Consider the following 72,089-nt stretch of genomic DNA (forward strand, 5'->3'; position numbering starts at 1 on the left):
AAGCCCAATGATAGCATTTAGGACGCGCCGGACGTGGTCGTGTCCTAGGCTGCCTTCAGGAAGCATCTCCAACAGTGCATTATGGCTTTTAATCTGAAATAGAGAAACGACCAGTACAATCAGATTTGAGACTTTAATGTATCAATAACAGCATGGATAGTATAGTACTTATTAATTCCATATTCAAATACTCAACTGAAAATTAGAACTTTGAGATTAATATCTACTCAAATACTCAACTAAGAACTAAAAGTTTTATTAGAATACTATATGTAATAGAAAGTCTTTTTAATTGGATGTCAGTCAGATCAAACCAGATTTGTTGAAGAAAGAAATCAATTGATTCTACGTTCATACATGTACTGAAGAAAAAACAAAGCAGGCAATAAAATCTAATTAGAACACATTACCATCATATGTAATTTAGTACTGTTTTGGTCGACATACTTTCGAGTGATCGAACGGTACCAACGATAATAAGCATGATCGTGGGGCATCTCACCCATCTGAGGAGGTTCATGACAAAGTCGTTGTTGTCTCATACCCCATGAGAGGATATACGGTGCATGCTCCTCCTTCCAATTTTTTTCCATATTCCCACACAAGTCTATTCCATGCAATATATCATCGTACACAACATGGTCAAGCCGCTCCTGCGCCAAACCAAACTGTCAAAGGACACGATTTGGGTGGTGTGTCTCTACTATGCAAAAACACACAAGTGGCACCCTTGTCGTCCACATATCCCTCCCTACAACGCAGAAGGCAGGAGGGTGGCCTAAGTTTGCCTCATATGGTTGCCACATAATCTACAATAGAAACAAAAAACAATTATCATAACATCTTATAATGTGCAACAAGGGAAAATGATTTTCACATATTCTTAAGGAAAATTATACATACGGATCCAATCTTTAGGCAAGAAAAAAACAAAGAAATGAAACATCAGTGAAGTCAATTAAATAAATATGATGAAATTGTTTAGTATTTACTTCAAAGGAACCCCCAACATGTTTATCCTGAACCCCTGTTTCTCATTGAGCTTTTGTGGGTGCTAATAATATAAATGTGGTCTAGTTTCAGTGGCTTAGTCATTGGTCCATAATCCTATACATAGAGGTTCTTTTGCAAAGGTAGTTACGTAGGAACTTTATTATCTAAAATCGACATGAAGGGGGAGGGTCCCTTCTAGCACTGCCAAAGGATGACGGGCACACTAATGAGACGACAGGTACTTTCAAGTAACTGCAAAGCTTGATCATGGCCTAAAACTTAAGCGGACACCCTAGACTCTCAACTACTGAACATGTGATAATAATCTTTATTCAGCATAACCAAACATAATTTTTGTATATTATTACCTGGTCTGACTTCATTCTAACTAATTGCTCGCGATAGTGGATCAATGCCATGCTGGATGGCCTACTCTTCGAGCTTGGCACCCGTACCCACCTACAGTTACGAGCGAATAACATAAGATAAGGTAATACCACTTAGTTACTAAGAAGATTAAATTCCATAACACACTGAATATCATGAAAATACTTACTTAAATGCAAGTGGAGCATTTGACCATGGGCCATAATCACATCCAGGTTGGGGCTCTATCCTCGGGCATAGGAATGGCAACCTCGCCCATGCCCAATACTGGACCAATTGCAATGCCCCACCAATCTGCGATGACTCTTTATGGCTTTCCATACACAACTCTTTATACAACCATGCCAGGCAACCACTACCCCAACTATACTATCGCGGATCACAAAGGTTCCGCAGGAACTCCAAGAACATCAGATGCACCCTATCTCCCGACTTGTCCATGAAAATCTTATCCCCTAGTAGTGCTAATATATAGCACTGGGCATATTGATGTATTTGCATCTCCGTTGCATCGTGAGGCAGTGGCTCTTCAATGCACTCAACAAGGTGGCTGATGAGAATTCTTTGTCCCATCAAAGTTTTGTTGTCATTCCGCGGAACTTCAAAACCAAGCAACTCCATGCATAGTTGCCTCCAATCCCCATCCACCATAGCAGTCGCCCCAACCAAGACCTCACCATCTATAGGCAGTCTGAAAATGTCCTCCATATTTTCTAGGGTGATTGACATCTCACCATGTGGAAGATGGAACATATGAGTCTCTGGTCTCCATTACTCAACTAGGGCCGATATTAGGCAGTGATCTATCTCTCTAGACGGGGCCCTAAACAATCCTTCTAGCCCCACCAACTTGATAATGTCAATCACCCGATTATCTTGCATCGTTATGTTTGCCATCTCCTTAGTGCGACTACGGCACTTAAGTGGGCCCGAGTCCTACAAAATCGATAAAAATTAAAGCGGTTGCTAGAACTAGATATACAACTTTGAAAGAACTTGCTAAAAGTCAAAGAGAACATAAAAATTAAAGTGGTTGTTAGAACTAGATATTTCACCTCGCCATTCCAAATGTCCTTTGATCGATGATTTCGTTGTTGCGTCAGCAATGAAGGAATTTCTGGACCAGGGCACACAATCTTTGGCTCCTCATCGTTCTGAGGCTCCATACTGCAAAGAGTGCTACTATTTTATCATACATAGTGGCAGACATACATTATTTGGTGTGAGAGTCATCACAAATCAGGCATTACCACAACACACAATGATTTCACATGAAGATATAAAATATCATTATCATCAAAATCAGTGACTAAGGCCTATATGGAATTATGAAATATCATTATCATCAAAGAATGGATAAGAATAACAAATACTGTTACTATTTATGAGGTATTCCTCGTTATTGGTTATTAAAATATATAGAGTAGTAAAAACTTCACATTAAGATTATGAAATTTGGTTAAATCAAAATTACGGTAAAAACAATATACAAATGTTAAAAAATAACATTTAGGCTAAATCGTGAACATTGACATTTAGGCTAAAATATGATTCCAAAATCCTACTTCTGAATTTTTGAAACAATGCAATTTATGAGCTAAAAAGAGTCCAAATTTCAAACTAGATTAAATGTCAATTCAACTACAAAAATTCAAATTTACATTCAATAAACGCAGAATCAGAAAATTATAAAATAAAAACAATGATAAAAAAAAAAATCAAACTAGATTAAATATCAATGTAATCCAAATATTAACACTTTTTACACTATCGAAATTCACACTAATTTCATAACAACAATTCCAATGCTCAATTTGTTAAAAAAAAAAATCATTTTTTTATTTACTCATTTTCCAAACAACCAAACAGAATAATATAAATTTTGTTTTATGGGTCTTACCTATCATAATGAACAAACTTAGTAATGCGAACCATAATGTTAATAAAAGAATTTTCTAAAAACTTATAAATTATAAGCTCTCTTACTAAATTAAAAACTTAGTAATCTTAGGACAAAGTGCACATTGATTCACTAAAACTAGCCCCCAATATTGGCTTATGGAATTACTGATTAGTTTCAAGCTAATTGTTACATCGGAAACTTTTATGTTAGAAGGCACAGTAAGAGAAAGAGAAGAAAAAAAAAATTGATTGAAACTTTGGAGTAATGATTTGGATAATTTCCTTCCAATACAAAAGACTCCAATTTGGGATATCCATGGTTTGAACGCCCCTCCCCCACTACTTCTTTATTAAAAAATGAATAAGAAAAAGACTCCATTTCCATCGTATCACTGTTAATCAAACATCCAAATCTTTCTCCACCAAGTATATTTATCAAACAGGAACAACAACAACAACCTAGAAAACAAAAGTAATAGTTTGGATTGAAAGGATTTTCATATTCAAATATCCAAAAACAAAATTAGAATACTAGAAAAAAAAACCTAACTCGTAGATAACAAAACAGCCAAAATAAGAAAAACCCAAATAACAAAAAACAAAATAACAACAAAAAGCAAAATGCCACAACCACACACAAAATCTCCAATGTTTTTCAAAAAAAAAATAATGAAAATAAAAAGCAATAAGATGAAGAACCACAAAGAGAAATACAGATTTGAGAGAATCATACGTATTCAGTCGGCATTTCATAAAATTCCAAACTTTTGAGGGCTTTTCAAAATGACAAATGATCATTTCCCACCTAAAACCTCAATTTTTTTTTTCTCAAAAACCAAACATGAATCACCAAAACCCTAAATCATGAAATTCCAAAATCTACAATTGGAGAGAGAGAGAGAGAGAGTATTGAGTAGAGAGAGAGAGTACCTTCAGCACGGTGGGTCAATGGGAGCAGTGGGGAAAGACTCGAGATGCTGTAATGGGAGCAGTGGGCAATGGGAGCAATGGGTTTGGGGCACTTGAGTGCGCTCTTGAGGATTGGAATCGGAGGCGGAACTGGCAAAGAAGAAGAAGAAGAAGAAGAAGAAGAAGAAGAAGAAGGAGTGTGAGAGTGAGAATGTCTGAGAGTGACAGTGTCCGAGAGTGAGTGTATGAAAGTGAGAGTGACGAGTGAGGCCAGATTTTAGGTTTTAAGTGGTCAAAAACGTGTTTCTGAAACTCGGTTTTAGTAAAAACGTGGATTAGAAATCGAGTTTTAGAAACTCGAGTTTGTAAATCGAGTTTTATAAACTCGATATCCACGTGGAAAAAATTAGTCCACGTCATCTTATGAAAAACCTCCAAAATCGAGTATTAAAAACTCGAGTTCTATAAGAATCTCGAGTTTTAGAAACTCGAGATGCTAGTTTCCCACATTCTTGCAAAATCGGGCAACTAACGAAATTGTTAGCATAGTAAATTTATTTGGAAAAAAAAATCGGTTTCCTGGAGAATCAAAAAATAGCTCTCTCTCTCTCTCTCTCTCTCTGTGGAGGCAGTGGGGTCGGTTAGGGTGGTGAGTTATTTTGGGCAGGCGGGTGTGCTATGTTCACCGAGGCGGCTGAGTCGGTTTTGGGTGGTGGATTAGTTTGGGTTTGTGGTGGAACTATATTGGTGGGTGTGCTATGTTGCTGTGGCCCAGATCGGTGGTGGTGCTATGTTGTTGTGGCCCAGATCACTGGTGGTGTTGTGTTGTTGTAAAGCCCAGATCAGTGGTTCTCACACCTCTCTCTAGCTCTTCACTCTTTTCCTCTCTTTAAGGTTGATTTGGAAGTTTTTAACTTAGGATTTGTGTATTTGATGTTAAGGCTTTGTTGGTTGCTGGGAAATTTTGGAAGATTTTAGAAGATTTGATTCAGTGGTGGTGCATTGCTGGTTATTGGGTTTCTATTCTTTTGCTTGGGTTTATGGGTTTGGTTGCTATAGATATAGGTTTGGGGTTTGGTTGAAATCTAGGTTTGGGGTTTAGTTCTTTGCTTTGGAGACTGATTATGGGGAAGAACACAAAGAACATGAACATGTTTAGAAAAAATAATTAAAGGAATTATAAAAAGAGACAAGAAAGACATTTAATTAATTTATTTTGTTTTGCTGTATTTAGTTATAAAGAAAGTACAAGAAATATACAAAAGATGATAAAAAAAAAGGATTAATTTGCTAAGAATATGAATCATGCTATGAGGAAGAACACAAAAAACATGAATATGTTCTTCTTAAAAAAAAAAGATTGAAAAAAAAAAATCAGTTTAATAAAAAGAAAGTAAAATTCTTTTTTTTTTATATATATATATTTTAAAATTAAAATTGAGGAATTAATTTTTTTTTAATTTTTTAATTTAAATACTGACGTGGCATTAAAAAAATGCTAAGTAAGTTTTTTTAATAGACGTAAATGCACTTTTAGTCCTTACATTTTGCACTTTTTCCATTTTGGTTCCTATATTTTATTTTTACCATTTTTAGTCTCTAAACCAATTAACGCGTGATATTTAAGTCTTTACCATCAACCAACTAACGAGAAAAACTGAGGTGGTAGACGGAACACCCTATTAGCTGACGTGGGGCTGATGTGGCACTGATGTGGCGATTAAAATATTATTAAAAAAATATTATTTGACATTTTTATATGCCATGTCAGCATTTTAATTTTTAAAAAAGCCACTTCAGAAAATTTACGAAAAAAGAAATTAAATTTAAAAAAATCTTAAATCTAATTTAATTAAAATGATTTCTTAAAAAAACAAAAATCATTATCTTTTTAATTCTTTTTCCTTTTCTTTAACCTTAATTCTTTTTTCTTTTTCTTTAACCTCATCAGTTATCAGATTTTGAAACATCTCTAAACTTTCCCTATCTTTAATTCTCTCCCTCTCTTCACCCTTGACGAAATCTCTCTCAGACCCAAACTCTCTCTAAGCTCAAAATCTCATCTTCGTCGCCGTTGAACTCGTTCAAGACTCAGTGATGAAGTCCCTGCTGCTGTCAAAAAAAGAAAACCCATCAAACCCATCGAGAAGGTTTGCCACAAAGATGAGGTCTTCGCCACTGTCAAATCTGATGATAACTCACCATAGTTCCCGATTCAGTAGTTTTGTTTCTGTGTAGTTATGGCTTCGTTGTATGAAACCCTTGTCACCGATTCAGTACTGGAGCCCAAATCAATGGTTGTGAAGCCGAGCTCAGTGGTTCTCACACCTCTTTCTACCTCACCGTCTCTCTTTTCCTCTCTTTAAGGTTGATGTGGAAGTTTTTAGCTTAGAATTTTTGTAGATTTGATGTTAAGGTTTTGGTGGTTGTTGGAAAATTTTGGAAGATTTGATTCAATGGTGTTGCTTTACTAGTTGCTGGGTTTTTATTCTTTTGCTTGGATTTGATGTTCATGTTCTTTGATTCGGTGGTGATGATTTGGGTTTTTTTTTTTTTTTTAGTGTTTGTTTGCCAAGAAAATTTATGGGTTTGAAGGCTAAGGCTTGCATTGCTTTGCTGGAGATATGGGTTTGGGGTTTGGTTTTTTACTAGAGATTGATTATGGGGAAGAACACGAAGAACAACTTAGTTGTTACGAAAAAATAATGAAGTAAAAAAAAAAAAGTTTTGTTTTTTAATTTATTTTCTTTTTTGGTTTAAATTTTCTGGCATGGTTTTTTATAAAAAATTAAAATGTTGACGTGGCATATAAAAATGCCAAATAATATTTTTTTTAATAATATTTTAATCGCCATATTAGTGCCACGTCAGTTAATAGGGTGTTCTATTTGTCACCTCAGCTTTTCCCGTTAGTTGGCTAACGGTAAAGACTTAAATATCACGCGTTAATTGGTTTTAGGGACTAAAAATGGTAAAAATAAAATGTAGGGACCAAAGTGGAAAATGTGCAAAATGTAGGGACTAAAAGTGCATTTATGCATTTTTCATAATATTTTAATACACATGTCAGCGCCATGTCAGCAAGTAGGGCACACCGCTTGCCATGAAAGACTTTTTTGTTAGTTAGTTACCGGTAGAGACCAAAATAGAATTGATTTTATTTTTTTAGGGACTACATTAGCCGTAAAATCAATTTAGAGACCAAAGTGGGAATCGGTCCAAAATGTAGGGACTAAAAGTGTATTTTTGCTTTTTTTCACCTTTAAAAAAAAAAAATGTGCTATGTCCACAACATTTTCATAACATATCCTAATTAGCAAGTTGTTATAGGTTTCAATTTGAATTTACAACTTAAATTACTTTGTTGCCCACTAATAATAACAAGTAACAATCTGCCATATAGGATTTGTTGTGAAAATGTTGTGGACATAGCATTTCTAAAAAAAAAAAATCTATATATAAGCAAATAAATTAAATAAACTAAAAGAAATAAAATGTAAAAGCTTAATTAAAATGGATAGTTTTTAAAAATCATTAATATTAATTGATAATGGGAAACTGAGTATAATTACTTTTTAAGAAAGAACAGAAAAAGAAAAAAAAATTGCTGATTTGATGTTAGAAAATTGGTTTAAGGAAGCACTTGACGGCTACATATTGATATCAAATATTTGTGTTACAATGAATTTAAAGTATGATTTATATACTAGAGAATACTTGACTAACTCTAGACTAACCCAAAGTTAAGTTGCTTGATTTACAAGTACATGACACCTACAATTGATTTAGACCACTTGGGCTATAATATGTCTAACAAGGCTTATGCCTAACAATTGGTTGGTTGTGCATTACAAGGAAAAGGGTTAGGGAATAATCTCTTGTCACTATAGACAACCATAAAAAATAGATAAGTGATATATCCACAATATTTTCACAACAAATTATAGGTGATAAGTTGTTATTGATTCTAATTTGAATCTACAATTTAAATTATTTTTTTTGCCCCCTCATAACAACCAATAACACAACTTACAAATACCAAATTCTAAGTTAAACATTTCTAAGCATACATAATGTTTCATTAAACAAAACAAAGCAAATAACAATTTTTCAAACAACTCCATAAACACGGTCAATCATCAAGGCCAAAGTTTTGGTTATCTTGGATGGGTTCTTCAAAGTATAGTTGATCATTATAAATAGCATTATTGTCATTATTAGTAACCACATGACCTACATTATCCATTAAATAATCATTAAAATCTCTTAATGTTGCATTTAGAGGTTCATTCACTTCATTTTCATTTACATCCCAAACTCAAATTCATCACCTTCACCAGGAAAAAAAAAAAAACTCAAATTCATCACTAATAGTATAAACTTCATTATAATTGTCACCTAGCCCCACACACACACACACACACACACACACACACAAAATTATATTTAAATTTTTATCAATTTGGGCTAGGGCCACAGAGCTAATCTATTTATTATTATTTTTTTAATCAATTAGAGGCATTTAAGCTGTGTTTGGAGGCCCAAAAAAGATTTTATTTATTTATTTTAATTTTCTTTATATCATAGGATATTTAGTATCATTATGGATCGGGATCCTATAAGATCCGATCCTAAGATCCGGATTGGGACCCTACACAAATTCGAGCTTAGTAAAGATCCTATTAATATCCAGGGACGGGATAATAATAACAATGCATTCGTCTGTTATCCATAGATGATGAATCATCATTATCAAGACTCAAAAACAAGAACAAGATAACATGCCTTCATGGCCAATTGGCCCACTGGCCCAGTACTAAGAAAAAGCCTTTTATTATATCCAAAATTATATTTTAGTATGCTGCTGGTACAATAAGAAGCTTCATAGAAGAATAATAGCATGGAACATTGGTTCTTGTTTTCTACGAATTGTTCTTCCGGCCAATGAGTTCCATGAATTGAAGTGATCCCTGCTTAATGTGCCTATTTTGGATCAGTCACCTTGGGGTCTACAACAATGTTTTAACTTTTGAAATTAGTAAACAGCTGGGCTTCAAGGAGCTAGTGCCTAAAGTTGTAAGGTCTAGATCACCTGCTCTTCAAAGAGAGCCATTGGATGCTTTTTGGATACTTTGGTTTCATATTGCTTCACACCAAAAAATCACTTAGAAATGAAATATTTATTTTCTTTTTTTCTCTATGACAAAGTAAAACCATCTGCAATCATGAACTTATTTTCCTAGATAGGAACAAGAGAGCCAAACAATACATGACAAATTTATTTTCATCCTTGAAATCAGAAGGAAACAACTGCAACTTTTTGCAATCTTAATATCCTGAATTTATTCATCTATGAACATTGAATAATCAATTACTCATTATAATAAACCTGCCTATAGAGAGGCTGCTCCTGATAATGCCTTTCATAGCCATAATTAGAATCCACATAGCTACCTTCAACGGCCCTTCTTTCACCATATGGATTTGACCTTCCAAAGAGATAATCTGCAGTTCCCTTCCATGGATCGCTGTTACTTCCTTCATCGGCACAATATTGACGATCACATCTCCTTTTCTCACGAGACAAGCAAGGCCAATAACCAAATAAACTTTCACAAAGGTCCATGGCTTCCAAGCCATATCCACTAGGAGGTTCGGGCACCGGCTTGTCATAAGATTCATAACCATGCTCTTCAGCTATTCCATTTCCATATCCACTCCCATCTCCTTGAAAAGGCTCCTCTTTGCGACTGTCAAGGCCTTTGTCACTCATATCATGTAATTGCTGCTCTTCTTCGTTCGCCAAGGATTGCTTGCTTCCATTTTGAGGTTTTTCTGCCAGTGCACCAGTCTCCTCTTTCCCACTAGGCAATGCGATGGACCCAGAAGTGACAGCATCTAAAGCTAAAGCATTTGGATCCGGTGGCATAGATCTCGGATAACAAATTTCATCTGAGGCTGGAAGGGGCTTGCCATAGCTTTGAGCTATATCATAACCACCACCATAAGGTGTTGGATCATAATCATCAAATTCGGGTACATTAAATTCCACAGTAGAGTAAGATATCACAAATTGAGTCAAACCAGGATTGTAATCCCCGCCATAAACATCAGGGACATACTCAATACATTTAGGCTCACTCAAAGTAGAGGTAGAATATGCAATTGATGAATAGCTATGTGGAGGATTGTAAGCACTGTAACAAGGGATTGAGTTATACTCAAAGAACTGATAATTGTTGGAATCATAGCTAGGATAATAATCCATTAAGCCATGACTTGGAACTGAATCATAACTATCACCATAAGGGGTAAGATTGTACTCACCAAGATCATCCTCAAGATAGCTGGATCTGTAGTAGGCCATTGTTGATCAGTGAAACTCAAATAATTTCTCCAGCAGTTATCTTATACATTTTTTTTTTTTTTTGGTTGCTAATACAGTTATCTTGTACATGACTCAATGTTAGCAAAAAGCAACTTCTTGGAGAATGGCTAGGACATAAAGTGGCTTTTGCGCATTATTGAAAATGCATATCTTTAGTTCACCAAAAGAAAAAAGAAAAAAGAAAATGCATAACCTTTAGGGTTAGTCTTATCCATCTACCCATCCATCTACTTATCCCTATCACACAATTTTGATCTAATTTGAGAATAAAAAACAAATTTTGCACATGCATGAAAAATGGAGAACTCGATCTATGTAGAGAACTTTGTTGTTATGCGGGTAAAATTTCTCTTACCAAAAAGAAAACAAAAGTGAGAAGTTAGCTGTTAGAATTTGTTTGCAGATTGCAATGTGATCACCACTGAGAACCAATGAGATATTTTGACATTTCAACAAAGCTGTGGCCCATAACTTTTCCTCTAGTCTAAAGAGAGGACAATTATTTCAAAGTTACATGATTAAAGACATTTATTACTTTTTGAGACCACTAGATCCCAGTAATGGATTGAGATGTGACAGGAAAGTATCCTGATAAATTTGTTAAGCAGGATATCCTTTTTTTACTTTTCCTGAGAAATTAGCACCAGGTCCCAACATAATTTTGCTTAAGAATTCACTATCACTTGGCTTGGAGGTACGCCAGTGTCGCCATTCAACTGTAACCGGTATTTGATACAATGATCATTGTGTCATCCTATCATGACCAGCCAATTGGGCAAATCTCAATCAGTGTAGATGCAGTAGATGATGGACTAGAGTCACCATACTACCTACCTTTTACTTATCAAAAAAGAAAGGAATATACTCAGCATCAAAGCTTTTGTGCGACCAAAGGCCTTTTGGTAAAGCATTATTGCCTAGTTCTCCCACAGAGTATCTAGGTTTGAATGTTCATCCCCCACGAGTCAAATTATGTGTAATGGTTGCACATGTAAAGGTACCGTTACAATCAACATTTTTGTTGTTGTTTTTTTTTTTTTTTTTGGTTTTCCTTACAACCCGTAGTTCTTCCTCGGCCAGGTTGCAAAAGAGGGGAAATCAGCCACATTAAAATTAAAAATTAAAAAAAAAAAAGGATTGGTTTTTTAGCAAGGGTCTATGGTTTGAGCCCATATAGCCATATAATCTAACTAGAGTAATAATAAAGAAAACCAAAAAGAAGAAGAAGAGAGATTTGTGTCCGATTTTGAAGGGGGATATTTGACACACACACGAGGGAAAACAAAAAACGAAAAAAGACCTTATGAAGAATAGTGGTAAACAAACATGATTAAAATGTGACATTTCTACATTTCAAAGAGCACGATTGCCATTTGGATTGTTTTTACAAATGGAGGGTTATGTCAATGCAAATCAGTGACTTTATCCATGGCAAGCTGATCACTTACTTAAATGACCTTTAGTGTTAACAGTTACAGGACCAGTCTAACTGGAACACAGTCCCATAGTTGACCTAATATAAGATGACTTATCAAACTACCATAGAAGATCCAATATGGTTTATTTCATGCCAACAGATACTAGGACACCAAAGATTTGATCAAGTAGCAAGCCTCATGCAAAAATACAAGGATACACAAGTTAACTACTGCAACAAAGAAAAACAGTTTCAATTCAAAGAATTTAAGCAATCAACTCAACTCTTGTGAACGTTTGAATGATTAATTCCAATAATTCCATCCATCAGGTTCCACACACCACCTAAAATTATGAATCTTACGTTAAGAATTTAAATGCAATAAGTTGTGTATAAAACCACTTTTGAAATTAAATGATAGGAATCGTGTATAATGACTTTGTCTATGAATTGGCATGGAACTTTAGCATGGAAAGAATGTAGAATGCTTTCAATCTCTATCAGATTTCTGAAAATGGTCAGAAGGTTTGAAATGATACGCCACTGCAAGAATGCACTATCGGATGTGCATTAAGTTTGCAACAGAGTTTACCTGGCTGCCTTGCCTAAGGTGTAAAGGTGATAAAGCAAAGATTCAAACTTTTAAGAGATGTCAAACATACGCATGTGACTATCACCAAACTAGCAAAGGGTGATATGGCATGCTTGACATTGTTAGAAAAGCACAACAGAAAATAATTTTATTTTTTATGAATTTCATGGAGCATTGCTTTATGCTGCAAAAAAGATGGAATAACAAAAGAAAATTGATATCACATATCAATGAATCGAACTACAAATAGTTGCTGCATAACTAACTCTGGATTAAACATAGATTCATGAAACTCAAAATCCCCTTTGCATAACATGCTCATGCAGCAGAGCTACGTATTCCTCCAGATGATGCTACTTAGGTTGATCTTACAAAACATACAAGAACACTGCATCTGATCAAATTCACTTTATAAGCAGGTTTTCTGACCTCATGTTAAACTATCCACGCACTATAGTTTGCAGACACTAAAGAATGATAAATTGCAACTGCTATCAGGCTAAGAACTTCAAAAACAAGCCTTAACTACCTGCAATCATAAAAGCACAAAACAAAATGGATTACAATCATGATAGGTCTAAATTTAACAGTGGAAGATAAACTGGTACAATTCAATCACTGTATATACACATTGGATAATTTTTCATGGGCAAGTAAATTCTGAAACCTCATCTTGCAAAGAAATTTGAAATAGAAAAAGAAAAACTGAATCAAAAGAAAAGACAGCGTGACTCTAAAGTTCCGCTACCTCAGCCAGAGGCAGAGTCTGTAGTAGTTGCCTCTTGTCTGGGTTTTCTCTTCTCAGGAGGGGGGCCATCTCTCCGTCTTTCATACCTTCTACTCTCATATTTTGAATTACTACGTTTAGGTTGAAAGGTTGGGTATTTGCAAGGAATGATCTTCCCATTGATATATTTATCCCCTAAAACAAAAGAAGATATAACGTTAAAAAAAAAAAAAAGAACAGAAACATCATCATAGCATCATTACAATATATGAACATAAAGAAAACTACGTGTCAATTTAGAAATAAAGCATAGGAATCACCTCCATAGTCTTTATTTTTGATGTCTATGTATGAGTCTGGCGATACCCAGAGAACACCAGGCAATCCTACGACGATGAAGTTGAAAATACATTAGAAAGAAGCAAAAATTGACAAAATCCATATAATGGTCAAAAGACAAGTGCTTGACATAGGTATTTACCCTTGAATTTCTTAGATGTCTCTTCATCAACAGTGCACTAAAATCCAGTGTATGTGGTGATGCTGAAAGCATACATATTCTTCTTTGCTTCTTCCATACTGACACACAAACACAGGGTCCATATTTATGAAATAACAGTAATGGAAAAGATTCCAACTACTACAGCTACAATTACAGTATTAATAACAATAATAGAAGAATATCTTTTTTAGCACTGCCGATGTAGAATATGCATCTTTATTCTGTGACCAGGATGATATATAAATAGAAGGAAGATAATAACATTTTATGAGATAGGTAGATAATGAGGGAGAGGAGGTGCGGTTCGAACCACAGAAATGAGGCACCACAAAGGATGCCATTACCAGTGATGAGTAGAGGGTTTTTCTCATTTTCTGTGGTATTGTATGATTTGAAATTAAGAAATCTTACATCCTTTGGAAACCAAAATTGTTTCAATTTAGGTGTAGCCGTGTAGGAAAGAAACTAAAATACTTGGGGGAAAAAATGCTAACAAAAAAATTCAACCATGTGTCAGATTGCACAGAAGCAGCCCTATGTTGAGAAAGGTGGCAGTGCCCCAAATGAAACAAAAGCAATAGGAGGCATAATCCCAACAAGAGATTAAATACGAAATTCCAAATCTGTGGAACCCAAAGATCTAGCATCCATCAACAGATGTCGTTGGTAAACAAACAAATTCCTCAAACAATTTTTGCAATGGAGAACAATGAAGATGAAAAGGCAATCACACAGCCACAAAATCAAGTTTCAACTCGTAATTTTCTTCAAAATCACACACCCATTGGGATTTGAACTCACAAGCTTACCCTCCACCCTATTCTTACAGGAAAAGGATGTCCCATTTGAGCCAGAGCTCATTGGGCTACCTTCAAAATAATCACTTGCAAATAAATTTTTTCCATTTACCCAATTACCTATCATTTTTAGTAACATATTCCTTCCTACAACAACAACACCCAAGCCTTAGTCCCAAAATTTTTAGGGTTGGCTAATCGGCTATGGATCCTCAACAAACTACTTCCTTAATTGACATGTCTTTTTTTTGTTTTTTTCCCTCATTAATGCTACTTTTAGTCTTCCTATACCTTTTTTGGTTCCCTTAACTTGAATCAAATCACTCTTTCTCAATGGTACATTAACTGCTCTCCTCTAAACATGACTAAATCATCGAAAGCGACTCTCCCTCATCTTCTCATCATTAGGGGACACACCAATGTTTAAACAAGTTTCCTCAATTCGAATCCTCTCTTTCCGTGTGTTTTCACTTATCCATCTTAACATTCTCATTTGTTATTTTTGGACTATCAAGTCTTACAACTCTATCTTTATTTCTACTTTTGTTAAACTTTCCTAGTTAATGGAAAGCCATATAGTCTAAAGCCTCTTGCCAAATTTCTAAATTGAGTTTACCTAGTTTCATCCGCTAAAATTAGATCATCTGCAAAAGCCATACACCAAGGGAGTTCCTCTTAAATCAATTTAGTGAGCTCAACCATTGCTAATGCAAAGAGATATGGACTTAATGCTAATCCTTGATGCAAACCTATAATGATAGAAAAGTAAAACTCACTTATGATGCCTCGGCCTCCACTTGTTCTCAAATTAGTTGCAACTCCATCATACATGTCCTTAAACAACTTAACATACTTAAGAGGAACTCATTTCTTTTCCAAAACTCACCACATAATCTCTCTAGGAACCTATCATGTACTTTCTCTAAGTCATCACCTTGCAAATAACTTTTTATCATTTACCCAATTGTGTATCATTTCAGTAACATCTTTATTCCCAAGAAAATGGGGGAACCAAAAAAGAAAAAACCTCCAAATTTCTCCTTGAACTACATTCAAAATCAGAACTTGCAAATACCCTTTTCCCATTTCCCCAATTATATACCAATTCAGTAACTTTTCTTGGAAAAAAAAAACCAAACTTTCATAATACTACATTTTTTTTTAAACACATACACATACGCACAAACATGGGCACACTCGAAATATCATAGTATAAGAAGACAGAGAAGGCAAAGAGAAGCAAACCTGCCCAAGACAGTGAGGGTATTGAGGTAAGTGTCAATCATTTGCTCCCTAGTTGGGGCAGGGTCTTTAGGGAACTCCATGACTATGAGCTAGTGGTTATAGTCACACCCAGGTGGCATAATGGTCTCTCTAGGCTCATTGCTATTGCCACAGCTACTGCTTCTTCTGGCTGAGAAATCTCCATCCACGGCTACTACACTGATGGAGTGGGGTCCCGGTGAGGGAGAGTGCAGCACTGGAAGTGGAGACAGGGTGCATGTGGGAGTGAAGGGTTTAGAGAGAGAAAATGGGCCTAAGGATTTAGGGATAAGACTAGAATAGAGTGTAAATGTTGCCATTGGAAAACTTTGTTCTCTTTGAGAGAAATGGGGATAATGAAGAGTTGGGGAGGAGGGTTTTGTTTTGTGGGGTTTGAGGGAGGCGGTGGCGTTTTGGAGTTGAACAGAGAGGGTAATTGCTTTCGTTTTGGGGGTTGTGAGCCCAAAGGGGAAGTGTGTGCGTGTGTTGAGTTGGGATAGAAGGCCCAAGTTTGTAGCATGGATTTTGGGTTAAGTTAGTATGCAAATTTTGAGTTTGTGTAACATATTGGAGGAGAATCCAAGTGGGCCAACTCGAGTTATAAGCTCTTAATACATTTTTTGTTACTTCAAGACCTCCACAAATTAGACATCTTTTTTGACCAAGCTTATGTGAGTTCTAAATAGTAATTCCATTTTCTCTTCTTTTTTTTTTTTTTTTTTTTTTTTTTTTCTTTTTTTTGGTGTCTAATCTTCCACATCCCTGCCCCCTAAAAAAATTATGTAGAATCACAAACTAATACTTAATAATGACTTATAATGCAAGTATTTTAATACCCTTTATTTGTTCTCATACTAGAGGTGAAGTCTTATGATTCAAGTTTAAGAGCTTAGGACTCGGACTTTTCAAAAAAAAAAATTTAGAGGTAAGACTGTCTACCACACAAAATGGGAATTTTGTAGTTATGGAGATGAGGAAGAGTTGGGGAGGAGATTTTTTGGAAATTGAGTGAGACAACGTCGTTTTTGGGGTTGAGGACAATGGGTTGTTGTTGTTAATTTGGGGTTGTGAACCCAACGGGGAAGTGTGTGTTTGTGTTAAGTTGGGACAGAAGTCCCAAGTTTGTAGTTTTTGATGGCATGGGTTTTGGGTTGAGGTAGTAGGCATATTTTGAGTATATATAACATATTGGTGGAGAACCTAGTGGGCCAACTCAAGTTGGCCCAATTGGGTTTAGAGATTCATATGCAGCCTTTTTTTTGTGCATGTGTTTTCTTTCTTTGTCCAAAAGTGTTTCTTTATGGTGTGAGAGTGAAACATGTGTTTCTTTTTATTTTTTCTTTTTGCTTTTTTATTTTTATTTTTTCCAACAATTGAGAAAGAAGGATTCAAATCGAGATTCTATATATAAGGAAAATTGCGCATTGTTACTGAGTTATAAGGTTTTTGATGCATTTTTTGTTACTTAAAAACACCATTAAGACCTCCAAAAGTTGGACATTTTTTTTACCAAGTCTATGCAGGTTCTACATGGTAATATCAGTTTTGTGTGTCTAATCCTCCTCAATCCTCACCCCCACTAGCTAAAAAAAAAAAAAGTGTAGACAGATAATCATCATTTATAATTCAAGCATTTTAATATCCCTTAATTTGTTCTCTTACTAGAGGTGAAGTCTTGCGATTCAAGTCTGGGAGCCTAGGACTCATACTTCTCAAAAAATTGAATAAATATAAACACAAGTCAGAGGTAAGACTCTCTACCACACCTTAGACCCCACAAAATACATGACCTTTTGTTTTTTTCTCAACTAGTACGTGCCAAAAACTATGCATGACTATATATATTCAGTAATAATTTACTGGGTTTGGTTCTTTTTGGAGTAGATAAGGGTTCATGTTTAATAAATATTTGGCTAATCCTCATCTAGATATCTAAAATGCTGAAGGATTTTGGCGTAATACATTATACATACTCAATTGGTTTGTTATTCTCTTGGATTATAATGAGGAAATACTTGCTTGCTGAAATTAATAGTCAATTATAGTCAAGCTCAATTGAGAGGCTGAGCTTGAGACCACTATTTTCTTTCCCGTGATTGACTCAAAACACACAGAAAACTCATCGAATTTTCCTAAAAGAAATAAGTCTACATTATCAAGACCATATGAGTTAGCCTCATGAGTTGACAAAAATTGATGCTTAATTCTCTGAATTTAGTACTTAAGTACAAGATTAGGTGCCTATCACGTCACCTAAACAAACTATCATATCAAATTCCACAAAATCCAGAAAATAAGGCCTAACTAGATATGTCAACGATAGTTTAGTCTCTAAAGGAGCATATGGTACGAGAAAAAGAGGGATTTTGCCACATAAAAAAATAGTTGGATCTCATTTTCTACTATAATTATTTGACCAAATCTTTCAATTGTATAAGTAGTTTAACAAAAAGGCATGTTTATTTTAGAAGATATGCAGAGAATATTGCAGAAGAAACACTAGTGAACAGAAAGAAGATCCAACCAATTCCCTTGTATATATGTGTAGCAATTCTTTTCATGAATATTTCCTTCAAGACTTTGTGTTTGGAATTGCCAACATTGAGGTCAATTTGACAACGACTCTTCTTCTTTTAATTTTTTTTTTCTCAGTTACTTATTCATCTAGGTGATTTCGCAGAAACTTCGCCAGTTTTTTTTTTTTTTTTTTTAATTATCAAATAGAGATTCACAGGAGAGCAGTTTAACCTTCCTTTGTGGAGTTTTTGGAATTTAGTTTTTGGAGGGGAAGCAATATTGACCTTATTGATAAGGGATTATCTCACGTACTCTGCTTGACTTAAATTGTTATTATATGTGACAACATTATATAATTGTGTTTTCCATTTTTAATTGTCTCCTAAACTAGCTAGAATAATACAAAAGCTGTTGCATGTAAATGTGATTCTCCTTGATATTCGTTTTGTGCTTTCTTTTTTTGTTTTGTTTTCGGTATACCAATTAGGGTAAGTTACTAACTGGTCCCAATTCTTCACCAAATTCTAAATATAACTTTGCTGACATGCTTGACTCTCTAAGATAGGACATTAAAAGTGGGGGTGGAGGGACTTGACATATCGATCGGATCAGGTAAATTCGGATTTGACCTTGTTGGGTACAAGTCAAAACAGATATGTGTCAAATTAGAATGTGTTATCATTTTTATGACCTTTACCTGATTTTTGATGTGTTGGATCAATTATTCAATTCGGTATTCTTAGTATTACCTATGTATTTTCAGTTTTTCACATTATAAATAAATAAAATAAATTTTTGACATATTCTTTTTATTTTTCTTTTAATATAAATAAGAGAACCAAAAGATAGAATCACTCAAATTAAACGTTGTGTAACACATAAATTCTTAATGCTACAGTCCAACAATTAATTTCAAAAGCTCACTGGTTTAATAATTTCATCCAAAAATATCAAATACAATAATTTAGAGATCAGGTTCATGCTCAGTTGTTCACTTATTATTTGTAAAATATAAACTAAAACTAAATTACTTATAAAAATAAATAAGGGATAGAGTTTTGAAAATAAAATATAACATGTTATGTAAATAAAATAAGTAAATGACTAGTATGAAAATCTATTATGTTATAAGAAAGCAACTTCATTTTAATAGAAAATATAGTGTTAGATATATTCATATTTAAGAATTGCACCTCAATTTGTTGAGTAATATTAGTATTTTCATTTATAATATAGAAAATTTAATTGAACTTTAGCATATAAAATGAAAATTGATCAATAAATAATTGAAATTAACTATGATTGTTCTTGAAATACATTTCATGTTAATAAAAAATTAAATTTAATGGGAAATTTACAAAGAGAGAGAAGAAAATGTTTCTACCGATGTAATCCACTATCAATCCAACACAACAATTCTTTTTAATGGGTTGAGTACGGTTCGATCCATTTTTTTGTGGATCCAAAAATCTTCTACTTATATGAATATGTATAATTTTGCTAGGTCTAGGGGGGAGCTAGAATTTTTTAGGTGGAGACTTTTGTCTCGATTAACCAATCAAGAGAACATATCATCTTCTTAGACTGTAATGAGAATGCAAAAATGATCTTATTTTCTATATAAAAGTCAAAAAGGTGTTGGTACCAAAAACTATACAAATGAACCCCTTTCATGCTTAATTGGCTGGTTACGAGCAACCTAATTTGGGGTAGCCTCGCTCATTAGGCTGCTAGGCCCGCTACAATGTCAAAACTGATTAAACATTTTCTTAGAGTTTCTGTGTTAAGGCCAAGTAACCTTGGCTAAGAGACAAGAGAGGGGAAGAGAGAGAGAGAGAGAGGAAAAGATGAGCAGGAATAAAAGTTCTTTCTTTAGCAATAATGACAACATAGAAAAGAAACAGAAAGAGTAGGTCCAACCCATCTTTCAACTCCATTTTACCATCATCAAACCTAAAACAAATACTACTAACTTAAGCTTACATTAATCATATAAGTCCTTCAATCCATCGCTTTTCAAAGTCTCTTGATCAATTACAATAAAATTGACCCATCAGAAAATTTTGTTGTTCTATGATGTAATGAGTAATGACAATGCCAAGCAATGGGACCGATCGCCTAGATAGCTAGCTAGCTAGGTAGGGAGAGGAAGGACCCACATATTATATATGTTAGTGTGGATTTGAAGACAATGGTGCATGTGCAAATGTTGGTTCCTCTCAATAGAGCAGTAATTTCATGAACTAATTAATGAAGATCCGACATAAGGATTGGTAAATCCAGCATCGTCCTACTGGTTTATCTGTTTGTGAGGACAAGAATGGAGCCTAATTAGTAATAACCACAGGCAAGCGTGCATTCACACATGAGACTCTGGTCCTAAAAACAAAAACATAAGTTTAAAGATGTTGGGATCAACTTTAGGACACAGTTTTGGGAGGATCAGGGTCAACTTCTCTATAGGGCAAGAGACTAAGTTATAATTATACAAAAAAAATAAAATAACAATCAAGTTTTAGTCTCAAAATTTTGGTATAAGTTGGACTTTCAATAATGAATCTATTAATAACAAAATGATAAAATTTTGAAGTTTTAGTCTCAAAATTTTGGTATAAGTTGGACTTTCAATAATGAATCTATTAATAACAAAATGATAAAATTTTATGTTGTTTGTCAACCTAAGGCAATCCTTTTATTTTTTTAAGCTTGGGAGGGATTGTTATGATATTAAGTATACACGTAAATAGAGTTGCTAAAGTACAATTATACCTAAAGAAAATTCCCAACCCACAGCCATAATACCAACTATCAAACTGATTATATGAGCTCTAAATCCAGGGAATAAATCAATAAAAACAAAATTTTCAAGTGGGAAAAAAATAAAATATTTAGAGAATGAAGTATCCTAATAATAGGACCCATATATGAAAAAGGATGAAATATATGTGTGAACAACATGAGACAGGAAATGACCTGTATTTCAATCAATGTCCTAAAACCTATCTTTTAAGAGTTTTAAAGGGTTTAAAAATGTGGGACCAATGATGACTAAAAGAAAATTCTCATCAACGAGAGTCAATTATCATGTCAACCCCACCAAAAGGAAGACTCAAAATTTGGTATGTTTCACAAGTCCACAAAGCCAATGATTAATGATTTGTCATACTTTTTGAATTTATAAGTTCTCATTTTAATGTATGAGAAGTCGATTTTTTTTTTTTTTTATCAAAGTCAATTTTGAGAGAAATGCCATAGTGGATACAAACTCTAATTCATATGAGAGAGAGAGAGAGAGAGAGAGAGAGAGAGAGAGAGAGTTAGGTAAAGATTACAGGGATTAGAACAAGTAAACCCATGATACAGACCTAGACACTAATAATTGCTATTAAAATGTAGAGTCTGAGGTAGGACGGTAGGAAAAAGCAAGTTTAGAGCTTTAATTTTTCTCTTTAATCATTTCCTCATTCAGCATGCCCTATCCACACATAAGTAAAATATGCTTACAAAATATAAATAAATATGGACTATATTAAACCCCTGTCACAAATCCATTTGTTGATCTACCCATTAAAATAAATACCCATAGTTATCTTATCTCACCTTTTCTCACATGATTAGCTGGAATATATATTATATTAATTGCAAACAATTTTATGACCGACGAGCTTATAGTATTTCAAAAGTAATGTATGATACTAACACATGGAAAGAAGAAACAGACATATTAATTCCCAACAATCGCAGCTTGATCATTATTATTATTTTTTTAAGCCCAAGTTGACTTATATCAATATTTATATGATCATACACAAAATTCAACTCTTAGTCTTTTTGGACAGGGTAACCAATATAGCATTTTAATTTTTAAACCATGAGCTGGTTTTGGAAATAACTTGTTCATCCAATCCATCACTTTGTTATTTTCAAGTTATTAACCAATTCTTATATTTTGAGTTTGTTAACTTGCAATTATGTATAAATCAATAACTTGTCTATTAATAGCATCATCTATCACCACGAAGAACATATATAAAATAAAATAAAATCCACCCACCATTGATGAGCATCTCGTGAAACGCATACATACATACCTACCCTAAAACACACAACTCTTAAATTCCTTACCAATCATTTACAATTTTAATTTTCTTTAAATGGGTAGGAAAATTATAGGGACAGAGGGATATAGTGGGCGGCTATGGTGCTTGTTTTACTCAGTTTAGGGTTGACTAAGATATAGCTACACAAGTTGGATTCACAAAACATATGGACCATTTAACCTTTAAATTGGACTCTCAAGTCTCAAACCCACATGGTCAACGCATGGCCACAAACTCAATATTGCTCTTTTGTCCATTTTCATTTCTTTATTTGTTCCTTTTTCGTTCTTTTCCTTCTTTATTCTCTCTTTTTTGTTTTCTCTCTTTGAGTTAATTTATTTTCGTTTTATTTGTGGGCCTTTGGCACATGTTTCTTCTCACCGCCACGTGAAACTATGCATGGTAGTTTGCCCTGATTCACTGTTCTACTATGTCCAAGTCCAACCCTCTCTAACCCTTTCTAGGTCTCTCCATTTTGTCATCTTGTACACCTCAATATTACGTAAGAATGACATCAGCAACGTATAAATGTTCGTATTTATAGGATAAGAGTACATGTACATGTACATATGTCAGGAATTTGTGTGAGAGTTCATCATTCATGGGCAAGGAGTTCAGGACAATGATTGCCATTATGCAGACATAAACTTAAGCATATAGAAATTGTAATATATATACTCATATGGCTCATAATACATACACACCGTCATCATTATTTGTTGCAATCATAGTTTGCAGTCTGGATAAATTCGTAAAGTTCATATAATGACACATAAATACATAGTAATCTTTCATATTATAGTTCCAAATATAAAGGGTTGTATATTTTGTTTGTCCATATATTTGTAAAATAACAAGTGTCTTGTATCCACAATGATAAGATGTTACAACTTACAATACTCTTGATATAGTTTTTTTTTAGACCCATGAGTTCAGTCCCAATGAGAGAGTGAGATAGAGGAAAACCCTGAATTGTTGTTGCAAAATAAATTAACACTAGGCAATTCAAGCGGGTTTGCAATAATATATTAGTTTAAGGACCAATCCTTTTCAGAATCTTTTTTAATTTGTTTGATACATACATATTTTACATAATCACATTCTTGAACAACTCTTGGGTTAAGGTAGGAAGTCATAAGACATGACATGATAGCAATAGTAATTAGGGCCCTAGTGGTCATTTTCGTCTAGACGGAACATTCTGAAAGCAAAAGGATACAAGAAGAAAATCCAAGAGATGGATAGGGGTGACCTAAAACCCTTTTTTTTTTTTTTTTTTCCCCATCAAAGACTATATATAAAAGAGAGAGACTACTTTGTGTCTTAGCCCCGGAGAGTATGAGGGTCAATTTGTCTTAGCTATGTAGGCCATTAAACTCATTCGCTAACATCTTTCTCTTTCTCTCACGCGCTTTGCTCTAGCTAATTAACCCAAACACAGACCAATCTTTAATTTGTTGTAACATATACACAAATAAGACAAGGATAATGGAGCTTTTCCTCTAATGGCAGATTTCATAAACAATGCAAATTGCAAGTATAATTTGGACACCCGTGTAGCATTAGTCATCCATTGAATGAGACAATTGTACTAATAATCTTGTCTTGTTTGATAATGATTAATAAGGGGTACTGAAATGCTCTAATTCGCTGAGGGATTGTCTTAGAAATAGTGTAATTTAATTTAGAAAAGATATTTTGAGACACTGAACCAGCATTATTGAAATTATTTGCACAAGTTAGTGAATGATAGAGACGCTTCATTAATAGGGATAAGAAAAATATATTGAAAATGTTATATTCTACATACAATATAAGAAGTTCAAAGATATAAAATTGTTTTGCTATGAAAAAAAAGGATAACTATTGTCTATAGAGACACTTCATTAATAAAAAAATTGTAGATTAAAAATTATTGTTAATGACACCCATAATATTGCACATGATACATATTATTGTTTAAAGCGGAAAAAACTACTTTTTATTGATGAAAAATATAAACTACTCCTAATCAAGAGGGTTAATGATAACCAATGTTTAGGAATATAATATATCCTCAATTACATTCATTTATAAAGTCTAAATAATTTTGAATCACTCACTACATTAAAAAAATCCAGGTCAATTTATCTCAAAGTCAAATTTTATAAAACGAGTTCCCCTCTAATATTCTTCTTCCTCTAATTATTATTGTTTTTGAAAGTCAATTTCTCTAAAGAGTTTGAATACGTTGATGGAAACTTAATTGGTCTTCTTTGGTTTTATTCAATCTTTGAAATTGAATTCAGCAGAGATCCAAAGGAGAAGTTCCCTCCCTCCTCCCTCCTCCCTTTTCCTGTTTTAATTTTTTGGCTACTCGAAGATATTTTATAAGTCCAAACTAAGGACATATTTGTTTGTGGGTTTTAGTTAACTCAATTGCTAAAGTCTCTAATGATCGAATAAGAGATCTAGAATTTAATTTTCACCTAAATCAGAATTTGATTTATGTTTTGGTCCGATAATAAAAAAGTTATTATCAAGGGTGGACATCATAGATTAAAACCCTTTAAAATAAAAGAACACATTTGTTTAAAAATAAAAATAATTCATTTTATAAATATAACAATATATATAATAGGAGTAAGTTTGTCTAAAAACCAATGACTACTAACCTACTGCAACTCTTGCTAAAAATTAACATAACTACATATTATAAATTTTTATTATTGGGTTGTATATTTTTATATTTTTAATGCCTATGTCAAAATTTGGGTCAATTAAATAATTTTATATCAACAATTAAAAAATACCAACCGATTTAAGAAAATATATTATATATTTGCTTTTAAATTTGTTAATCATCAAATTCTTACAATTAATAATTGAGTATATTTCATTTCAAAAAAGAAATGAAGAGATTGAAGAGAATTCTTATTGGTTTATTAATTCAACCCTATAGGTCTATCTAGGCCGTCCAATCAGAACCTGGGGCCATTAGACTTTAATCATGGGTCCCAAATCAATTGACGGCAAGTTTCAACGGTTGAGGATGCAAGGAGGTCGAAGAAAAATACGTACGTCTTTGCTACGCTACGCCAAATGATTTGGAGAAAGAAACTGTCACAGTCGTACTTTGACTCTTTGTGCTCCTATGAAGGTCCCACGTGTCTCCCACGCGCGCATGCCTTATGGGTCCTACGTTGACTCAGACGTACACCTGTTCAGATAGGTCATAAGCATGACGTTTATTTCTTCAGCAACCAAGAACAAAAATATATAAAATAAATAAATATTATTCTCTCACTCTCTCAATGGAATATTGGAGGTTTATAAAGTTCAACTGGAAAATGAAGTTTATGGCCTTCGTTTATTTCATGTTCTCTTATAGTTAATTGAAGAACATAAAAAAGCAGGAAATTTGCAAAACATGCAGCATAAAGATAACTGCTTGGAATAAATCCTTGTCTCTTAACAAAAATAAAGATACACAAATTAATCCTATATAAAAAGGGTACAAATAATTGAAAAATAAGACTAAAAAAAAGGAAGGTGAAGAGAATATTCTCATTTATGAGTAATAATACTAATAATTTATTATTTTATTATAAAGTACTATTAATTCATTCTAAACTATAGGATTATTGATTAAATATTAAAAAAAACACTATAGGATTATTTGTAATGCATATCCTAAACTATAAATTTTTACTACCTATAATCTAATTTATGATTCTTCTCCACAAAAAAAAAAAAAAAAATTATGATTAATTTGTATATCCATTTTCCCTTAGTAATTCATTTATGTCATGATTTTAAACAAATTAGTGGATTGGTTAGGTAGTAGTCGTATCAATAGAGTAAAATTCATATCTCATTAAATTGTTTCACATTATATTTGGGGTGGTAATTCGTGATTGTGGGTTGAGTTCATGTCATGTCGAGTCAAGAGTATTTAGTTATATGGGTTAACTTGAACCTGACCTGTTTAGTAAACGTGTTAGGAATCCTTACCCCCAACACAATCTATTTATTAAACAGGTCGACTTGACTTGACACATTTAACTCATTTAATTAATAAGTCATGTAAAGGTTAATGCAAATGACATGTTTACTAATCTATCTAATTAATATATATGTCATACCTAACATATATAATTTTTATCAATTCCCATATATCTAAAATTAAAATATAATTACAATTATAAATATAGTAATAAACATATAAAAAAACTATAAATTAAGTAATAATATCAAAATAACTAATAACTAATAACTTTATAAGTTAAACGGGTCAAACGGGTTCGTATATTGAACACGACCATAACCTTTTTATTAAATGGGTTATTCGTGTCAACTCAAATATAACCCAAGCCCGTGTAGTTTCAACCCATAACATGTTTATAAATAGGTTAGTTGTGTCGAGTTTAAGGGTTGTGTCAGATTTTGCCACCTCTACATTATATTACATTGATTACATATATCGTGAGTTGGATTTTATTTTTGTTAAAGCTTTGATTATTTTATAAGAAAATTAAATAAATGTGGTAGTTTACAGTTGGTGGAGAACTCAATTTGGGATAGATGATATTTATTTGCATCGAATATGTCAAAACTAATAGACTAGTTCCTAATAATTGGTAATATTTTCTTTAATCAATCCAAAAAAAGAAAAGAAAATGAGATGATAGACATTTCAAGTTAATCTCAGATTGGGTTTAATAGTATGAAAATGTACTTCATGTATCAGATATATACACCTTTTTTTAATAGTGTGCGTTGGTCTCACATAATTGTGGGGTTTACATACTATGAAAGGGATGATACATACATATGATGTATAAGATAATTATTTTCTACTGTATATGATGGATAATTGCAATTGATCCTTCATTTAATTTGGCATATATGTTATGTAGTAAGAATAGAAAAAACTATATGAAACTTTTAGGAGTTCATGTCACTAAAGTGTGATAAATTCAAGTTTAATATTCAAATTATTCATGAGTCAATATTATGCCATGTTACTTGTCCCCTTATACTTATTGATTTTTGTTGATAACTATTTGTCAAAGTAGACAAAAAACAAAGGTTGTAAATTTAAATGGAACAAAATTCGTTGAATTTTGTGGATTTAGGCCTTGACCAATCTTTTGCTTGAATGGCTTATGTGCCAGCAGAAACATTTGTGGAAAGCATGAAAAAACTAGGCTGTCAATATTATTGTTAGAGAGAAAGAAAACTGTTGCACTCGATTTGAGCCAATGAGACCCTGGCATTGATGTAGTCGATATTAGGTGGTGTGGTCCACGATATAATATGATGAACCACCAAAAAAATCAAATAACTTTATATGATTAAAACACATAACCAACATTTTCCACACGTGGGTTACCTAAAAAACATTCTTTAGGGTTGAATCAACTCCGACTAAGATTATTAGGAGGCATTATTGTCAAGCAAGTTAAGAATGTTAAATTAAAAAAAAAAAAATGTCATTATCCTTTGCATTTTCAAGGAAATCAGAGATTCATGGAACTGGCCTAACTTGCCTTTTGACTTTAAGGTACCAAGGTCAACTGTTAGACACTTAATTGCAAAAGTTTTTAAGATATGATTTGCAAAGTCTACGGATTTTGCACGAGGGAGAAAATTGTTCAAGTAATGTGTTTCACTTAGTTTATATCTACACCCAAATCTAAGGGACTAACAGTTGTTTTTTTTTTACCTGGTGAAAAAGCTTTTTTTGGGCCCTGTTTTAAGGCAGTAATTCCATTTTTCATGAGGGTTGGGGGTATTTTTTTGGTGTGGTCACATGTCATCGTTTGAAAACTAACCTTATAAAGATGACTGATAACTATATTAAACATATCTCTTTAGCCTACACAAGAAATCATGCCCAAAATTCACAAAGAAATATACTATAGTTTTAAAAACTAAATCGCACTAGCCGGTTAAATTGAAAACTGAACCCTCAATCAGATTGGTAAAAATTATAAAAACCGGTAGTTCAACTATAGAAATTTCTAGTTTAACCGGTAAAAACTAAAAACCATATCATTTTTCGGTTCTTTGACTATTCCAGTTTTTAAAACCATGCAAAACATGTTTTGCATGGTTTTAAAAACTACATAAGTGAACTTTGATTCATGTCCAATGGTAAAGTAAAGCAAATATAAAAATGATATAAGTTCAACAATAGTGAAATGATAACAAGATATATAGAAAATATCTAATGGTAGAATAAACAGATTACTATACTTACAACGATGAAATGAAACACTGTAATACATGTCCGATGATAATACAAACTTGGAAAAAAAATTAAATTAAATAATAGTACAGTTTAGTATGTAGGAATAGGAATAAAAGGTTAGGGGTGAAAAAAGCATGGGTTTAGTGGTGAAGCATCAGTGAAGTAATACATCTTTAGGGGTAAAACAACAGCAAAGTAACTCTCACCGTCATTCAACAATTATAACAATTACAAATTTGAAAAGAGAAACAGCAATTGGCCCCAAATTACGTAACAATGTAAAATTTTAGTGTATACTCTCATCATATTGTGCATTTGACATGTATTCTGCATTGGAAGATTAACTATTCATAATTTCATATGCACACAAAAATGACGCGACTGATTGTTTGGTCACTGTGCTATGGGACTGGCCCACAAAGATTGATTTTGTAGTTGTCATCTTTATTTTCGTCTGAACTTGTTGGCTTGAAAAAAATATTGATGTCTCTTAGTAGTTCTTACAATATTACAAAGAAAAAAAAAAATAAATTGTAAATTATATCCTCTAATTTTGAACTGTTTTCAATTCAGTTCTTTAATTTTAAATTATTGTAATTTGGCCCTTACATTTGATTCTTCAAAAAGATATAGTTTAGTATTTTCACAACCTTAATTGAAAAGTACCAGAATTGTAATATTATATATTTATTTATTCTAAAAATAATAATAAAAATTTTGGTTTTTTATATTCTTTATTCTTTCACCACTTTCCTAGCAAGCAAACAATGCGTAAAGCATCTAGTCCACAAAAATCCAGACCTAAAAGATCCATAAAACCCACCAGCAGTATGATAAACACACAACTTTTCTTTTTTGAAATTGAATTCAAATTTCATTTAAATCAAAGAAGCATCAAAGTTTACATAATCATATGCAATTGATGGAATCTCTTCCATCCAAAACTAACATACTGGGCAAATCTCGCAAGCACATGTGCCACCTTATTTCCATTTCTCTTAATGTAGCTCATAGATATCCACTCCAATGCTCCCATCAGATGCCAAATGTCTGCTGACTGGTTGTCCTTGGCCGAAACAATACTCCTTGTAGCATTAATACTATTTCCTTCCACTATCAGATTCGTGAAACCAGCATCCGTTTCAAATTCCATCACCTTACAACAGGCGAGTAGTTTTTCCTTCTCACTACATTGAACTACTGGGCCCTTAGCTGTCATCGCTGCCATAACTTCTCCCCTTGAGTTTCTAATCACAACACCGTACCCCGAACTGGAATTATCCACGAAAACTGTTGCGTCATAGTTCAATTTATACACAAATTGAGGTGGCGGTTTCCAACTAGTTCCATCATTCTGCAGTACCTGTCGAGCCACTCCGTGCACAGTTTCAGCTTGTAAATACTCATGTGATAACTGGAATTCCTCAAGCAATTCAGCAGCTCTCTTATTCAACCAACCGAGCTCCAGGAATTTTCCTCCATGCACCACTCTGTTCCGTTGATTCCAAATTAACTATGCCTGAACCACCATTAACTCCACCTCTATTTTATCCATCCGATCTAGCAAATACTCCAACAAGGCTAGAAAGTTAGATGGCCTAGTCCCACATTTCTGCAAGGCTCTAGCACTGCCATGCCAAACATCTTGAGTAGCTATACATTCCCATAATACATGAATGTTGATTCTTGAAATCTAGAGTAGAACGGACACGACTCATCCAACAAAATTCATTTCTTCTTTAGGTTCCATTTGGTTGGGAGAATATCATGACACGCTCTCCACCCAAACACCTTCATCTTGTTGGGGATCCGTAACTTCCATATAGTAGCCCACACCCTATTAATCCCACCACCTGAAGATGGTTCAACCCAATCTTCCTTCTTCAAGAGAGACCTTGCAACCTTGTATGCTGACTTTACTGTGAAGTTGCCATCCTTGCTATGCTTCCAACTTAAAAGTATTGTAATTCACAAAATGAAAAATTTAGGTCTTCTTGTTCTACAACAAAAGGAAAAAAAATTGCAAAATGAAAAGGGAGAATGAGAAGAGGAGAAAATGTGTTGGAACAGGTGTCGATTAAGGGCCGATTCCATAAATTGTGACTGACCATGGGTGCATTTGAATAGCAGAAACTTGGGTCATGATAACTCATAAGTTAGGTTGTGATGACAACATGGATTGTGATAAGGTCTTGCACATTGTCTTGCACAAATTGTTGTTAAGGACTTGAGAGAGAGAGAGAGAGAGAGAGAGAGAGAGAGAGAGAGAGAGAGAGAGAGAGAGAGAGAGAGAGAGAGAGAGAGAGAGAGAGAGAGAGAGAGAGAGAGAGAGAGAGAGAGAGTATTTTCTAACAATATTTTTAAATTATTAATTCACTAAGAAATTTATTTCCCCTAATATTTATATAGATTTGAAATTGTTTTGGTAGATTTAATGATACAAAAGGGATGAAAGGGGATGGAAGTATGACATTGGAAACAAATAGAAATAAAAGGATTGAAATGAAATAAATTTAAACCTAAAATACTAAATTGGAAATAAGTAAATTAGATAATATAAATTTTAATCTAATAAAAAATAAAGATAAATAATGAAAAAGATATTTCATTTATTCCAAAATAGTCTTTTCCATGTTTAGAACTTTAGATGTGATAACTCATAGCTAGATTCCACAATTCAATTTGCAAATTTCTTGATGTTCAAGGGAATTGCATATTATGTTCCGATTGTCCAACCCTATGCAAGTGCTTCTTTCACCTTTCTTCGCTCTTACGACTTGCTACTTGAGTAAAAAACTTTGACAATCTTTATTAATATTACATCATTTAATAGATTTTGTTATATTAATATTTAAAATTAAAATGCTGATGTTTTTCATGTTCTACTTTACACACATTCTAAATTTCGTGTTAATAAAATACTACTTATTATTCAATCTATAAACTTATACTTTGTGCAATATTTTGAAGTAAAAACAACTTAAATTTTATATTAAAAAAACAACTTAAATTTTATAGATGACATAATTATTTGGACGAAACTTATGTACAGTACCTTAGATGTTGTTTCTTAAGTTCTCCACTTAAGATTCTACCATATGACGGCTTAACTTAAAAAATACACTTCCATCCATGAGAAAAAAGTCACATGGCAAAATCTTAAGAGAGGAAGCGAGGGAACAAAAATTAAGTACTGTACTTAAGTCTTGCTCTAATTGTTTAACTCAGATCATCTTGATATTTTATAAGTATAGAAAGATTGAAAAAGGCAATATAGTCTAGTGGTAAAATTTTCAAGAAACACATTAAATAAAAAGTTATTAAGTAATATAACATGGACAAAAGTTACATTAACACACACATGGCCAAAATCTTGAATATAATCTTTTACATTAACACATACACATACACATACAAGCCCAAAACCTTAAACTTATGACCTAACAATCTCCCCCTCACATGTAAGTCACTATTTTTTTGTGAGTTTCATTACCTAACTCTTTTTGAGTCTGTGGTGGGCCTCTTTTGAAATGTTAGGCTGAGTTGCCTCCTACTGTACTAAGGCCTAAGTATTCTGAGTAGAAGAGTCAGGACTGGTCCAATTGCAACTCACCTTAGCCTGGCTTGTGCACAAACGATGCCCCTTTTTTATAGAAAATATGATCACACGCCCATGGCAAGCATAGCTGCTACAACAGAACTATGACAAGCATAATGTAATGGAATAAGGCAAAGAAATGCGTTTGCTATTAGACAAGACAAATAAAAGGTCTTTAATAACAATGAAATCGCAACAACGAGAAATGCGTTGTAAAAGGAATGGCAGAAATAGGAAGGGAAATAGCAATGATAATTAAATTAGATAAGAAAAATATTAGTTTGCCATATCAAATCATATTATGGGATTAAGGTCAAGGAGGGAACCACTTCCTCAATGTGAACAACCTCTTAAGAGAATCCTACCACAGAAATTACTCACTTTGAGGGAACGAACCTGAATGACTTGTACCCAAAAAAGAAGAATCCTTCTTTCCTCAATAGAGAGTAGGCCTTTTAGAGGGAGAGAAGGGATTATCCTAGTGGTGCATGTCTGTCGTACTACATTTTCTGTTTTTTCTTCATTCTTTTTTTATTCTCGTTTTTCTTTACTTTCTTAGTGTTTACTTGTATAGTGTTATGGTGATGGTGATACCGTGATTCTTTCCTAGTGACTGCTACTGTTGTGATTGTATTGTTCCCCTACAGTGCATGGCAAGAGCCCTATATATATTGCTTGCCATGACTGGTTGTTACCCTTTTAGCCTTTAACTACTTTTGTCTGGATTTGGGTGTCCTTCCTGACCACTTACTGGTTTGTCAGCTGCCTAGTCACCACCACTTACCTGTGCTATTTGTGCCACTACCCATTACTAGACATAGAAAACTCTTTTGTTTACTTGTTCACTGTGACATTCCTATCCTCCACGGTGTGGGTATTCTCTCTTGCTATCTCTCATGGCAAGCACCTAGTGGTCCTAGCTCATCCTCTCTTTTTCAGGTGGTATGTCATTCCAGCAGGACATTTCTCCTAAAAGAGTTTAAGTTGGAACTCCAGAATAGGTTTTCCCCTTCTCCCCACTGGCAGACCATACCCCTTTTTACCTCTGACCCATGACCCACCACCCTTGTATTGGTTGGGTATAGGCTGGTAGTGCTTGAAGTTTGCGTGTGCCCCTTTTCGTACACATCAAAAGCTTTCCTGATGCTCATGCATTTGTCATGGTCTAGAGGCTCATCTGTGCATTCTGCCGCTCATCCTTGACCACTTATGATGTGAACTGTCTTTTGATTTTCCATTCTTTATGGGCTTGCTCCTTTCAAGGGCTGGACCTTGCTTGATTGAGGGTTCACCCCTCTTGAGCCCATTCTTTGCTACTTCTATAATCTTGTTGTTATTTATGTCATACAACCCTGCCATTCCAGCTTTGGTGTTATTTGACCCGCACCTGCTGGGTTTTTTTTGAGCCTACTGCACATTCCTTTTTTCAATTGGTTTCAATGACCCAGTATGATCATTGGACTCATACTCATGCTACTTTGGGCTTCTTGGACCCATTACATTGCTTATGGACTTCTTTGGCCCATTCCTTCTTTGTTGGACATTCTTGGCCCATTTTTCCTCCTAGGCATTCTCGGCCCATTTCCAACTTTACATTCCTATGGGTTTTCACTAACTCCTTTTGGGTCTCCTTAGCCCAATTACTATATCTTTCATCATTGGGGTTCATGAGCTTTCCATAAATCCCTTACTTTATTACTTCATTACTTTGGGTTTGCTGTGACCCATTCTCACTTTTCTACATCATATAATGTCTACGGGTTTACTGCTTCTTCCTTTGGGCTCCTGTTGGCCCATTTGCTTTCCTAAGGCCTATTTGTTTACTTTATGGGCCTAAGACTCATTATTCCTGCCATTCGGGCTTGATGAGTTTCTTTCTCTCAATCCATTAACTCTCTTCTTGCCTATGTAGTTAGGCTTCTTCCTATTGCCAGGCTTTTCCAAAATGAGCATCAACAGAGTAAAAAACATGTCCTACTAGCGCCTAGTTACATGTGAGTTTTTTCTCTTACTAACCATCAATAAGAACCATGTGTTAGTCCCACATGCGCATCCCTGGAAACTCTATACGTGCACGACAATGGGAACCTCATGCTGCATCGTTCTTCTTTGATCTATCTAGTGTCACTGGCAATTAATGCTAAGCATTTTTCCAAGATCATTTCTGTGAGCTTTTGCAAGTTTGCCTTGTTTCTTGCATACTTGTTTGGATTCAAGTTCATGCCCCCTCTTTTGCTCAAACCTCGGAAGGGATTTTGATAACCTTTAATTTGCAACCTAACTAAACACCTTCATTCGTTTTTATACCAATTGTTAGGAATATAACACATTCAGAAAACTCCATTAAAATCTTAATATAATATATAGAGACAGTACTACTGAATTCAAAATAGCATTATGAATTTGGGGCCAGTTAATTATATTAAATTTTCAAATTGTTGTCTTTTTACAGGTTAAACTTACCCCGCACATAGTCGCATGTAAGGCAATATTATAATGGTTGAGAAGATTAATTTGAATCCTAATTCTTCTCATTAATAAAGGAAAATAGGTTATCTCACCACACTACAAGTATTTTGGTACTTACCGGGGCAACAATAACTGTTCTTTTTACAGGAAAAAGTTGAAAGAAAATGAGAAATCTCATAGTTGATCAATGCGTGACGTGTTACAAGATCTAGAGGAGAATACATCGATAAAACATTGCTTGAACATCGTTATATGCAATGTACTGACCAAGACACAATTCAAGAGGATAGTCCATAGTTCCTATAAAAAGAAAAAAGAGGATAGTCCATAGTCTAACCTTTGAAACGTAATCTTCACTTCAATCTCTCTAAATTAATCGAAATTCTCATATGACACATACATGGTCCCTGTCCAAGACCAAGCAAGTCCAATTATTCATACCAGGGTGTAAAGTTTAAGCTACTGGTAAACTTTGTCAATCACCATAGTCTAATTTGCCTTCTTCATCCAAGACATTTAGACTCCAATATTTGGTTTCGAGCTATTTGGATCAAAATATTCCTATCCCTTGGAGTTATCAAACCCCATGATCGAGTAAGGATCATAGAGACTCTTTCTCTGATGGACCATGTCGGCTAGGCAGACATATATGCCTTATTGGTGTCGGAGTTTGGTCCATGTACATATCGATTTGTAGTTTCTTTCATCTTTTCATTGATATGATACAAAAATTCTCTTCAAGTTTTTAATCCATCTATTATTACTTTTCGACAAGAATCTTCCAATTTTGGTATTTACTTCTTTACAAATCAAGAAGAGCAAAATTTTAAGGAGATTATAAGGTCCTTTCGATGGGGTGAACTGACCTTTGGTTCCCCATGTTAAATAATGTTTATGGCCAAATTTTTTTGTTTCTCATTTTATGTGACTTTCACGCGCCTAAATTACCGCGTAGAGGAGCCACACGATTAGAATATAGAGACGTAACCTACTACATACTCTTTTACAATCATACATATTTGGACCATCAAGTACCAAATGGTCCTAAATATTCAGGTTTATCTAAGGTGCTATGCAATATAGTAATCAACAAAGAATTCCACCCGTTTGATTAACAAAAAGAAAGGTACGTTATTCGTCTCAAAACATGACGTGGCAGTCAGATCAAACACCATCATCATCATACCATATCCCTTTATTTATAAGGAACAAGAATTTTCCCAATTAAAAAAATGAAAAAAAATCTATATGTGAAAAAACAAAAGTACTACTATGAGAGAATGAGAGAAAGATAGCAATTTTATATAAAAAAATCAAAGTTAAAGGAAAAGAGAATTTGATTCAAAATGCTCTCTCATTTGTCCAATCATCTCATTGAAATGTCAACCTGATTCTGGTAAAAAAAAAATTTAAATTAAATTTCCACTCTTGTACCCTCTGCAAACCGTTTCATATATAAATTCTTACTCCTATAAAAGAATTCAGCTATATGTGCTTCACTTAGATATAGACAAAGAAACATAGAGAGAGTTCCAAGACACAAAGAAGAGGAACAGAAGAAAAGTTAACATATAGTACTACTACTAAGATTTCTTTTGGTCATGGCAGAGGAATTTCAGACTGGGATTTGTGGAGGCAATTGGTGGATGAATCCATCTAGAAGCACTTTCACAGGGAGCTCATCGCCATGTTCCATGGCACTTAATGACACTGGAAGCTATGCATGGTCTGATATGGTGGACATGAAGGGAAGGCCATGTGAGGAAACTAATTCAGTCTCTGATAGCTCCATAGTTTTCCAAGATGTTCAGAAGCCTCAACAACAGGCTGATTCAGCCAGTGGCTGTGGCAGTAGTAGTATCTTGATTGATTCCACACTGCAAATGATGGGTTTTGGCCTTTCATCATCTTCAACAACATCCGATTGGAATCAAGCTTTGCTGTAAGTTACTTAATTTGATGCTAATTTGATTAATATATAGCCACTCATAGAGTTTGTGTACCACAAAGCTCGCTAGCTAGCTCCATATGATAATTGTGATGTTGTTAGATTTTTAATATAAAATTTTGTCATAGTTGGCCCAAATCCTACATGACCTTACTAAAGCTTCCACTAAGGAGTAAAAAGTTGAGTACTTGTTACCTTTTCTTTGTTGTTTTCATTTGGAAAAAGAAGTCAATCTGATCAATATTAAACTTTTTAAAATCTAGGGAAAAATAAAAGACAAATTATATGTTTGTGGGAGAGAAATTCTATATGAATCTTATTCTTTCATCCTTATTTATTACAGTCGGAATAGTGGAAGAGCTGAGAGCAATTATAGTTCTATGCTTCAAGAAGAAATGAATTCAAGGTTGAATTACCAACAAGAAAGAGGAGTAGATTCTACTCAAATCCAAAAGAATTGGAGCCCAAAAAACCTTTCTAATGGAGGTGATCAACAAGATAATTCATCCATCACTGCTTTCAAGTCATCTATAAGTCAAGACTTTTCATTGGACACTGTCAGTAGCTCTACCGGCAACTGTACAGTGACTTGCCAGGGCTTATCCACAGGCTTTCCTGTGGGATCAGCTTCTTATGGATACCCTTCAACATTGATACAAAGTTTATTTGATCCTGACCCTCAACCACAGCAATCTCTATTCAACAATAGATCTCTAAGCTATTCATCCGCCACTAATTTTGGTGCCACTACCAATGAATTATCACCTAGTTGGCCTAGGTTTCCTCCCTTTTTCCCAAAGCAACAACCTTGTGGCTTGCACTTCACTAATAACACACCCTTTTGGAATGCCTCCACCGCCGTGGCCACGGTGGGTCTAAATGACAGTGTTCGAGCTGGGGTTTTTCCTTCATCACCATCACAATATCTAGTACCAACATTTGAAGAGAAACCCAAGTGTTCCAACCACGCAACAAAGGTAAATATATATCAAATTATAAAGTTAACCTAAGCTATATATCTAGCTAGGGTTCGTGGTACTAATTTTTGTATGTGAGAATTTCAGCCCATCACTGAAGATGTTCAAGACTCGGTTTCAGTGGTGAAGAAAAGTGTCAATGAACCTGTATTCAAAAGGCCTAGAATTGAAACCCCATCACCATTACCAACTTTTAAGGTACGATATATTCGATCAAGCTTTTGACTAGTTGAAGTGTTAGAAGCTTTATCTTTTTTTATTATTGTAATTATTCATATATATATATATATATATAATTTTTTTTTTTACCCATAAAGATATGGATGAGAACTTCTAGCGTTTTTTCTGTCAGGTTCGGAAAGAGAAACTAGGGGACCGGATAACTGCACTCCAACAATTGGTTTCACCTTTCGGAAAGGTAGATTTTTGTTTTTGTTTTTCTTTTTTTTCTCTACTTTTTTCAAAGAGTACGAATAGAAAGAAAGACCTTTACTTTGTGAAATAATTGAAAGCTAATGACATTGATTCATATTCTTGTTTTAGACTGATACAGCCTCCGTTCTCCACGAAGCTATTGAGTACATCAAGTTCCTCCATGATCAAGTCAGTGTATGTTTGATTATCTTCTTCCTTGTTATGGTAATAAACATTTAAAGAAAAACCCTAATGGGTAAAAAAAATCAACAAGTTAGAAAAGAATACTATAGAACCAGTGTTAACTAAATTTATGTTTGTAATTTCAGGTTTTAAGTACTCCATATATGAAAAATGGAACTCCAATTCAACACCAACAGGTAAAAAAAAATTCTCATTCATTTTTTCAAAACAATCATTTCCATTTTGACTTTTATTTCTCTAAAAGATTATAATAATAATAAATACATAAATGGATTCACATTTGTTTTTGTTGCAGGTTTGTGATAAATTGGACACAGAAGGGCCAAAACAAGATCTAAGAACCCGAGGACTTTGCTTGGTTCCAATTTCAAGCACATATCCAGTTGCTAATGAGACCACAGCTGATTTTTGGACACCAACATTTGGAGGAACATTCAGGTAGAGAACGAAGCCCAAGTTGTTCTACCAAACTAATAGAGTACTAATAGTATCAACAACCCAGCGAAGTTAGGAATGATAATTATTTCATTTTCATACTTAGAAGCTACAATATTGCCGTGCTGTACTAGTCATGAGCAAAAGCTAAAGACACAAAGAAAAGGAAGAAAAAGAAAGAAAGAAAAGGAAATGACGCTTTAAAGATGGACAGGCAGTGCTGCTGGGCCAGGTGCAAGCAGAATGATTTAGGCTAGCAAATGATTAGTAGCCTCTGGAAATGAGAGAATATATATATTGGTGCTATTGTAATAACCCCAAGTATTAAATATAGTTAGAGGTGGGTTTAGGACAGGAACAACTACTAAATTCAGCGGAATTTAACACTAATAGTTTTAGATTTAATTTTGCTATTGTTGTTGTTGAGAATAGCTGAATTTAGCAGGAGGGTGTGATTCATAAAGGCCCTTTTGTTCCTGTTCATGTATTTGTATAGAGCTGGCATCACCACCACCTCCACCTTTTATATATTTATTTATATAAAGAAAACAGAAAAAAAAAAAAAAAAGAAATAAAAGGAGATTTGTATTGAATTCGTATATATTCAACAAAAGGAGTGAGTGGAGCTTTTGTTTGATTGGGGTTTTTAACTTTTTTCTTTTGTTTATATGTTTGGAATGTCGTAGTGGAAGTCAGAGGGCGGCCCACTGTTCCTGCTTTTAGGGTTTCTGGTGAATGATAATGAGAGAGGGGAAAAGAGAGAGTTCGATATGCATGCGCGCGTATGTGTATCTGTGCGCGTTTGAAACCACATTGGTGTGAATTCATTAGAAGATAAAGATGTGCCAACCCTCTCCTCTTTGTCTTTTTTATTTGAAATTTATCTATTTTATAGTCTAAATTAAATATTATAAATAAAAAAATAACGTGATACACTTTATATATATTAAATCCAAAAAATAAAATCCTAATTTCTGGTCATTCTCCAATTCTATGAGAAGGTCCTATTCTCCTCTTAAAAAAAAAAAAAAAATCCCGACCAAAACATAGGGTTTGCTCAACCAATAAGCTTTTTCACATTAGTCATTTTGTCCCAATAGCAATGTGCGTTTATTTCTGGTACCAAAAGAGAAATTGCATGTATTTCGATTGCTTCTCTCTTCCAAAAAGCTAAAAAATTAGGTCTTACGGATGGTGAAACTTGTTCAATGGTATAATTATGCCTTCCTAATCATTATGTTTTACTGTATTAAAATACAGGATGACTTCAATTGAACGTTTGTTACAACTTTTTCCAGCATGATTATGTGTACAGGCCCTTATTGGGTAAATATATATTTTCGTAGGGAAATGGTAACCATTATAGCAAACAAAGCCTTAATGGTTTTGTCTAATTATATATTTCAACTCCAAACCCAATTTATGATCCAATTGTCTATCCTTTTTAAGGAATGATTTTCTATATCTATGTCCATATTCTATATGATAATATAAAATACCTATAAATAAATAAAATGAATATTTTAACTTTTCATTTACTTCTTATAATGTTATATATGAAATTTTAAAAGTTCATATTTTTCCATGCAATCATTCTAATATGTATTTTTTTTAATTTGATTTTTAAAATAATAAATAATACTAAATTATGTTATTTTAATCTTAAACTATCATCATCTTTTTGGATAATGCAATATATATTATACAAATTTGAGAGATAATTACAATACGCTGCTAAACCCGTAACTTAAATCCTTTTCCCTCAGACCCTTTGGATTAAATTATATTTTATCTTCTTTAAATAAATTCTAATAAATTTATTTAAGTTATTTTCTACAATTTTTTTAATTTAACTTTTTATTTATAAGTATTTATTAATTATATTTGCATTCTATATAAGTAATTTAATTTTTATCAAACTGTTTGTTGAATTATATGAGTTAGCAAACAAATCCTTGCTCGGCCATATCTATGATGACATAAAATGCAACCTTAGAGGAATGCAAGTTCTGTCTTTCAGCTGGGTGAAAAGATGTGGAAATATGGTGGCTCACTCATTAGCAAAACATGCTAAGAATTTAAATGATGATATGTATTGGATTGAAGATACTCTACCGACCACGGCAGATGCTTTGTACCGTGACTCTTTACATATTAATGAATGATTAAACTCTTTGCTCTCAAAAAAATTATAAGAGTTAGCAAAATGAGAGTAGATAAAATGGGACCCACGTCACTATTCACACATTTAAAAATTATTTTGGTACAGTGTTTTCAGTTTTCAGTTTTCAGTTTTCAGTTTTCAGCAATAAGCTGTATCCAAACGGACCCAAAGTCTCCAACATGTTTTTTGATTCAATATTGCAAAGAAATGCGCATTGGACATTTCCTTCAATTTGATTTTACTATTATAAATCTAGATTTTTTTATTCAATTGCCATTATCCGAAAAAATACCGATCACATTTGCACTACATACCAAAAAGTCTGTTTAAGATAAAATATAGGATTTTTCACAATCATTTATGTAACCTAAATCAGCCTAACAAACACACTTGATATGTGACTTAAAACATGGTGTAGAGTATATGCACACTCATCCAATCCAATGCATTTGCATAATTGGGGTATCACAATCAGCCTCAATTTGAATCCTCAAATACCATTTGTAACAATTTGAGAATATTAGTATTATATATGAAATGTCATAAATTTTCAATTAAATCTCATATAATATATATTTTTTAAAATGTGTTTTAAATAACAATGTATTTTTCATAGGTGGAGAACTTTTAAAGAATAAATATATCGAAACTCATGTTATTCATAAGAGGAAAAGTATGAAGCGTCTCTAAAAATGGGGAATTGTAAATTTGTTCGCTTAAGAGTTTAATTAATAACTTCGACTTTTTTGACATTTCATGGCAAATGGGTTAGTAATACTAGTATCATCACACGCGCTTCATGCCTCCAATGAGGCTTTTTTCTTAGTGGTCCTATTTTATAGAAAAAAAAATTGTGTTTTTTTATTTTATATACATATAATTTTTATTTTGAAAATTTAATTTATAAGTGAATAAAACAATTTGAAAATTAACAGGAGAGTGGTCCTATTTTTTAGGCAATATTTTAGTGGGAGTTAGAGTCGCATTTTTACCAAATTGTCCTTTAATTTTGTCTCTACTTAAACATAGAGATGTAGATGCGTTTTTGAACTAAAAAATGAGTAATCCAAACAAGGGAAGCCCCTTAATAAATATGAATTCGTTTTACGACTTGATGCTGATGTACTTAATTTGATGTATTTTAGCTTAATGTAAGTTGATATCTTTTCCCTATTCTCTATACGTTGATATATTTGTTGTGTTTTTTGAAGTTGACTGTGCATCACGTGGACTCATTTTCATTGTATTGTTTTGTCGCAAAATTGAATAAGGAGATTGATAGGGTTCATCGAAATGTTGGCAAATTCCAGTGACAAAACACATCAAATTTGGGTTGTATCAATAGAATTATGTTAAATTTGAGGTTATGATCTTCTCAAAGATTATGGGTTTATGATTTTTTTTTTTTTTTATCTCTTGTACAATGCAACAAAATTTTGAAGTGAAACTTGCTTCGTTGAAAAGTAGACATATGAGACTTCAAATGGATACAAATTTGTCCTAATTCAGATTTGAAATGATTGAGATATTGATTTGCACTTTCTATGAAAAACATTTATTTAGTTAGTTATTCCTTAGATAAGTGATTGGCTTTGAATAAAAAATTTTCAATTGGTATCAAAGTACTTAAAAGAGGTTGGGTGACCGATTACGAGATAAAGTTCTAGAATCATACTTCCCAAAAAAAAGTAAATAATAAAATATGAGAATAAAACTGCTTTTCATGAACTCTCTTAAACCTTACAAAAATGAGAGTTTTGTGCATTATATACGACTTTTATCAAAATATTTAGAACATATTAGGGTCAAAACAAAATTATTCAAATATTATTATTCAGTTAAAAGAGTGAGGCAAACATCACATCTCCCTATTATTGAACATTAAAAGGATAAATTGTTAAAATTGGGATGGTTCTCTCAATATTAAAATGCAATGCCCACTTGGAAATATATTATGAGCCAAAAAAATTCATAGATTTAAGAGCAGGATATATATCAGGAGAAACAACACAAAAAGGGATATGATTTCTTCTCCTAGATAAGCAAACAACCAGTCCAAAGTGAAGACTTGACTTTATATATGGTCCAAAACATTAGTTGCATCCCTTATGAAACAACTTGAATTCGCGTGTTTGGCTTTTGATATTGTAACACAGCTACTTCATCTTCAACTCAAATTGCTTTATCGGAGAGATTTCTTGTTGCCCATAGTGAGATAATATTGTTAAAGTTATCCCTATAAACTGTTATCAGACTTACATAGTCAGGTTTGTTGATTGCATCAAAATAACATTTTAAAGATTCCAATGGAGATGGATTCCAGATGCTGCAAAGAGATCTAAATATTTTTACTTCCCACATTTGAAAATTTCTCTTGCGGGGCCAAAAGCATCCTAAATCTACACCCTAGATATGAATTCATTGTAAGATATTAAAACCTTTCGGTAAGGCTTATAATTAATGTATAGAAAATGAACTGAAGAGCTTTTACTCAAGTATACGAAATAAATCCATAGAAGCTTAAAACTGAAGAATCCCTATGACAAGTGACTAATCATGAGGAAAAGTACTTTAATGGTTAAAATCATGTTGATTGGTATCTCTTGGCGCCAGCTTTATCATCTTTTTGTGACTTTTGAATTGATCACCTAATGGGTATAATACCACACCTTAAAGCATCGGGATCAGTACCTCTTGCTCTTGAGTACTCGATAGAATATATTTCTTTTTTTTTTTTTCCTAAGGTATGGTTTACTTAATAAAAAGAAGAGACACAAAAAAGGAAGCAAATAGGAAAAGAATCCAAGCATCATTGTGATTTAATAAAGTGTCGTAGGACTCACAGCCGCTACTACTTAATTTGATAGCAGGACTTCTTTTTCCTGTTATGGCTAATCAATGGCAAACTCTATATTTGTCTTCTGCTACAAGTTTTCCCAGCCTAAAAGGGTTCTTTCTTTTGCAACTTTGAATCTAATGTTGTTAGCCATTCGCAAACCAAAACACGTGGCTTAAGACCGCCAGAAAATAATTTAGATTCTTAATTCTTGCATGATCTTTAAGGCAAGTTTGGTCACTGACTTTTTATAGCCTTGGCTTGTCAAGCTCTTTGACCTATTCGAAATGTTCCCAAATGAAAAGACTCTCCATGATTATGTTTATCTGATGAATTTATTTTTATCCATCCATTTAGTTTATTTTATTTATTGTGTATAGTATAATTATACCTTAAAAAAGACGTGCTTTTTTTTTTTTTTTTTTTTTTTTTCTGAAGTAAAACAACCATACTTTAGAAAGCCTAGTGATGAGGAACAAGTATTCCGGAGAACTTTGCGCAATTAAGGGGTGTTTTGTTTGTATTTTCAATTAATAATTTTTAATTTTTAAACAATATTACACATATTTCAACATATTTTTTCACCCACACATATTTCTACAAATGTTTTCAAACAATAATTTTCAGTTTATAAACACAAATAGTAAACGGGCCCTAAAGGCGTGCTTTTACTTGCTAAAACACAATCTCACCCACATGATTGTGAAATTTGATACTAAACTTGTTTTGCAGTTTCTAACCCATACTATCATCATTGCAAAAGAAAATAATGCCAGTATTATTAGAGACTGCAGATCATTTATGAACTCAATATCCTTTTAATGCTAACTCATTCCCACTGTAAAAGAAATCAAGCAACTTATTTTCTTAGCAAAAGCTTGGATGCAAACTTTTATACAAACTGAATAATTTATACATATATACTGGATAATTTGTATACATTTCCATGACAATATAAATTTAAGGTACATCGTTAACAACCTCGTGACTCAGCTAGCATCTTTTAGTGATTTTTATGGAGATTTCATAATTCAAATCCCTCCTTCCTCCATTATAACTATTGATTCATCTACAACAACAAAAATTAAGGTACATCCTTGTTTAATAAAATTTCATAAAACAATTTTGTAGTGCAAACCCTTAAAATTTGAGGTAATTTTGAGTTTGCTCCTTAAAATTTTAAAATTTAATTAGATTCATACCTCTAACATTACTTTTCATTAGAAATAACCTCTTTTGTCTGTATAGTTAATGAGTTGTCCATTGAATGCTACTAAGCTTGCCACATGTAATCATATCATGTCATGCAATTAATAATTATGGCACATGAACTACATATCCTAAAAGACTTTAAAAAATTAAAACATTGCTCTAAAACTAAATAATAAAATAAAATAATTCATTCCCTTCATTTTATCAACATCCAAACGAAAAAAATAATAATTAATTCATAAAAATATTCAAATCAATTCACAAATATGTCATTCCAAGAACCCAACTAATTAACCAAAAATACCACGAAGCCCACAAAACTGTATATGATGTTTGGTTTGAGTGAAAGGAAGAGGATGAAAAATGGAGTAAGGAAATGGAAAATGAAAATGAGATGTTCAATTTTTTGGTTGGAGAGAGAGAGAGAGAGGGAGGGAAGGAGGGAGAGGGAGACAGAGACATAGAGAGAATGAAAATGAGATGTTCAATTTTTTGGTTGGAGAGAGAGAGAGATGAAAATGGGGGTGGATTGAGTTTTTCTCCTGTGCTTACTATTTTCTCCATCCCAAATTTAGACTAAAAAATTATTCAAATAAAAAAGAGAAGGTGAATAATTTTTTTTAATCTAAATTATGTGCTTTTGTTTCCAAGAAAAACAAGAACATTCCATCAAGAGAAAAACAAAGAGAAAAAAAAAAAGATGTGTTAAATTTATTTTATTTTATTTTATTGAAATGAACAAAACAAAACTACGTAGTTTTTTTTTTTTTTTTAAATTTTTGAATACATTAAGATTATATTGTTTGAAATGAGCTAGCATTTAATAAAAATATTTCCAACAAATATGGATGGAAGAGGGTTTTTTTTTTTTTTTTTTCAAATTAACATTTGGTACATATATATCAAAATTTTAATACTTTAGGAGACAAAATCAATATTTCCTAAAGTTTAATGATGTAATCTACATTTTTGCCAATTCATAATTAACATTACTGGCAAAGCTAAAAAATTTCTTTAGTTAATGAAAACTTTAACAGCCAATGTTTTTTGGATATGTGGTTTTTGCTCAAATATTGATTTTCTACTAAAATAAATTTATCCATAACTGATTCAAAAATAATAATTAATTAATTTCAACATGTTTAGGATTATAATTTCAACTTTTTCAATATTTAAAAATCTAACATGAATTTTATACGAGTTATATCGTAACTAAAATTATGGTGTTTTAAGAAAATGTAAAGAACAAACTTTTATTATTTTAGCTACTCTAAATCATGATCAACAAAAGTACTCTTGAGAAAGAGACACACTAGAATTATGCTAGATAATCTTCAAGCTTGAAAAATAATTTAAAGCCTTAAGACACCAAAGATTAGGCCTTAAATATTGTTTTTATTTTTATAAATAATATGATAAATGTCAACTTAATATTTATACATAATTTAGAAAACAATCTAAAAGGGAAACAAATATATTGATTGCGAATGAATATCACGCTTAAACAAAAATAACATAAACATAAACATAGAGTAAATGTTTTTGTTTATTAGAACCACAACAACTTATGTTTATTCTTTATTCAAATAGAAACATAAGAAAATATGGATATTAAAATGTCATCTTTTAAATTTTTTAGGCTATTCATACCCATTTATCCTTCATTTTAAACATGCAAATCAATTTGTGACTATTTGAGCATGAGAAGCATAGGTTTCAAAGTTTCTAAGCTTTAAAGAAGTTTTTGTATTTAAAGATATTTTAAAATTACTTTTGTGTGAAATTTTATTATACGTTAGTTAAAAATGGGAATGAGATTCACGTGTAGATGATCAAAATTGCAAATCCTTTTAAAATCAAAATATTAGTTCGTTCTCCAGATCTCTTATTCAGCTATCAGAAATTTTACCAATTGAGCTAACTGGAACCTACTTATTGTTGACACCGTATATATTTAACTTCTTAATTTGCATGCTACACTACCGGTTTAAGCCTTAAAATGCTAAAAATCGTGGAAAAATAAGGAAATTATATGAAAATTTCTATTTATCTTGATTGGAGGTTGGATAAATCATTTTAATATCCAAGAGTTTAAAATCCCAAATTTTTCATTTTTAGCTAAGTTTGACCAACGTCGACTTATCCTAAATAGTACTAGTCAAAAAGTTGATCAAACATCAAACTGTCTGATCGATATAAATTTATATCCATCATAAGATGATAAAATTCTCTTTAAGAAAATAGTTTACAAGTCCAAATCAGAGTTGAAAATGATGAGAAATCATAAAGTCATCAAAATCTTGATTAAAATGCTATTTCATTATTTTTCATATTAAAAGATTGTTTTGGGGGCATTTTCACAAAATAAACTATATAAATCCTACCAAAATGGGTGAAAAAAGGCTTAAATTATAATAAAATATGATGGATTGGGTTACAAAAAAAGGGCTTGACTATATCCCTTTCAAATTAGGAGGAATTAATTTTTCAAGGCAAGTGCCACACAATGTTTTGCACTATATCACCTCCTTTTCGGGCGTGATTTCTTATCAACTATAGTTCCAAATTGGATGAGGGAAAAACTTATGAAAACTAGACATCTAGACCTTTTTGATGATGTCTTGCTTGAAGTAATTTGAGCCCTGAAGACTTCAAACAGAACCATGAAAACAAGGTAGAAAAGGGAAAAATTGTGAAATGAAGAATGTGGTAGCTTCTAGAAGAAACAATGAGGTGATAGTAGGATATTGTAGTAGGCGCATAACCTAGTGGGATCTTACTCTCCCCTCATTTTCATATAAACAGTCCCCTTCCCTCTCGCCCTCCCCCCTACATTCTTTTTCGTGCACAAATTTCCTATACACTAGTAAACCTCTCTAGGATTCCCTCTAGACCTCTCTTCTCCCTTTTCGCCTCTCTAGAGCAGGCTAAAAACCCTCCAAACCTAGAAAATCTAGCGGCCATTTTTCTTCATTTCCACCCTCAAAACCCCATATGAAAGCCTCTAATTTCTTTGTTAGAGTTAGGGTAGTGTAGCTACCTACCTTTTTCTTTCCTTTTTTTCCTTGTATATACTCTTATAATCTATAAAGATCTTCTCTTTTCTATGCTCTTTTATTTCTTTACCCTTTAAAAACGTTCCTTTATATTCTTATTTTTTATTTTCAATTCATTTAAATTTTTGCACTTTATGCTATTGCTCTTTACATTCCTTGCTCTTTATATTCAAGTTATGTACCTTTCTTTGTCATTTAAATTCAAGTCTTTATATTTTTGTCTCTCTCTTTTTTGTTTTTTTTTTTTTGTTTTTTGTTTTTGTTTTTGTGGAGGTTGTGTTTTTTTATGCATATCCATGGGTGAATGATATGTGTAAAGGTCTTTACCTTCTTTTACTCATAGGTATACTAAATATCATGAATTTAAAAAGAATAGTTTGAATTTGATAAGGATGTGGTGCAAAACTCATGGTTTACACCTTCTAATAATTGTATGCCACCTCAAAAATTTTCAAATAAATGAATAAGCTTTCCCACACAATAATTCCTCCATATTGCTCTAAACGTTGTAACCTAGCCTGATGATCATCAGCCAAAAATCCCAAGAACCACTAGCCTCCAACTTGCCAAAGAAGCCACCAGAGATTTCATCGGATTCTGGAATACCTCGCCAAAGCCGCAATTTTTAGTGGTCGTCAAGCCATCTCTTCAATTAATGCAAAAATCAAAACCCATTTATCAAACAAACCAAATCTAAAAATTTTACCACCTTAAACTCACCTTTGATCTACATCAACTAGTAAGCACCACCTCAAGTCACACCACTCCATTGGTGGCCAACCAACAAGCAGTGCTCCATTGCCATCACAGCAATAAGCTCAATCATAGTGTCCATGAATGCCACCAAAAGCTTGTGGAAATCATTGGATGGCACCAAATGTCAATGCCAAAACCACAACATAAAGGCAATTCTGGCATCTATTTCTAGAATCCGGTGAAATCTTTAAGGGGTTGGTCCAATTCAAGGCATTGGTAATGGTGAGACAAACATCTTGGGGAGTTTTCTTGAATTATTAATATAATATATAGAGATACATTTTAGCCCAAAATGCCTAAGCCTAATGGCTATGTGCTCAATTATGGTATATTAAGTACTCATTCTTCTCATTATTATTCAATATGGAATTTCACTTACACGTATAACCCAACAATCTTCCCCTCACATGTGAGTTCTGCGCCTCTATTCGTTCAAAACCTTTTCGTAGGCCATAAACAAGTCTTATTTTCTCCTTGTCAAATGGGCATTTCCCTTCACTAGTGCATCATTTGTGAGCCTCCACGTGTCAACCCAACAAGTCTTTTATCCTCAATGGAAACCTCGCACCTCATCATTGTCTAGCACCATTGGCAATAATATTCCTTTGTTGGGCCTTTTCCAAGATCGTTTGTGTGGTCTTTATGGGTTTTCTTGGTGCAATATACCATCCACACTCCAACTACAAAAGGGACCCGCCCTGCTCTATTTGCAAAAAGACTTTAAGTACACATACCCCGTTTCCACTTCAATTGCAAAAGGAATCTCGATAACCTTGCCACTTTTCCCCCACACCGTTATGGGCTCTTATACCACGTGTTGGGGAGATAAATACCTTGGGGAGCTTCCTTGACTAATAAATATAATATAGTAACATACTTTAACTCAAAAGGCCTAAGCCCAATGAATATGTACTCAATTATATTATATTAACTACTCATTCTTTTCATCATTATTCAATATGAGATTTCACTCATACGTGTAACCCAACAGTTAGTTCTTCAACTAGATGAGAAGTGGTCTTTTTATTTGGTGGTATTTGATTTTTTTAAAAGGGTGTTAATGAATAAATAGTGTGTCATAAGCTCTATTTTTTAATGTGTGAAACACTGACATGGCAACTAGGTCCTTAAAGAAGTTAAACTCTTAAAGGAAACCAACCTTCCATCTTGATTATTCCTTATATTTCAAATCAATATAGTGAGTGGAGATTTAACATTGTGCACCACCACCATTGATTTACCATGGATATAAAGATTTAATCAAGATGGCTCTTCCTTGTTTAAACTATTATACACTAAATCAATATGGTGGGTGGAGGTTCATCCTTGTGCACCACAATCTTTGATTTTCCATTGGCATAAATGTTTATTCAAGGAAATTTTAGTTTACCTTATGTCTTAAAATTTATAAGAAGTGTTGTTAAAAGGATTTAATAGAAATTTTTGCAAAAAGGCTCCAAAAGTCATCCCTTTTCAAATAATAGGCTTTCTAAGTAAATAAAAATGAAAGTTTTTCAAGTTTATCCTTAAGTAGTAAAGCCTTCCAATGTGGAATTTTTTAAATCTTCAATAGATTCAAAATAAGTTCTAAAAGGATTAAATTTTGTAATTTTCTTTAATATAATAACAAAAACCATGTATGTTCACTTCCAATGTCTTTTTAAAAAAATCATGGAAAATTTTTTCTTTAAACAAAAACCTATTTTCAAAATAGCTTTGATCTTAATCTTGAACAAGGTTTTTCTAAGGTGTATAAAAATATTTTCTTTCTTTACTTTTTTTTCTTATAAAAATATTTTTCCAAAACTCATAGCCTTTTTCTAAGCCTTTCTAAGGTGTATAATTTTTTTTTAAGGATATACAAGAAACTTTTTTAACAAACGAAAACTCATTTTCCAAAGGAAGAGTCCATTTTTACTCAAATAAAAGTGTTTTTTTTTTAAGCTTCTTCTTAAATAGCACAATTTTTAAAGAAGTTGTGACGTGTCCATAATTCATTTCAATTGAATTAATGGCATATGGTTAAGCAAACATATCCTCTCTCCCCCTACATTACCCATTTTGGTTTGTTGTGTTTGTGCATGAGAATGATACTTGGAGAATAAAATTGCTTATTTTCTTGCTTTTAAAGGCATAAGGTAACATATACCTCTTATTTTTCTTTCCTTTTACATTGTAAGGTATTATTTCTTGCAACATAGTAAATAGTTTTTACACGATATATATATATATATATATATATATATATATATATATATATATATATATATATATATATATATATATATATTGTTTAAAAAAAATTCTAAAAACAAATGCCAAGTATCCAATTTATTTTTCAAAAGAACATTGTAATTAAATTAAAATGAGGTACTATCCCTTGGATATGCGATGTGGGGTGCCTAGCTAACATCTTCCCCACCCATAATCGAAATTTTATGTCCGAGAATTTTTGGTTTGGTACTTTGGCTACCACTTTGGCTACCTTAATTAACTTAGGAATCCCTAAGATAGGTTTTAGCTATATAGGTGCTTAAAATGAATTAAATAAATACGTGACCAATCAATCACACCTTTAGAACAAAATCAATGGTCGGTGGTGACCCCTTAAAATGAAATAAGTAAAGAAACACACACACACACACCACCCTCATAACACATACACACTTATCACATGTTGCCAAACTCCAATGTGGAAACCAAAAAAGGGGAAAACCGAAAGGGACTTCCTTCTCCCATCTCCTAAACCCCCAAAATATTTTTCGAGTGTCCATAGTAGTTAGTAACGAGATTAAGCATCTTATCAAATAAGACTATAGTATTTCAATTATGATGACCCCTTCCAATCATGGAAGTAAAAAAATCTAATTAATATTTTGGTATATTTGGAATACATTGAAATTGACTATTGTGGTATGTTGTTTTACAAACTACTGTCATTTGAACAAACAATCTTACAAATGCTATATACATTAACTCTTAATCCTGAAAGGATGATGAACTCAAACATGAATTGTTGATTGCTTTAATGTCTACTGGAGTGAGATTTTGTATGGTTAATACCTTAGTATGTTGTGTATTCACATGTAGTGTTGTGGGAACACTAATTCTCAATATGGAATTCATAACTTCTTTAAAGACGCAAAACATCTTCTTGAGATAAATTTAATGGGAATTCTTTATTTTGAATACTATGTCCAACCACATTGCAAATAGTTACTAAATGATTTAAGATGCAGTGACTTACAAAGTGGTAGTAATTTATAACTTTGTTTCACTATAGATAATTTCAAGGAGAGGTTAAATGCAATATAATAAAGTCTTGGGATAATTTAATTAATTAAATAAAAACCTATTGTGCATTTGGTGACTTCGTTGGCGTGGGTTTGTTGACTGATCGGTGGGTTGGGTGACTAGTTCGATGGGTTTGGTGATTGATCGGTGGGGTGAATCGTTGGTTTGGTGACTAATCAATGGCAGTGGTGGTGATTGGTGGTCTAATTTGTTCATGTGGGTTTCAGATTGCAGGGTTGGTTGGTTGGTTGGTCTGATCGGTGATCGTTGATTGGGTTTGTTGTTGGTGTGGGTTTTGGACTTGCTTGAGGTGGGGTTACTGGGTTTTCTAGGTTCAACTTGCTTGAGATGGGTTTTTTGGGTTTGAGATTTGTTTTGTTTGAGTTGGTTATGTGGTATTTTTGGATTGATTTGGTACTTTGGGGGGTTTGGGATTTGATGATTTCGCTAGGGTTTGAGAACATTGTGGCTTTGAGTTTTATGATTTTGTTTTTGAGTTGAATTTTTTGGGTTTTTGATGTGTTTGTTTCCTAAGAATTTTTTTTGGGTTTGCTAGTTTGTTTGCTTGGGAAAAACATGATGTTCATATTCTGGGAGAGAAGAAATGTTCTTAAGAAAAAAAGAAAAAAAGCAAAAAAGAATTTTTTTTTTTAAATTTTCGAATCTGACTTTCTTTTTTGTTAATTAAAATCTAACGTGGAATTTAAAAAAATGCCAAATAATATTTTAATGGTCACGTTAGCAAGTCGGACACTCTGTCTGACACGTAGGAGTTTTTTGTTAGTAGGTTGATGGTATGGACCAAAATAGAATTGATTTTATGTTTTTAGGGACTGAAATAGTAGCAAAATCAAAATTAGGACCAAAATAAGAATTAACCCAAAATGTAAGGATCAAAAGTGTATTTTTGCCTTATTTTTAATATTCAATCTATTGGCGCCATTTTTATATATCATACACATTAGGATTATAGTCCTAATCCTAATTTCATGACTTCATCTTATATATATATATATATATATATATATATATTGTTTGAACAAAAATTATTTTTCTAAAAACAAATGCCAATTATCTAATTTATTTATCAAAAGAACTCTGTGATAAATTAAAATGAGGTACTATCATTTGAAGATGCGGTGTGAGGTGTTTAGCTAATAACATCTTCCCCACCCATAACCGAACTTTTGAATCCAAGAATCTTTGGTTTGAGATTTTAGCTACCTTAATTAACTTAGGGACCCCTAAGATTGGTTTTAGTTAATTAGGTAATTAAAATGGATCAAACAAAGGGGCTGACCAACCACACCTATTAAACAAAGTCAATGGTTAGTGGTGATCCCTTAAATTGAAATAAGTTTAGAGACTCACATATACATCTTACCCTAATAACACATATGCACACATCACTCATTGCCACACTGCAGTGTGGAAACTAGAAAAAGGGGAAAACCAAGAGGGACTTCCTTCTCCCATCTCCTAAACCCCCCAAATCATTTATAAGCATCCACAATAGTTAGTAATGAGATTAGGTAGTCTAATAAGACTATAGTATTTCAATTATGATGATCTGTCTCAATCATGGAAGCAAAAAAATCAAATTAATATGTTGATATTCTGGAATACACTAAAATTGACCATTGTGAGATGTTCTACAAACTACTATCTTTTGAACAAAAAATCTTACAAATTCTATGTGCATTAACTCTTAATATTGAAAAGATGATGAACTCAAATAGGAATTGTTGATTGCTTTGATGTCTGTTGGGGTGAGATTTTGTATGGTCAATACCTTAGTATGTTGTGTATTCACATGTAGTATTGTGGCTAATTCTCAATATGAAATCCATAATTTCTTTTAAAAACGCAAAATATCTCATTGAGATAAGTTTAATGAGAATTCTTTATTTTGAATATTGGACCCAACCAAATTGGTAATAGTTACTTAATTAGATTTCGAGAACATAGGAATAATCAAATGATTAATTGAGGGTCTTAAATGATTTAAGATATGGTGACTTACAAAGTGGAAGTAATTTATAACTTTGTTTCACTATTAATTTTCAAGAAGAGGTTAAATGCAATATAATAGAGTATTGAGATAATTTAATTAAATAAATAAAAACCTATTGTGCATGGTTAATGGACACTTTGAGTCTCTTATGTGATAACAGGAGGCTCGAGTTTCTTTTTAGTCCCACCTCGAACCACAGATACTAAAACTCATAATGGTTCTTGTATCAAGGTAAGTTTTCTTTGAACCCTTATTAAAAATTCAAATTTCGCACGTGTTCTTGCATAATGCGAACTTCGAATTTTATCTCGCTGCACATGATATGGATGGGAAACATATGGTTTTCCAACACTATGAGCGCAATACAAGCAAAGCCCGACTCTTTTGGAACCCATCACACAATAGGTAACGTATTTATTGTTTTGGGCCAAGTCCATGCAATTTTATTGAAGAAGTCTGGTCTGAGGACAAAGAGCAGGCCTTGTTGGGCTTATTAATGAAACATGGGCTTGCTAAGTGAGCTTAGAACGCTTGTAAAAGCTAAAGGTGCATGAGCAACCTCATAGGGCCACAAACACAACTAAAATCACTAATTTTTTTTTTATCAAAAAAAAAAAAAAAAAAACCTAATTTGACTTGTTTGTATTTGTCACAAAATCCAGAATTTCCATAAATCCTTTTATAAGCACCTTAAGATATAAGTAGGCCAGCTTATCTAAAGTAGTTTGTCCAATTCCCATAAATTTCTTAGGTTCCTTAGAGGAGTGTTGCCCATCAATAAACACACACACAAAAAAAAAAAAAAAAAAAAGAAGTAGTGTGAGGAGGATTACCATTATAACTAATCCTATTATCCATCTAAAAACAAAAATCAAGATTACCGTTTTTTTTTTTAAAACCCAACAACCAAAGCCTTAGTTGGTATGAAGAGGATAGTAAGTGCATTTCTAATCCATTATAAATCCCAAAGAATAAAATAAAAAATATTTAATTTACAACAAACAATTCTCTCTGACTCTCACCTCTATATTCACTACTCTGGCTGACGGACATGCTCAAACTTCGGACGCTATTGCTTTTTTTTTTTTTTTTTTTTTTTCTGTAGAATAAGAGAACCAGAGCTCAATTAACATCGAATACCCACCAAACCAAATTCTTTAGAACACTGGGCTCACCATTGAATCTGGGCTACTTGACATTTTCGGCTACAATTGGGTTTAATATTTCAAACTTTTGGGATTTTTTTTTTTTTTTTTTTCATTTCTATTATAAAATCCATAATCCCTTTCCGAGAGAGTTATATAACCCTCCACCAATTCCATAAATTTAACCCAACCCAATACCTCAACTTGGATTTTCATGAGCTCATGGGTTGAGTTTTTTTTTTTTTTTTTCTCCAAAGTAACCCAACCCAACCCACACAATTAATAGTTTTAAAAGTATTTGTATTTTAAATTTACCAGTACGATTAATTTTGGATACTGAGACGTTAAAATTTGGCGAAACTACACTATTGGTCCTTGAAATTTACTTTGTGTGCGCAATTAGTCCCTTAAGTTTGAAGCGAGCACAATTAGTCCCTTAAATTTTACAACTGAGTTGTATTGATCCTTTTACTAACTGCTATTAACGGTGTTACTTACGTGGCTAATGAAACAATAACTCAGTATTTTTTTTTAATGACGTGGCATCTTTTTAATTAAAAAATTTATAAATTAGATTTACACAGAAAAAAATATTCACCGGTGCTAAGCTAACAAAATTACTTTCTACCTATTGTAAAAATCCACAACGAGAGACAGAAGGGGAGAGAGGGAAGAACCCAACTGCCGGCAGTGGAGCGGTTTAAGCACAGGTTCATCGTCGCCGGCGCATCCGCAGTCTCGGCTGGCGGCTGGAGCCACCGGATTCTCCACCGTCAGGCGAACGCAGAACGCGGCCGCCTAGGTCGCGGCTCAGCGCTTGGCTAAGGTGATGGCGTCGCAGACCTCCACCGCCGACGAAGACGATGACGAAGAAGAAGAGAACGGATTCAAATTCGTCGTTCCGGCTCCGCCTGCTCCCTCGCCTTTCTCTTCTCTCGGCAACAGTAACAGTAACAGCAACAACAATTACAGTAGTGGGATTTCGGTTTCTCGGCCTAATCGATCTCCATCGCCTGCGGTAACTTCGAGAAATCTTTGTCTCTCTATTATTTGAACTAATTGCTTTGAATTATGTAAAATTTTAGTCTTTCAATTCGTTCTTTCTTTTTATCTTTGAAGATCTGAATAGTATTGAATTTTATTGCTTTAAGTCTTAATTTCAATGATAAGATCAAGTTTGATTGTAATACTGTGGAATATCGTTTTACTTTGAGATTAAGTTTCGGTTTTTTATTTTATTTTTTAAAATATTTAAAATTCAGAGAAAATCATTAAATTTTGAGTTAAAGTTGATAAAATGGTTGATTTTTTATTTGGTTATAGTTGGTAAAGTATTAGGCCAATTGGGATTCTGATATTTTAATTAGTTAGGTCGGAACTTTGTAGAGCATGCTTCTTCGGTTCGGTCAACATCAGCTGGAAGACCATCAATGTCAGTTCGTTCGGTAGCTGTGGTGCCACCTAGTAGATCCGTAGTTAGAAGTCCCGTGGCGATACCTCCGATTGAAATAGATATAGTATTTGTCTGCTATCTGATGAGCTCGAGTTGACAAAACTGTGTTTTGTTGGGTGTTTTGGTCATGGTTGATATTATGCACTCTGTTTGATTGGATAACATTATTGGTCTAATGAGGCAGGTTTATTCCCAATATTTCACCACTCAACTCAAAAGATAAAGGAGATCAGCGTGAAGCTTCTATTTTAGCACCGGTGAATATTTTTTTCCGACGTGTAAATCTAGTTTATAAATTTTTTAATTAAAAAGATGCCACGTCATTAAAAAAAATGTCAAGTCATTGTTTCATTAACCACATAAGTAACACCGTTAATAGCAGTTAGAAAAAGGACCAATACAACTCAGTTGTAAAACTTAAGGGACTAATTGTGCTCGCTTCAAACTTAAGGGACTAATTGCGCACACAGGGTAAACTTCAAGGACCAATAGTGTAGTTTCGTCTTAAAATTTTTTAGTTTTATTAATTTTTTATATTTTGAAGCTTAGGCCTGATGGAATTGGAATACTAGGCTCCAATATGTAAATTGTATTATGGGTTGAATAATGGATTCCAATGCTATGTTGATACAACTTTTTTTTTTTTAGAGAGTTTAACGATCTATAACATCCTCTTTTAATTATTAGAGTAAGACATCAATCGATTTTTGGTGTAGGTATGGATTTAATCTTAGATTTCTTACTCAACTATTAGAGAATTTACCAGTTGAGTTAACTGAAACTCAGATGTTGATACAACTTAATGACTTATTCTTTCAGGTTTTGAAATCCTGTTACTATCTTGTACATTGCACAACAGATAATTAAATAAAAATTATATATATATATATATATATATATATATATATATATATATATATATATATATTTGTTCTTTTTACTTGAAGCTATAATTTACCTTATGCAATTCATTTAAGTTTATCTGATGAATTTATAGTTATCCATTTATTTAGTTTATTTTATTTATTGAGTAAAGTATAATTGTACCTTAAAAAAGACGTACTTTCTTATTTTTTGGAAGAAAAATGGCCACACTTTAAAAAGCCTAGTGACGAGGAACAAGTATTCCGGAGAACTTTGGCAATTGGAGTTGTGTGCTTTACATGCTAAAACACAGTCTCACCCACTTGATTGTGAAATTTGATACTAAACTTGTTTTGCATTTTCTAACCCTTACTATCATTGCAAAAAAAAAAAAAAAAAATGCCAGTATTAATAGAGACTGCAGATCCTTTTCTTCACAAATTCTTTAAATTCACTCTTTGACGTGCGCCCAACTTCTCAAGAACTTCATCAGACTGGAAAGGAGCTGGAAAATTTTCATCAAGTTAAAGATATTATAATTTTTGCAAAAGACAATATTGTTGGGCTTTGTGAAACTTAGTTGTATTTTATCCGGATTATGACCCTAATTGAAATAATATTATTATGGTTTTTAATAGGAGATTTTTTGATATTCTTATTTTTCTTTTTCTTTTTTCCCCCTAGCCAATGGTCTTGGCAGGCAAGCTACAGTGCAGAAACGTTGTTGAATATGACAGTCCAATTCAATTCTTAATTGCCTTATAGAATTCATGTTAAAGAATTGAGACATATATAGAGAAGCAAATATATATACGTGCAGATGACCTTGCCAAATTAAGTATCGGTCAATAACTATCCCATTTATAAAATGAAATTAAGTATTGGTCAATAACTATCCCATCTGTAAAATGTATGAATTTCTAGTCACTAAGCAAGTGATATCGCTAAAGAATACTATTGAATTACACATCTCAACTTAAGAGTTCAAAAAAGGCAATGACTACAATGTCAATCACACACCTGCCACAGTTTTGCTTCTCCTTCCACGGATTAAGCTCCTTTGTTTATCTGTTCAGCTAGCTTGTGAACATGTCAATAGGTAGAATATAACTGCACAGCCACAACGTAAGATTGTATTTATTTTTTCTTTAGTTCATAAATGAATCATTTTGTTAGTAAGAGAAAAGCAAATATCATTTCCCATATATCAAAAAATCTAAATTTAAGGTACATCGTCAAAAGCCTCATAACTGAATTGGCATGTATCACTATAACAAAATGTATTTTTAGCGACGAAAGTTAGTGAGGAAATATTTTTCGTCGCTAAAAATACAGTTTTAGCGGTGAAATATAAATTTCGTCGCTAATAATGAAAAAAAAATTATAACATTTAGCAATGAAAATTGATTTTCGTCGCTATTGTAATCTGAAAAATGGGCACCAGTAGGGGAAACATTGGCACCAACTTAATTAATCTATAGCGACGAAATATTTCCCCGCTAAAAGTTGAAATTTTTAGTGACGAAATATTTCGTCACTGTAGGTATTGCTGTGGATAGTATTAATAACAAAAATCCGTTCGTCGCTAAAAGGAAGAATTAGCGACAAAAAATAATCATCACTAAAAATATTCATAGTTTTTCATTCCATTATTTTAGTGACGAAATCATAATACGTCACTAAAAGTATGCTATAGCAATGAAATATTAATTTCGTCGTTAAAAATCTTAACAAAATATGGGTTCTTTAGTGACGAAATTTAAGTTCGTTGCTAAAAACATTAAACCCCTTATACCATTAGCGACAAAAATAATTCATCGCTAAAGACCTTCATATATAAGTGCCCCTTCCCTATGCCCCTTCCCTATTTTTGTTCAATCCTCAGCTCCTAACCCATACGAAGAACCCAACCTACGACGATAAGCACGAACCCACCAACGCCGTTCACCATTCCGTCGCCGATAAGCATGAACTCATAGTCGTCGATTCTCATTCTGTCACCGATAAACACGAACCCATCGTTGCCGTTCACCATTCCGTCACCGATTCATCATTCCGTCGCCAATAAGCTCGACCCAATCGTCGCCATTCATCATTCCGTCACCGATTCACCATTCCTCATCGCCGATTCACCATTCCTCGTTTCCGATTCTCCATTCCGTTGTCACCATATAACATTCCATCGCCGATAAGCTTGAACCCAACCGTCGCCGTTCACCATTCTGTCACCGATTCACCATTCCATCGCCGATTCTCACATAATCTTGTAAAATCTTTTGCTCACCTTTTTTGGGTACTTGTTCATTTTTCTCCATCTCATTTATATTGCTCTTTTAACTCTTTGGATTCTTTCTTGTCTTTTTTAATCTTTGTAGATATGAATCTGAAGTCAAAGGATTCAAGTTTGAGGATCAGTATTGTTTTATCAATTTGTTGGTCTAAGTTTTATTTGTGTTTTGGATTACTTCTGTAATGGTCAAAATTTTGCTTCTTTTTTTTTTTAAATAGTTAATACTTCATACTAATAGGTTGTGATTTTTCTTCAATGGTTAATCTACTGTGTTTTTAGTTATGTGTCTATTTTGTTGATGGTCATTATCTAATTGATAGTACGTCAGATCTATTTTTTTGTTTTTTTTTTTCCCTTGAGAATCAGTTTGTTTTGGCAGAAAAATTTTCACTTTTTTTGATTTAGAGGCAAAAAAGAGAGAAGAATCTAAACCTTCATCCATCTAGGTGGAGATTTAGGGGCCAAAAAAGAGCTTAAAGAGCTCTAAAGCTATTTTCAGAACATAAATAGTGTCTGCAAACCCACAAAAAAGATCTTAAGTGGTGCTTTCAGGGTAATTTTACTTTTCATGATATATAAATCAAGCATTATTCATTGTAATTTGGCAAACACTCAAAACACTAAAGAGTGTTTTTTCAGTTAATGCTCTATAATTCAAAACTAACATTATGTTTTATTAGAATTAATGTTTATGTATATATTACGATTGCTTGCAAGACTTAGTTTATTGCTTTATGTATTTGTACTGCGTTGCCAATTTATGTTTTGCTAGAACAAAAAGGGTGAAGCTTTATGATATATTTAATAATTCTAGCTTTGTTAATTAAGCCATAATTGGACTGTGTTTTTTTATTTATGTACTGTAGAAGATAATTTAATGGTTTTTGGTTGAATGTGATGACAAGGTTAGTGATTTTTTGGGTTGCTGTGGGGGAATAAAAAGAGGCTTAGATCTGTGAAAGTCAAAGACCAAAGCTTAGCCAACAAATCAGACTTATATGCTTAGCTTGATCATAGTAAGTAAAATCTGTTTAAATACCTATAAAACTCTATACTTGTGATGTTTGTGATTGGTTTTGTGGTGGGTTGTTGTGTTGGAGCAAGCGGGTGACTTGCATGGTGTTATAAGGTGGTTTAAATTCATATTGAAAGTGTTTTTAATTTATTGCAAATGTGAAGAAGTATAGAGGAGATCTCAAACTTGGTTTTTAAGAAGAAGTTCGGTATTGTAAAAGAACTTGGCATGAGACCTTCCTCTTCTCTAGTAACCACCGCTTTATCTAGTTTCTCGGTGGAGTATATCCAACTGCAAGAAAATGAGATAATTAAGCTCAAAGAGGCAAGAGCTAGGAACCAAGAGAAGTGAGCTAGGGAGCAAGAGGCGCGAGTTAAGCAAGAAGTGGTCCAAAAGAATATTCTTAACTTTTTGAAGAGCAAGGGTTATGATGACGCTCTTACCTATGGGGGTGGTTCATCTTCAAGTTAAAACACTTATTGGTTAGTACTTTATTTTAACAATTGACCCGCATTACATGGTGTGACTACTTTTTTTGATGCATTATCTGAAACTAATTGTATTATATTACACTTGAAAATCTATATTTGCTTTCTACAACTTATACATTAGAAGTTATGATTTTAATTCATTGGTGTGGCTACTCTTAATGCATTATTAGAAATGTTTCTTATAACATAGTTAATGTTTTTACTTTACGATTTTAATATAGTATTGTTTTTATATTTGTGCAAATTTCTTATTGGTGGCTTTTAGGGGATTTACTTTTGGCGTTACTTGAAGACATATGAGGACATCTTTCGTTAGTTCTAATTATATTATGTTACACTTTTTGTATTGTTATAAAACATCTTGAGTTATTGTATGTGTTGCAAACAATTATTGTATGGAAGAAGTTTGAATTGGATACTTCTTTTATTTTTTTACTTGTGGAATGTATAGATCTTTTTTTATAAATGTGTTGTTGAAATAAATGGGTTATTTAAATTTGAGGTTTTAATAATGTAATGACAGGTTACAGGTTAATATCAAAGCTATGAAAAAAATAAAAACAGAAAATAAGTTTTAGCAACGAATTTTTTCGTCACAAATATAACAACAAAAAATTGTTTTAGTGACGAAATGTTTCGTTGCTAAATGTAGCAAAATTTTGTAAGAAATGGTTCTAGTGATGAAAATTTTCGTCACCATATGTGCTTGGATTTTCTTAAAAATAGTTTTAATGACAAATTTTTTCGTCACTATATGTACCCGAAAATAGTTTTAGTGACGAAATTGTTCGTCACTAAATATGATTTAATAAACTGAAGTGCTTTTAGTGACGAAATATTTTCGTCACTGAATAGTGTTTTTAGTGAGGAAAACATTTAGCGACGAAACATTTTCGTCGCTAAAAGTTTTTTCTTTTTAAAACAAATCGGACTTTTAGTGACGAAATTTTTCATCTCTAGGACTTTTAGCGACGGGGTTTCAGCGGCGAAATGAGTTTAGTCGCTAAAAGTCTGATTTCGTCTCTAAAGGTTCTTAGTGACGAAAAACTGGACTTTTAGTGACTAATTTTTTCCTCACTAAAAATACATTTTGTTGTAGTGGGATATTTTGTCTATCTAAAACACATTATGGATTCCATCTTGAGAATTAGTGTTCTCATAACACTACATGTGATTAAACAACATATTAAGGTATTTACCATACAAAAACTCACTCCAGCACACATCAAAGTAATCAAAAATTTATGTTTGAGTTCACCATCCTCTCAAGATGAAGAGTTGATGCACATTGCATTTGTCATATTGTTTGTTCAAAAGACAATAGTTTGTAAAAAAAACATCTCACAATAGTCCAATATAGTATATTTCAAATACACCAACATATTAACTAGATTTCTTTGCTTCCATGATTAAGACCAATCATTATAATTGAAAATAGCCTCTAAGCACGTGCTCACGCACGTACTCAAAGGCTCTTCTATTTTCTTTTTCTTCTAAAGGTTAATAGTTTTCATTCATCCTAACTCGGAGCTAATACATTTTTTTAATCACAAAATTACCTAGAGGTGTGATGAGATGGGATTAAATTTACAGTTCTTTGATAATTACTAATTTACTACTCCATAAAAAATGTTACATACAATTTTTTTGGTTTTAAAGGTAGTTGCTAAATCCTAAATTTAAGCTCTTTTTAACTTTTGTTATGGATGTGTAGTAAGTGACTAAATTTTAGGATTAAAAATTGGTTGATAACTCCCATAAATAAATCAAAATGAATAAGGAGAGGTAGAAGTGCCTAATTTTAAGGGATATGGATAATGTGAGAAAAAGAAAGAATGGGGGTTGTATTATACTTGACTGATAGGAGAGATAGATCCTCTCAAAAAAAAAAAAAAAGTTAGAGAGAAAGAGAGAGAGAAAAAATTGTTTTTATCTATAATACCATTTAATTTTCTTCTAAAAACAGTTGTTTTATTTTTAGATTTGAATTTGAAAAAGAAACATGCAAGAGGAGGGAGCAATGTGGTTGGAAAAAGATCATTTTTAAAATTTATCTAAAATTTAGGAGTTTTTAATTTAGTAATTTTACCTATCTAACGCTACTAATCAACATTTCTAAACATATGAATTTAGAATATTTTGAGCATAAAAAGTAGGAAACTAAACATGAGAAATCCCTTAAATAATAGTATAAATATTAAAGTCTTATCTACCAAGATATTTAATCTCATTACAAACTACGAACTAATATTTTGAGTTTACAAGGATTTGTGATTTTGATCTTCTATATGCAAATCTCATTCTCATTCCTAACTAACATTTATACAATGCATTTCATGGGTTACAACACATTAGTTCAAATGCTCACACAAATACAATGTTAGAAAATTTAATGTGTGTGTGTCTATATATATATATAAGATAAAGATCATACAATTGGGATTTATTTCTCTAATCTTAACATGTAAGATATTCAAAAATGGCCATCAATAATTTGTACTACTAAAAGATAAATGAGGAAGAGGTGTAAACAACCTAATGTATTTACTAATTAATGTAAAACAATTCTCATATATTTTAATTTTTATATTTGAATAATAAAAAAATAACATACATGCTCATGTTGATGTTAATGTTTATGTGTATTATGATTTTATTAAAGATTTTATATTCAAATATGATAATTATTATTTTCATGTATTTGTAGTTCTTTCATAATTTTTTAAATTGTATATATTAAAAACAAAAATAAATTATAAAAGTATAAATATAATATATTAGAAATATTTGTCTTTTATTTATTGAACTGGATAGAAAGGAGTCTTTTGGGTAAATATTGCTAAAAATGAAGTTTTTTGGGGTTATAGTCACTGTTCCAAGTTATTTGGGAAAATGAGGAGAGAGAGTGAATTTCGGCAACAGTGTTGCCGAAATTCGAAGAAAAGTATGAGAGAGAAAATAGGAATTGAGGAGAGAGAAATTTTGGGATTTCAGCAACAGTGTTGCCGAAATTCCTTCTGCCCAGCCCTGCCCGCTTCACTGAGTGCCTATGCGCGAGTGCCCAAAAGGAAAAAATAAAAAAGGTTTGTGGCAAAATCATTGCCGAAAATGGAGGGAAAAGAAAAAAAAATTGAATTATGGCAATGGGATTGCCGAGATAGGGGGGAAAGAAAGAAAAAAAAAAAAAAAAGAATGGTGGCCATGTAGTGCCGAAATAGGGAAGAAAAAAAAAAGGGAAATGTGGCAATGGTATTGCCGAAATAGGGGGAGAGAGAAAAAAAAAAAAAAAAAAAAAAAAAAGGAAATGTGGCAATGGTATTGCCGAAATAGGGGGAAAGAGGGAAAAAAAAAAATTACGGCAATGGGATTGCCGAAATAGGAAAAAAAAAAAAGGAGAATTGTGGCCATGGTGTTGCCGAAATAGGGGAAAGAAAAAAAAAATTGTGGCAATGCAATTGCCGAAAATGGAAAAAAAATTTTAAAAAAAGGAAAATTGATTGTGGCAATGGCATTGCCGAAGGGGAAAACGACAAACTCAAGTACGCTGAGTGTTTGATTCTTGTCTTGTTCAATTCCATTGCCACAATTTCTCTTTTTTTTTTTTCCTTCCCTATTTCGGCACTACATGGCCACCATTTTTTTCCCCCCTATTTCGGCAATCCCATTGCCATAATTCAATTTTTTTTTCTTTTCCCTCCATTTTCGGCAATGGGATTGCCACAAACCTTTTTTATTTTTTCCTTTTGGGCACTCGCGCATGGGCACTCAGTGAAGCGAGCAGGGCTGGGCAGAAGGAATTTTGGCAACACTATTGCCGAAATTCTCAAAATTTCTCTCTCCTCAGTTTCGATTTTCTCTCTCATACTTTTCTTCGAATTTCGGCAACACTGTTGCCGAAATTCACTCTCTCTCCTCATTTCCCCAATTAACTTGGAACAGTGACTATAACCCCAAAAAACTTCACTTTTACCAATATTTACCCAAAAGACTCGGATAGAAAGGGTATTCATTTAAGTTTTAGTATTTGCTTCTTATGTTTTTGCACCCAAGTTTGCAATGCAGAATTGCAGCCGCATACCTCTAATTTTTTTTTTATGAGGTATGAAAGTAACTAACCGGGTATGATTGTAAGATAACTGATAGTTTAAAAGCCTTACTCAGTTTCGACGATAATTTAAATGCCTTCCACAATAAAAGACACTGAGCAAAACCAATTAAACCTAGTCTATTATATTTAAAACGCGGTCTTTGTCCACAAATGTCAAGATTTATCTTAAAATAAATCTCAAATTTGCCATAAAAAGCTGAATATTTCTTTCTATAAGTGTACGTGTCTATTTGAATAGTAGGGCAGTAATTATTGCGCTAACTAAGTAACATACAATAAAATTTCCTATTTACTACTTGGAAATGAAAATACTAGAAATAAATATATTTAATTTGTAATTATAAGCAATAAAATTACTAATAATAAAAATTTCACACAAAAATAAGGTCAACTTTAGAGTTTAAAAATTTATAAAACTTAAGCTTATCTTGCTTAAACAGTCAAAAATGAGTTTGGTTTATCTCAAGTACTTTTTTAATTGAACATGTCATTTTGTTTTAAATATACAATGGCAAGTGGTAGTGGGTTTTAATCTCCACATTTTATTTAGTAAGTAGATGATGTGACAGTTTCTCATTAAAACAAAAAAAGATTCTTTTTTAAAAAGTATTGGAGGTAAGCTAAACCCATCAAAATTTGACATCACAATGTCCATATTTTCCTATGCTTCTATTTGAATAAAGATAACATATGTTTGTGAGGTTCAAATAAAACAAAAACAAAAACAAAAAAAAAACTATTTCATGTTTATGTTTATGTTTATGCTATTTAAGTGTTTTATTCATTATTAATCAATATATTCATATCTCTTTTAGATTTTTTAAATTATGCATAAAAAATATGAGATACAATAAGTTCTCATTCATCAAACTATTTATTGAAAAACTATTAAGGTCTAATCTTTGGTTTCTTAAGGCTTTAAACTAGTTTCCAACCTCGAAGATTTCCTTGCTTCATCTTTGTGTTCTTCTTTCTTTAGAGTACTTTTGTTGATCATGATTTAAAGTAGTTAAAAGAGTAAAATTGTGTTCTTTACAATGTCTTAAACACCATAATTTTAGTTAAGATTTAACTCTTTTCAATTTTTATTTTAATGTAATATTATTCTATGCATCTATATATAGGTTTTGTTAAATTCTTAGTTAGTATAAAATTTATGTTACATTTTTAATTTTGAAAAAAAAATTAAGAATCTTAGAAGTGTTGAAATTAATTAATTTTTATTTTTGAATCATTTGTGGATAATTTAAAAAAAAAAAATCAATATTTGGCAAACACCACGTCCAAAAAAAAAAAAAATTGGTTGTTAAAGTTTGCTACCTCTAAAGAAAAATTTAAGCTTCGCTATTCATATTAATTAGGAAATGGCAAAATTGTAAACTATATCATTAAACTTTATGTAATTTTTATTTTGTCCCCTAAAGTATTAAAATTTTGATCTGTATACCCTTAACAGTAAGAAACCTAAATTTGCAAAAAAAAAAAAAACAAACAAAAAAAAAAACAAAAAAAAGAAGCCTTTCATCCATATTTTTTGGTAAGTTGTTCATTAAATGTCAGCTCATTTCAAACAACATTGTCATAATGTATTCAAAACTACATTGTTTTTCTATTTCAATAAAAAAAATTATTTAAACAACTTCATCCTTTTTTTATTTTCATTTTTTAGTATTTTTCCCATCTTTTTCCTTTGTTTTTCTCTTGGTAGAATATTCTCATTTTGCTTGGAAACAAAACACATAATTTAGATAAAACAAATTATTCACATTCTCCTTTTTATCTGAATAATATTTCAATATGAATGGGAGGAAAGATATGGTGAGCTAGGGGAAAAACTCAATCCAATCCCATTTTCATTTTATCTCTTTGTCTCTCCACTCCATCCAAATATTTGAAAATCTTATTTTCCTTTCCCATTTTGTTTCTCTATTTTTCATGTTCTTCTTTTCCACCCCAACCAAACATCACATAAGGTTTTGTAGGTTTTGTGGTGCTATTGTTGATTAGGTAGGGTTTTTCAAAAGTCATTTTTGTGAATTGATTTGAATATTTTTGTCAATGGCTCCTTTGTTTCTATTTGGATGTTGATAAAATGTAAAGAATAATTTTTTTATTTTTTATTTTTTTTTAGAGAAATGTTAAATAGTTAAAGTCTTTTACGTTATTTAGTTGATGTGCCATAATTAATTGACATGGCATGATATGATTAGACCAATTATTACATGTGGCAAAGCTTAGTGACATCTAATGGACAACTCATTACCAAACATGGACACAAGGGGTTATTTCAATGATATGTAACTTTAAGGGTGTATATATATATAAGCAGAGACCTCATGCGAAAGAGTATAAGGTTATGTCTTGTGGTGCTTTTCATGAGTAGTATTTCATTTAGCCTTTCACCTCACCCCATCTTTTTATCAATGACCAGTGTAAGCCATAAATGCATAAGATTAACCGATTTGGTTCCACCCCTTTTCCAACTTTCTTGAACTCTTCCACTTTCGATTTCATTAATTTCAAAAATGAAAGATTTTTTCCATTCAATGTTAGTTTTTCAGGTTATAACACCTGTTATTTTATATATTCCAGTTTCACAAAATATTGAAGGGCCAAAAGAAAAGTAGGAGAGAGAGAGAGAGAGAGAGAGAGAGAGAGAGAGAGAGAGTCAATGTCAAGAAGAGTATGAAATTGGCTTTGGTTTTAGGTGCATATGATCTAAACTTGTCAACAACATTGTCAAAACTTGATACAATGTTTCGATGACATTTGGGGTTTCTAAAAGGTATGTTTAGAGATGACTTTTATTATTGTTATTTGTGTTTATTTATATTTTTGGGAAGTACTTAATATTTGTAAGAAATTGAGATACTAAGATGTATTATAAATTAAACTTAAGATATGAAATAGTAAAATTTTTTATATATTTTTTTGTTCAATTTTTATTATATTTTTAATCTCTTAACAACTATATTTAGTTTTGCAAATTAAAAATTATAAACCTTAAATCTTAGATGTTCAGCCTTCAAAAGTCCATGTGTTGAAAACGTCAAATGTAAAAACCAAATATACATATACACTTGATTAAAAAAAAAAATCAATAAGTATGCAGTGGCATTTTCAGGGTCTAAATAATTATGGTTACTTTTTTTTTTTTTTTAAATACAAGATAGAAATTTTACTCTATCCTAATTTAAGTGTATATTTGTATGAAACTCTCTCCTAGAAACTTGAACCTCGACCCTTGCCCCCCACACTCTACAAGCATTTGTACTTGTAGAGTAACTATCGCACCAATGCAATGGTATTATGGTTACTTATATATGGATATATTATATTATAACTTTTTTCTTCATTATTATAGTCACGTATGATTCAAAATCGCAATTAATTTTCCAAATATTATAACATATATGAGTATTATAAAATAATTAATAATGAACATGTGCATTGCGTGGACATCTACTACTTTTAATATTTTAAGGAGCAAACTCAAAATGACCTCAAAATTTTAAGGATGTAAACTACCAATTAGCTTTATGAAATTTTATTAAATAAGGATGTACCTTAATTCTTTTTTTCTTTTTGGTATTTTGATAATTATAATAGAGCAGGAAAGGATTTGAATCTTGGACGTGTTCGTAAGAAACACCAATATAGGCTCCAATGTGTAACTTGTATTTATCAATTAAATAACGGATCCTAGAGCCTTATTGATACAAATTTTTTTTTAGTTTTTTGAAAATGAGTTTAATCTTGGATAAAGTGAGGTTTAAAAAAAAAAAAAATTTTAAATTGTGAACTCCAAAAAAACAATTGAGAATAAAGCTGTCTACTATGGTATCTTTCAAACTACACAAAAGTGAATTTTATGTACGTTTAGTACGATCTTTTAAATTGGCTCTATAGTCGAATGAAAACCTAATTTTCATATTAATTCCAATAAAATTACCCCAACCTTGTGACCCAATCCAATCCAAATGGGGTTGGGTTGATTATAAGATTATTATTATTATTATTTTTTTTTTTTTGAGAAACAAGGTTGGTTATAAGATTGGGTTGAGTAGTTCTAAACTAAGAGGTTAGGTTGGCGGCATGGCCGACTCAACAACTTTGGGGGCAATAGGCGAAAATTTTAAGTAGGTTTTTTTTAATATTTAAATATTTATTGAATTTTTTATTTAAAATCTATTGATCATTCAGTTTGTTTTTCAATTTCTCTCTCTTTTTTTTGAAGTTTTTCATATTCAGATAAATATTTCCTAGTAAAAATTTATAATGAGCAAATATTTAAAAATAAATAAAACATAAAACATAATTTATAATTAAGAATTATAATTTAACTTAAAAATAAAATTTAAAGTATAGAATAATAGAACCTGGTTAATACAACTTTTCTAACGCTGTGACTACTTTATTCTTTAAAGTCTAAACCTACAGTTTTGCACAAATAAAAATTTATTTATTAATTGATTCAATAAATTAGTATCACTATAATACAAATGGGTTAACATGATATAAATCAAATTATCAATTGGTGTGATAAAAAGAGACTATGACTTGGCTGAAGAGTGTGGGGCTGGGGGGAGGGGGGTTATCAACAAATTTCCTGCAAAATGAAAAGGATGGATCATATGAGAGCTTGCAGTGGAGAATGAAAAACATCATAAGTTTGAGTCTTTGACTGCAAAATTCTTCCATCTAAAATCATTTGACAATAAAACAAAAGGTATCTATCACCTTGTGTACACACATCACATGGACTAGTCGTTTTGAGAATATTCTGAAACACCCACGATCAGTTATCGGCAACCAAATGTGATGTACTTAAATATTTCTTAACTTTAATGTTATTAAGCTACAATATCATTATTATGGAACGGACCTATAAGTCAAAACCTTATTTCCTGAATGCGAGGGAGTAAAAAAAAAAAAACAATGTGGCACTGTTAAATATTGTAATTCTTCTTCTTCGAATGCAAATAGGCAGAGCTCATTTTGTTGCACTTCTTTTCTAATAGTGGAAAATTTTGGCTTCTATATTAACAAGAAAGTGGACCTTCAATTCACCATGCCAAGCAAGGAGATAAATAATCAATTCATATTAATATATAAAATAAAAATAAAATTGTGGCACATATGATAATTAATGAGAGCGACTGTCTTGAAGAATGAAAGATATGTGATTACAAAATAATCAGCAAAGCACGTAATTATAGTTTTATTACAACAAGGCAAGTGGAAACAATTTCTAAGATGGGAAATCTTGTATGTATGGTGAGGGATAAAATCAAGCCGTTCCCTTGAGTTTCTTTGAAATGCCAGCAAAATACTTTCCCTGGTGGAAAGCTATGTCCAACTCTAGCTCAGAAGGCTGTCTTGATCCGTCCCCAGCATAAGTTCCTGCACCATAAGGAGTGCCACCTCTCACCTTCTCCATCTCGAACATGCCAGCTCCAAATGTGTACCCGATGGGCACAAAGATCATTCCATGGTGAACAAGCTGAGTAATGGCTGTCAAGCTGCATAGTTTTCCAACCAAAACAAGAGTGTAAAGTTTCGATGCTATTTAACTTCTCATTCAAGATGTGGTGACAATAATAATAATAATAATAATAATAAGAGCATGCATTAAGTCTATTGACACGGTAATTTTCGCAAAATTTTTACTACTACTGACATACTTCGTTGTGATTGGTGCATGATAGAAGTATTGTCATTGATGGACCTGGTTGAAACTTGAAAGTAGTGTTACACCAATTACAATAGGTTACATTAGCAATTAGCAATTATGAATAATGTTGTCTCCTTAACAATAGTTACAATACTAAAAGATAGATGTGAAACTTGTGAAACTAAAACTCACGGGGTAGTCTCTTGTCCTCCTCCCTGGGATCCAGTGCTATAGAAAAGTCCTGCAGGCTTGCCTGCAAGCTGTTGAGTTCTCCATAGCGTTCCAGTTGAATCTAGAAACGCTTTGAATTGTGCAGCCATCATTCCAAATCTAGTTGGGAAACCGAAAAGTACACCATCAGCCTCAGCTAGCTCGTTAGAAGTAATGACAGGTACATCACTCTTTGGTGGTGCGCCCAACTTCCCAAGAACTTCATCAGACAATGTCTCGGGTACCTAGAAAGGAGCCGGATTGCCTTATATAGAATTCATGCTAAAGAATTGGGACATATATATAGAAAAGCAAATATATAATTGCAGATGCCCTTGCCAAATTAATTACCAGTCAATAGCTATCCCATCTACAAAATGTTTAAATTTCTAGGCACTAGACAAGTCAAGAATATATAAACTGCAACAATTCTATGACCTGTAGTATCAATGTCCAAGCTAAGAAATACTACTGAATTACACATCTGAACCTAAGAGTTCAAAAAAGGTAATGACTTCAAAGACTATCACACACCTGCCACAGTTTTGCTTCCACTCCTTCCACGGATTCAGCTCCTTTCTTTATCTTTTCAGCCAGCTTCTCAACATGTCCATAGGTAGAATAGTAACTGCACCATTCATTATTAATGTTTCAATTACAGCAATCAGATTAATGCAAGTGCAAAACACTTGAAAATCAACTGTAGGCTGTCAATTAGTACAGCTATTTCCTT

The 72,089-nt window shown here is 32.6% G+C and overlaps 3 protein-coding genes and 1 pseudogene across 6 annotated transcripts in view; 1 reads left to right on the forward strand and 3 right to left on the reverse strand.

The window, feature by feature from the left end:
* Nucleotides 1-9,352: 9,352 nt before the first annotated feature.
* On the reverse strand, nt 9,353-10,753 carry LOC142633699 (uncharacterized). The gene has a single exon (XM_075807940.1). It carries the CDS (start codon nt 10,556-10,558, stop codon nt 9,563-9,565), a length of 996 nt encoding a protein of 331 aa, XP_075664055.1. The 5' UTR covers nt 10,559-10,753; the 3' UTR covers nt 9,353-9,562.
* Nucleotides 10,754-12,783: 2,030 nt separating this feature from the next.
* Nucleotides 12,784-16,276, reverse strand: LOC142636809 (DAG protein, chloroplastic-like; annotated as a pseudogene).
* A 19,995-nt stretch (nt 16,277-36,271) lies between these two features.
* On the forward strand, nt 36,272-39,512 carry LOC142633262 (transcription factor bHLH112). 4 transcript variants are annotated; one of them, XM_075807478.1, is made up of 8 exons: nt 36,272-36,738; nt 37,088-37,721; nt 37,809-37,919; nt 38,074-38,139; nt 38,265-38,330; nt 38,465-38,515; nt 38,635-38,777; nt 39,461-39,512. In XM_075807478.1, exons 1-8 carry the CDS (start codon nt 36,398-36,400, stop codon nt 39,495-39,497), a joined length of 1,449 nt encoding a protein of 482 aa, XP_075663593.1. In that variant the 5' UTR covers nt 36,272-36,397; the 3' UTR covers nt 39,498-39,512. The 4 variants fall into 4 exon arrangements, with proteins under 4 accessions (XP_075663593.1, XP_075663594.1, XP_075663595.1 ...); XM_075807479.1 differs by having other exon boundaries at nt 38,265-38,324; XM_075807480.1 differs by lacking the exon at nt 39,461-39,512 and adding an exon at nt 38,881-39,367.
* Nucleotides 39,513-70,559: 31,047 nt separating this feature from the next.
* LOC142636881 (putative NAD(P)H dehydrogenase (quinone) FQR1-like 1) overlaps nt 70,560-72,089 on the reverse strand; it is a 3,356-nt gene continuing 1,826 nt past the window's right edge. Inside the window, exons 2-4 of the mRNA XM_075811171.1 lie at nt 71,891-71,984; nt 71,339-71,601; nt 70,560-70,994 (exon numbers count right to left, since the gene is read on the reverse strand). Of these exons, the coding sequence (XP_075667286.1) occupies nt 70,763-70,994; nt 71,339-71,601; nt 71,891-71,984 (589 nt within the window). The 3' untranslated portion in view covers nt 70,560-70,762. The remainder of the gene's footprint in view (nt 70,995-71,338; nt 71,602-71,890; nt 71,985-72,089) is intronic.

This window comes from Castanea sativa, chromosome 5, assembly GCF_040712315.1.
Source record: "Castanea sativa cultivar Marrone di Chiusa Pesio chromosome 5, ASM4071231v1".
NCBI classification, from domain to species: domain Eukaryota; kingdom Viridiplantae; phylum Streptophyta; class Magnoliopsida; order Fagales; family Fagaceae; genus Castanea; species Castanea sativa.

Bases quoted from the DNA above. Each gene is read 5' to 3' on its own strand.
- LOC142633699 (XM_075807940.1), bottom strand. From the start codon at position 10,558: ATGGCCTACTACAGATCCAGCTATCTTGAGGATGATCTTGGTGAGTAC.
- LOC142633262 (XM_075807478.1), top strand. From the start codon at position 36,398: ATGGCAGAGGAATTTCAGACTGGGATTTGTGGAGGCAATTGGTGGATG. The intron at 36,739-37,087 runs GTAAGTTACTTA...TATTTATTACAG, and splicing joins GATTGGAATCAAGCTTTGCT to TCGGAATAGTGGAAGAGCTG. The intron at 37,722-37,808 runs GTAAATATATAT...TGAGAATTTCAG, and splicing joins GTTCCAACCACGCAACAAAG to CCCATCACTGAAGATGTTCA.